The following is a 59387-nucleotide window of genomic DNA, read 5'->3' as shown; positions in this document are numbered from 1 at the left end:
CCATCTCGATGTGATGTGCTGAATCTGTTGTGCAAAGCTACAAGTCCATTTTTTTCAGGATCAGTGATGTGATCTAGTTTACTTTTGTTTCCTGTTTTCAGGTGCTGATGCAAGGCTTTCAAAACCTCAACAATCTCACTTAACGCAACACAATCACACTGAAGGTTTAGTTGGATTGGCCATTTCAGAACATGGGTTCGCGATTTCCATCCCACCAGCTAAGCAATGGCCTGTATGTCTCGGGCCGACCTGAGCAACCTAAGGAGAAGGCCCCAGTCATTTGCTCCTCAGCTATGCCATACACTGGCGGGGATATAAAGAAATCTGGAGAGCTTGGGAAGATGTTTGATCTCCATAGAAAATCTGGTCCTTTGGGTAACCAGCCTTCAAGGAATACTTCGTTCGGTGGTGCTGCCTCCAACTCTGGACCAGTTTCTAATGCTGTTGGTCGCTCCAACTACTCTGGTTCTATTTCATCTGCAGTTCCTGGCACTGGAGGATCTTCAAGGACAAAATCTAATTCTGGACCTCTCAATAAGCATGGAGAACCGACAAAGAGGTCGTCTGGCCCCCAATCAGGTGGAGTAACCCCCATGGCCCGCCAGAACTCTGGCCCTCTGCCTCCTGTTCTTCCTACAACTGGGCTAATTACATCAGGTCCAATCACCTCGGGTCAGATGAATTCATCTGGTGCTCAAAGGAAAGTATCAGGCCCTCTTGATTCCAGTGTATCAATGAAGATGCGTACTGCCTCTTTTGCACACAACCCAGCTGTCACAAATCTCAATGCAGAAGATGGTTACTCGATTAAGGGCAGCATTCCAGCAGCAATAATGTGGTTGGTTGCATTGCTTTTTGTGGTTGGATTCGTGGCAGGAGGCTTCATTCTTGCTGCTATTCATAATCCGATCTTGCTCATAGTTGTTGTGGTGATATTTGGTTTTGTCGCTGCACTTGTCACCTGGAACATCTGCTGGGGAACGAAAGGTGTGACTGGGTTTGTCAGTCGCTATCCTGATGCAGATCTTAGAACTGCAAAAGACGGAGAGTATGTGAAGGTTACTGGGGTATGTAAAGTACTGATTACTTTGTTTTAATGATATTCAGTTATTCTGTTTATTCATCAGCCTCTATTGTTTTCTATGCAGTTTTGATGTCATCCTATATATGTTTCCTTATGCTACAGTTTATTTCGAAAGTAAACTGTTTCTTGTTGCCTTTGCGCACAATAGATTGTTTATATTTTGACTAGTCCAGTAGTCTTGTTGCAATTGCATCTCTGACTGGTTCTGTCAAGCAATGCTTCTAAACTGCTCTGATAACTATATTGCAATGTATTCAACGTCCTGTTTCAGTTTAAAGGTATTTTTTATGTAGTTGTAACACTTCAGATGGTTTTCAATTTTTTATTCAAGAAGTAATTTAGATGCAGAGAAAGCATAAATGCCACTTTACTCCCACAGGTTTGATGACTACCAGTGGCAAATAACTACAGCAATACCAACATGATATGATGTTTTCCTGTACAACTAGTAAATAATGTAGCAGCGTGTTATGTGATAGTGTTTCCCATTCAGTGATTTTCTAGTTATTGTTAGAAACGCTGAATGGCTTTTAACAAATAGCATCTTTTTTCCATCATTAATAACAGCCAATCCTCACTTATCATATTGTATTCTGCAGGTTGTTACTTGTGGAAATTTGCCCCTCGAGTCTTCATTCCAACGGGTTCCGAGATGTGTTTACACTTCCACTTGCTTGTATGAGTATAGGGGTTGGGATTCAAAAGCTGCTAACACTACACATCGCCGATTCACTTGGGGACTCAGGTCAATGGAGGTGAGTTTACTTGTAACTTTAAATGTGAAGAATGCCTGGCACTCGTCACCTTAATTCTCACTCACATTTTTTCCCAATGCAACAATGGCAGCGACATGCAGTGGATTTCTACATCTCTGATTTCCAATCAGGATTGCGTGCACTGGTGAAAACAGGATTTGGTGCACGTGTAACCCCATATGTTGATGAATCTGTTGTTATTGACATAAACCCAGACAACAAGGACATGTCGCCTGAATTCCTAAGGTGGCTGCGGGGAAGGAACCTCTCGAGCGATGATCGGATTATGCGCCTGAAAGAAGGGTACTTTTTTTTTTTGCTTCACTTGCATTCGCAGATCTTGTCAAGTGATAGCTATCCATTCCATTTTGACATGGCTGTTTGCGCTGCAGGTACATCAAGGAGGGCAGCACCGTTAGCGTGATGGGTGTTGTTCAAAGGAACGAGAACGTGCTGATGATCGTTCCTCCTGCTGAACCCATCTCCACCGGCTGCCAGTGGGCCAAGTGCATGCTCCCAACCAGCCTCGATGGCCTGGTCCTGAGGTGTGAAGATACATCCGACATGGATGTGATACCGGTCTAGGTAGGGAGCTTGGCTCTGGCGATTCTCTGGTCCGGAGAAAGAGAGAAAAAAGATGCCTTGACTTTTGATTTGGTTTTCAGTGGGATGTTAGGATTGAAAGAATGTGCAAATGCAGGGTGTGATTATATGGGCTAAGTAAGTACAACAATATCAGTGGATGGTCGGTTACCTGGAGCTTGGTTGTATAGTATATTATATGTAATTTTCTCTTCTCTTTTTGGTTGAGCCATGGATGATACCTGTAACATGGATGGCTTGATGTCAGTACTACCTACCTACCATGGAGCCTGTTTGGAGATTCAGTGGTTTCCAGTTTATATTATGTTTTCTTTTTTGTTGTAGGGTTCCAGCAATACCATGAAGCCTGCAATTTCCTTTTTGTACCTATGATCTCCATAAAAACAAAGTTCTCTTCACATGGTAGGTATATTTGCAATGGTAAGAAGTCAATGTAATTGATTCCTGTCCGTGTTGATGTGCTTGGGAAACTAGACCAATTGTGATACAGTTCGGGTGCTCACCATGGGACATTTAGTATGAGATCGTCTTCGTTGTAAAAAAAAAAAACAGAGCATCTGGCTTCATTTCTCTGAATCTCGAAGGACACGGACATCTGCACGGTTCAGTGTGCCATACCGACCGGCCGGTGTACCACTCTCACTGTCAACGTTAGGTTAGAGGTTAACAACACAAGCTGCATTTCATTACCGTTGGACAGGAATTAGGAAACAACCGGGGGTTTGGTCCCCTGTCTGTCACATCCACTGCTGCTGTAGCATCACTTGCTCACTGTCACCATCTACCAACCACAACCACAGCTTACAAGGCAAGTCTCAACAAATCTCGGAACAAAAACGATGTGCAAACGGTATATTTTACTTTATTACTCCCTTGTGAAGCACGTACACGCCTGACTTATGAACACCACCGAGAGGATTTTACTTTAATTAACTCAGATTACATAAATTCATAATCAAAATATTTATGTTAAGGAATTTCTAGTCTCATTAACTCAGATTCGCATAATTTTGTAATTGAAATATTTAACTAGTATATTACTAGCCAAAATAGCTTTAACCATTGTACATATTTAAAAAAATCTTGCCAAAATGTCGATGGGAACACATTGTTTAGTAGCAAGGTGCAACATTTCTAGTTTGTTTCTGTTTGGAATTGAGGGACTGCTAATAGAATTCTCAGAATTTTATTTAACCCTGTATAAGAAAAAACATCGTTGTAGTTATATAAAAGACCACTTTCTAAACTTCTGTGTACCTTTTTTTTAGGATTAGTGGTTCACCACTACATACATACTGACTTTCAGAATAATGGAGGATTGCTAGGTTCAGGTTCAAGTTCAAGTATAGTCACTTTCTTTGATAGATTGCCTGATGCGAGTATTTTGTCTCCTTTTATTTCACATCTATTTGGCGGGAACGGTGCACTACTATTATTTTAAGAAAATTAGAATGCCTACGAACGAGGAACAGTGGATCTTTACATCATGTGTTTGTTGTGCTACGCACCTTCTTGGCTTCTACCGACTGAGCTAGGCTTGATTCCTAGTTTTGCCACAATTACATCAATTATGTTTTGTTGTGCTACCGGAGGTGTACTTCAGAATGGTGTAATAATGCTGAATAAGGGTTTCCTAAGAAAATAATGCTGAATAAGAACTAAATATAGCAACCGGAGCTGCAGCTGCATAGCTGGAAATCTCCAGCATTGATAATGTCTTGGTGATGGATCTTATCACTTGAAATTACAAATAACCAAAGGGTAGATGTGAATGCAGCAGCAGTAGAAAGCATGGTAAGGGTTTTCTGTCTCGGTCTCGGATTGGCCAACCTGCAACAATCAGATTCAAACTTCAGTGGAGCCTGAACTGCATTGGGTTCAGATATTCTGAAAGCATCTCAGGCAAATATAATCTATCAAGAATGTTAAAGAATCACACGGACAAACTGACCTAAGGAAAACCTTTCTGCGATAGCATACATGGGTCCTGGATTCCTGGTGCAGAAGCTTTGCCTTGCTGTCACAAAGTGGATCTGAACAGGAACTACATATTTTTCTCCGTGATGTATGCATCATCAAACAATCATACTGCAAATGGTCCCAAATCTGAAATAATCCAAACAAGTTTCGGTCCCATTATCGCAGAATTAATGCGCACATGACATAACCTGCATACTGATACACCGTTACAACTTACAAGACTTGAAAACATCTTGTACCAGTGGACCCAAGATCAAACCATCCTTGTCTTCCAAAAAATTGTGCTGTGTAATGTTGCCAGTGTGACCCATACACCATCATTAGATCATTACAAATATCAGGTTCTATGCATGTGATGAACCAAGGGCTGAATGAGACATGGTCCTCCTGCAGTGAGCCAATTGGTGACTGGGATGCAAAGATCAAGAGCAGCTCCAGATGGTCCCAAGCAATCCTGGCACATTGGATTATTATGGGCAACAACATTTATCCCTCTTCCCATAACCATATGAGAGCCCATCAGGTACCGAAACAACCATCTGTTCCAGATGGTATTGACAGACATTCTTTGGAACATATGAATCTGACAAAGGAATGGAGATTCAAACCCATATACAGACAGATCGGTCCTTGATGGCAAAAAATTACAATGGATCACCGTTCCTTTCACAGATCAGCGACAGGTATGGGCATGCGCCCATGCACAATTGACAGGCAGAAACCATTTGGAGCGTCCTTATAGTGTTGAAAACCTGGGTGACATGGTAGTGATACTGGTCATTTCAATATTTTCTGGGAGAGCTCCAGATTTATCATGAAGTTTTTACAAACTACACCAGATGCTAAAGACCAAACCTAGGAAATTTCTCAGATTTACAATGCAACAACATACACTTTCTAAAGATGCAGCACTAGCTCCACTTGATACAGCTGCCCATCAAATCTCAGACCCAAGGCTTCTGCAGGGTGAACAAGGCCATCAACCATTCCACCAAAAATATACACACAACAACCAGAAGTATCTACACATGCCCCATGGAAGGATCGGTAGCTTGGGCACTGACCATCAATTCTTAGCTTTTTCCACATCCTTTTGGTCATTTTCTTGGAACCTGACTCGTATTGAAGTAGAGCTGGTGTATCTAAGATCCAAAAGTCATCCTTCCGCCGCCTTTGTGAGTCCTCTCCACCATACACAAGGACCTTGCCTCCCAACGCAAGTATTGCTGAATGCCCAACCCGTGGAAAAGGCATTTCACCAAGAGCAGTAGACAAGTCATACTTTAGTTCCTTCCATTTTGGGTACTGATCACTAATATCAAACAACCAGACATCATTAAGAACCTCAAATTCTGATCCTCTACCACCAAATAGAACCATGCGAGTCCCACCAATCCAAGTTAAAGAATGACCAGAACGAGGTGGAGGCAAAGGCCATGTTTTCCCTATTTGATGCCAACTGCCAGATCGGAGGCCATTTGAGAGATCAAGAAGCCATGTATCACCAAGCCGGCTTCCATAGAGCCCTATCCCACCATGAATTACAATGAACTTATCATCAACGCAGCAGGCTGCATGGGCTCCACGAGGAGGTGGTGCAAGTGGACCTACCTCCAGCAGTCTCCATGAGATCCGCATCCTTCGAGGTTCTTCACAAATAACTTGGCCTATCCATGTATCATTCAAACGCTGCCCCTGGTCAGTGATTCCACCAAACAAGACTAATGCGTCACCAACTAGAGTGCATGAATGACTAAAACGCCCACTTGGGGTGCCAGAGGCTAACTGCTGCCAGCTAAGTACAGTAGGCGGTCTATTTCCAGCTCCAATTCCAGCATAAGCCACCCAAGTGTCATCAAGATGGTGACCTAACTAGAGCAATAGAGAACATCAGAAAACTAGTCAGAAACCAAAGACTGGGATAAAATACAATCAAATAGGTTTTCATAATAATGGTAACAAAAGAGTAGAATCATAGTATGCAATCATCCTAATTCCTATCACAAAGAAAGAGGATCTCCAATAACTACAATACATGTATAAAGTGTTATGCTTTGACACCACCTGTTAGCAATGTTACCCTAAACATTAAACGCTAAACAGTCAGTCACCTACCGTTTAGCTCTTTATTCGGACTAAACGGACAATTAAACAGGTTAAACGTCCATTAAACGGGTGATTAAACGGACACGGGTAGGCACTGTAGCGTGTAAACGGCGTGTAAATGGGCTAAACGGCCGTGTACGCGAACACTGCCTGTTAGGTGTAGTGGCCCTGGGATATCTTAGATCTTTGAACAGAACATAAAGTTTTTACATCGGAGCAACTATCAGCCAGAGGAAAGGATCGACAGCATGGATAGGAAGGAGATAAGAGCATTGAAAGTAGAAGCTGGAATATAGATGAGAGAATACAAGGAATAGACTAATTTCACTTTCCCTTCTTCCCCAGGACATGATACCTGCCCCTTTTTATGGGGATGGACCAATGGTTTCTAACTCAACTAACATAACTCTTCTCTGCAATCAAATAGATACTAAACTTGATCATAGGCCTGAACACCTTATGATAAAACCAATCAAACAATGACAACCAAGTCTTTCAGTCCCAAGCAAGTTTGGGTTGGCTAGAGTTGAAACCCAACAAGAGCCGCAAATCTAACTCATCTTCTTATACTTCCTGGACTTCTTGCTATGCTAACATCAGATTCCTGCATACACACATATCTGCCACTGCCACCATGCTGATGCATGCCTACATGTTGTCTCCATACCTGCTATTAAGAGCCAAGCCTTTATCCTCAACCTTCTACCTTTTAGCACAAGCAGCTCATCATCAAGCTGCAAGGTGGAAGCCACAATCGAGGTCCTTGGCTGCCCCACATTGATGTGAACAGCCACTAGCGTGGCTCTACATCATGGAAGCAATCAGTGACACGGGCAGGGTCAGCAGTGGCACAATAACATCATTACCCCAGCACGTGGTGATCCACACAGCACCATAGATAGCTCCCGCAACAACTCAGAGAACATGATGGTGGAACAATGAGAACGTATTTTTCCCTGTCCTGGTGGCCATGCTGGTAAAGGTAGAGTTAACAATGGTGATTAGCAGTAATGGAATCTACGGTTGCGTAGTTGTGTTAGTCCCTAGGTAAATTTAGTGATGTGGTAGGCGCAGCATCATGCTGTCCCTCCTTCCATTTGCTGCTTTGCAATGCATCAATCTTATCCAATGAGTTTTTTTAAAAGGTAAGAGAGATTCCTCCCATGTCTTGATCATGGAAGAGAAAGCAGCAACTCATGTCAAGCTGCCAGCAGGCATCATATAAATGTTTCCTTGGAGCCTTCGTAAAGCCTGTGCCTCATCAAGGAATAAACTAATTTAATGAAGGCTGCAACCCTTGACCTCTCATGACATGTTTTGGTCGTCCCCATAACACCATAAGAATCAAAGACTTGATGAGGAACACTCATTGTATAGCACTTGTAGATCATAACTCAGAGAGTATCATGGTCATCTCTTGCAGAATCCACATAGTAGGCATAGTGTCAAATATTTGTGGATGGTCAACATCTTCTCTATAGCAAAAGCAATGGTGTTCAATACCAAGAGATGTGAACTTTCTCATCAGGGTTACTTCTGTGCAAAGGATAAGTGGTATTATTTGAAGGAGCAGACGGTGGACCATGTAATAGTTCAACTGAAATGCATGGACAAGCACCATGAGGGAGCAACAAGCCAACAACAATAGCGAAATGCAGTGGTAGACAGATGCAGATAGGAGGGGGTTTTCATCTAGGAAGTTAAGGTCAGGGTTAGTATTGGTTTTGTAGCATATATTGAACCTAGGGAGAATGATTGTTTCTTGAAGACCCCGACAATCCGATTTCTAGAGCTATGTATTAGGATCTTGACTCTAAGATGAGTAGATAACTGTCACAGGATCAGGGACTCAGACTCCTTTTAGACCATAATACTAACTTATGGATACTTTCTGTCATATTGGTTGAAAAAGTGTTAATCTTAGAGCACAAAAGGTTTCTAATTCTCAGGGAAAAGGTTTTTTTGTACATTTTTCTTTAACCTACTTGACAAAGCTACTAAGATTGTATTCAACCTACAAATCAACGCAAACAACAAAATCAGGAGTTCAGGATGACAGACGTAGTGCTCACATTTAAGTAGAAAGGGCAACGGAAACCTTCTACTGGAATAACCAATGCAAACTCAAAAGGGAAACTGAAGCAATAACAAAAAGGACCACAAAAAACAATATGTGCATCGATGGTGAAAAAGCATAGCTTCCAGCTAGATAGAACTAAAAGTAGTCATTTCAGGTAGTGCGTGCGAAGTATTATAATCTGATACAAATTAGTCTTAACTAGATTAACAATTAGACTTCTAAATTAATGAAAATAATCAGGTTAAAGATAATATCCTCCAAATAATCAAAAGTTCCTTCAAATCCAATATTTCTGAGCCTACTTCATCAAAGATAAGTAGATAACTAACCGTGATGACAGAGGAAAAGAGGATCAAAAGGGCGGAACTTTAGGAGGAGACAATATGGGCTATGGAGAATTCTCCATTTTTTTTTGCTTGCTCTGAAAACTCATAAAGTATCCATCCTTTTGGGAACTAAATAGCTTATAAAATAACCAATACTATTACTCAAGCAGAATACTCTGAGGGAAAGCAACTAACTTGATTTGCAAGACAAATAGTTCCAGCTAATGAACTATTTGGATTCAATCCAGGATTTAGTTCAAACTTGAAATTAGCTCCTAAATTTTTCCAGGAATTCTTCCTCCTACAGTTATGATGTAAGCCTGCCTGATGTGCTGCACTACCGCACATACCGTTATATGTTACAGTAACAGGATACATGATATATTGCAGGAAGGCTCTCCAAACATTAGCAAGTCTTCCATAACTGTCAGAAATGAGCAAGCTTCATAATCGATAAGGCAAATTATTATTTTTCAATGAAATCAATGTAAAATACAGTAGTAAGCAGGCACAAACAAAACAAGCATATCAAAGCAACTAATCACAACCGAATCAACTGCAGTTCATCATGCCCATACTAGTACTCTGCCCCAGTGATCGAATTTCTCCTAGTGAATCAATTCATAGAGCGCGCACAAAGCAATCACCTTTTCAACCTTAGCGAACCAAATACGTAACAAGAACGATGAGGTGAAACGATTTGGATGCAATTACCTCCCTCGCAGCCGCCGCCGAAGAGCACGAGCCATCCGGCGACGAGGTTGAGCGAGTGCGACGCGCGGGGCCGCGGCGAGGCGCCCCTCACGGGGACGCGGCGCGCGGACAGGGCGCCAAGCCTAGCGACCTCGGCGTAGACCCTCCTCCACGGCGCCGGCGCGCCGCCGCCGGCACGCTCGCGGTCGCGCCGGCGCTCGGCTAGCGCGGCGGCGGCGCGGGCGCCCCAGTCGCGGCGGCACAGCGCCTCCCAGAGCGCGTCGGAGGAGGCCCAGGCCCGGAACGCGCGGCAGGTAGCGGCGAAGGAGAGCACGGCCTCCGGCGGGAGCAGGCGGAGGACGGACAGCAGCTGGTCGTAGCCCAGCTGCGCGATGGGCGGCGGCGGCGACGACGACGATGCCCCCGCCTCGTCCTCCTCCATGCGGTCAACGCCGCCGCCAGCCGCCTCTAGGCCCCCGCCGCATCCCGTCGCCGGCCATGGTTCTCGCCATTTCTTGGCCCTCGCCCTCTTACGGCTCCATGGTTCTTGGATTACTGGTTTGACTCCTCTAGGACGCCATGGTTGTCGACTGTGCCTGAAATCTGATGTGATAGCCGAGAAGTGGGTCTGGCGCTACTTGGGGGCTGTGGTCCTGGCTGCCATGGATGATTCTGGAAGCAAGGCTAGTGGAGGAGAGGCCGGTGTCAGGGGCGCTGGGGCCTTTGGGGCTCGAGCGAACAAGCAAACCAGAGGGGGAATGTGGCCGGCTTGCGCTTGTGGTGGTGGTCATCACCTGGGAGCCTGGGGAACAAAATGTCGACATGCTAATTGGTTGTTTTCAGAAGATTAATAAGGACCCTAATTGTAGTTTTTAATCTTCTTGTGCCCATATCAGTTGTTATTATATCTCAATGATTGGACTCTATGTTGTATGAGATCTTATCAATTCAAAATTCCTCAAAAATACATATAAAATTCACCAATTCTGACATATATTATGGATACTAAATTGAGTTCCTCGCACCAGCCGGTTTGAGATCTGAAAATTTGCTGATGCTACAATAAGGTGAGATGTCTCGCCCGTGTCTGCAAATTTCTTGTAATTGAGCCTGAAATCTGATGGCGATGGTTTTTAGTTTGGAGGAGGAAATAATTTGGCGGAATTTGGCGCTTTCCGGTGGCAGCCAGTGGGGATGGGACAGATTTCTTTGTTTCTAGAGCAAGGCGTGGGGCACGGCGTTGATGTGTGGATGCCCTTGTGATAGCGAAGCTTTCATCCCCATCTGAGGAAGGCATCTCCTTCTGCTCTTATCACAAGACTCAGCAGGCAGCACACAGGCAATCAAGCCTCACCCTCCAGGTTTAGAAACATTTGGATAGATCGGATATTTGATACTAATTATGAATTAAACATAGTCTAATTACAAAACTAATTGTATAGATTGAGTCTAATTCGCGAGACGAATCTATTAAGCTTAATTAGTCCATGATTTGACAATGTGGTGCTACAGTAACCATTTACTAATGATGGATTGATTAGCTTTAATAGATTCGTCTCGCGAATTAGACTCCATCTGTGCAATTAGTTTTGTAATTAGCTCATATTTAGTCCTCCTAATTAGCATCCGAACATCTGATGTGACCTGCTAAAGTTTAGCACCTCATATCCAAACACCACCTTTGTTTTACGAGCCATTCCAGACCAATTTGTTCATTCTTTTTCTCCTACAACATACCAAAATATACTGACAAACACGGAGTTTAGTAGTTTACAGAGTCAGTGACCAAACGTTGTTATCAAGCGAGCACAATCACGTGTCTTTCAGAGAAGCCTATCTTTTGCAGTATGCTCAACAAGCAAGCAAAGGTACTGTAACAGATGTCAACAGATGGTGCTTACTTGGCCAAATTGATCTTCCTCACCGCTGCTAGATAATAGCTATATAACAAGAATTCTGCGACAGTGAGAGCTTGACTTCAAATCTTGTCAAAGTTTCAGACTTTCAGCTCTTTGGGTACAGGGATTTCATGTAGTCTGTTTGCAGGGCAGACCTGGGCCGGGCCTAAGGTTCGGCCCATAGGCTAAGGGAGGGGACCACATCAGAGCATTGTGGACCTGAGCCTGGCTTAAGGTAGTGCCTAAATTTTCTGGTTCATTCCATTATTATTTTTTTTCTCATTTGTGCTCCTTGCGTATTCAACAAAACTCCAAGTTAACATGATTAAGCTCATGTCGATGCCAAATTTCGATGTTGGTTAGCTCATCTCTTGATAACAAACGAGTAGCTTGCAGAGTCGGTTATCAAATGTTCCAGGCTTGAGTGATACAGAATTACTGATCTTGGTGGAGGGGGCCATTATCTAATGCTGTTTTCTTTCTGTTCTGGACCTTTTCGAGACATGGGTGACCTTGCTGCTGTTCATAAGTCTCATTGCCGACGATGTCATTTAGGTGATGCTGCTGTCCCCTTTATTGATTGATTCTATATATATGCAATGCCATTCTAGAGAATGAGTCATTGAATTGTTCTTGGCTGCACATATATGTTGCTGAATTTTTGGAGAGTGAAAATCTCCCGATGAATCATCCTTATTAATAAATATTGTCACCGATAAGTTTCACCAGAAAAGTGTTTCAAGACGGGCACTGGCCCGATCGTCCGATAGGTATGATAGATTCGATTGGTGGAGAACTCGATGTTGACGATCCAAGCTTCTAATCAGACACGATTCAAACCCCTGCAACCGCTGCTCCGTTGGTTATCAACTAAGCACAACTCGATTGACTGTTGATGGTCATTAAGTGCCAAATCCGACTGTCAAAGTACTCAAAGAATAAAGGAGAACTAATATTTCTTACTCACATATTTATTTATAATAACCTAGTTCCACATTTATTGGAGAATAAGTGTTTTCAGAAACACAAGACAAGGAGGGGAACGTGCTCGAACGCAGGAGAAACACACTGTAGAACACTCTACGCGAGCACAAAGAATAAGGGCCCACATGTCAGAGCAAATCCACTCAATCCCACGGAAATCACCGAAGATCACCACAAGGGTCCACCTGGTAATCAACCAGAGGAAGGCTATTGCGAGGTGGCACCACCTGGGGTCGGCCGAACCCCAAGGTGGTTCAGCCAAACCAGGATGTGCTCCGCTTGGCCTCATCCTCACGTGGCGCCCTCCCGTACATCCCCCATGGCGGTTCCAGCTGATTCGACGAATATTCCTCCCGGAAACCATCCCCTAGCACCTATATAAGGAGGAGGAGGAGGAGGAGAGCACCCCTCTCTCTCTCACACACCACACATTGTCTCTCTCTCCCTCCTTAAGCTAGAACTTATACTTCTTAGGCTAGTGGAGCTATGCTAGAAATTCTCTCTTGGAGTGAGTCGTCCTGGGACCATTGTGAGACGTAACATTCAGCTCTGGGTATGGCTTTGTATTCAACTTATCGGTATCCTATTTATGATATGGAGTATAGTCTTTATGCTATTCCAGTAGTGTATCGGGACATGACATGTTTTATTACAAGTTATACGATGTATGCGGTTAGGCTAGTCGATCTAAGCTACGGCATCGGTTCGTTGTGCCTTTTAGCTTGCTCTAGCTCTATGCTCGTCATTCCGAAGGGTCAGAGTCCCGAGGAAGCTAGGGTGTTTATCACATGCACAAGCGTGGTGCTCAGGCATGGCGAGAACCTTCGAATATGGTTGTGCCCACGGTTTGTAGGGGTAGGTAACAGGTGGTGACAGCTTTGTCCATCCTCTGTCCCTCACGTTTGGGTATGGTGTAGGAGTTCTGAAAGCTATCTTGCCTTAGCAGACCAAGGACAGATAGTCTTCCCTAGTATCTGGTTGCTTAGAACTAAGTCCTAACCATGTGCTTGTATGACCCTTGCTAATCTAAATAGATACTAGTAGGACCTCTATATGCCTTGCTCCCACTAACTTTTAGGTTTATTCGTTTATTCTTTATTCATAAGATTAGCTTGTATGTGTCATATTACCCCTATACTTCATCATGGCCTACCCCTATGTGAACTTTGATCTATTACTTAAGCATATTATCCTAAATATGTATTTGGTAAACTCGTTTATATCACTGCCAAACTGTAGGGAAATATAAATAACGATACCTGAATACTTCCAGGTGAAATGCTACGACGGTATATCCAAACACTTGCGGATTTATTCGTAACGTAAGAATACCAACATTGACCTCGCCACGAAGGTTTTACCTGCAAGCGAGATATATATGAAGCAAGATGAATATGGAGTTCAAGCTCTCAACACAAAAACAGCCACAGTCGAGAAGAACAAGAATAGGAGCCTGGATCATAGTAAAAGGACTTTGTCACCTCAGTTACAGTGAACGATGTTATTTTCACAATGAAAAACTAGAACTAAATAAAACCTGAGTGCCTAGAATAGCGGCTACTGAGTTTGAATTTATATAGCCAAGGGGTGGAGACCAATGGGGTAGACGACCTAGGGCACCCTTGGGAAGGTGAGTCTGTAGCGACAAATTCTATAGTTGTCGCCTCACGGAGTTGTGGTGGGTAGCCACCAGGCATGTAATCCACCAATTGCAGCTCACCACGTGCTATGGTCCCTAAAATTCTAGCTATGACCTGTTAAATGCATGCATATAGGACAAACCTAATGACATCACCCATATGCATGCAGATCAAAAACTAAAAATATCATAAATATCAAACAACATATTAAAATTAAATTCTAATTGCACCATTATATTTTTAAAAATATTTTTTAATATGGAATAATTAATTATTTTCTGTGAACAAATAATTAAACATGACCAACAAAATACTAATACACTCTGAACAAAATAGTTGAAATCACGAACAATTTGTTGTACAGTAGAAACAATAGAAATCGAATATCACGAACAAATACGTACACATTGGAGAACAAGTTATATGAACTAATGGAACAAAATAATTATACACATCGAACAAATTATACAAACCATAGAAAAAATATACAAACCATAGAATAAATTATAAAAATTAGAAGATAAAAAGATTTATAAACTTGAAAAAAAATTATATTAAACTACAGAATAAAACAATTGTATGCACAAAAAATTGTTACACGAACTCACAAAACAAGTATCTATACCTAGAACAAATTATATGTATATACTTATTAGTATAAAAAAATATAAAGAGAAAAATAAAATGGGAAAAAATAAAACAAAAGAAAGGAACAAATGTATATAAAAAATTGATGCGAACAAATATAATCACGTCGCGAATAAAAGCTACACGGATAAATGTATAAATATATAGAAAATAAAAACATGATGTATTTATTTTGCAAGTCGAACAAGCCTGTTTACTTAAAAATGGGACACTAAATGTTATTTTTGCAACATGGAATTTAAACTTGAATTAATCTTTTCTTAAAGGTATACGATTAATAAAGAGACCAAAAGACGGGATACATGACGTATTAATTTTAACACTGTTATTAAACTGTTTTTCATTAGCCAAAATAATATGGCGGATAGATTACTTAAATCCTTAGCAAAAAATGGCAAGAAAAGTACACCTATCGAAAAATAAACTTTGCTTCGAATTGACGGTTGTCCCCATGTTATTTTTATCATACCACGAATCAATTTTTTTCGTGCTTCTAATATATTTTGCCACTAGTTGGGTGACTTCCAAGTGGGTCCCAGTCCCCGGCTCCCCACACATCAGTGAGCACTGAGCAATGCCATGACCCATGAACTAAATTTGTTTCATTTTTCTCCCTTTTGTTATTGCAGTATTTCGAAAATTTCTTATTGCATCATTACCGCATCACGATTCTCCCTCGAGGCGGAGGAAGCCCCGCAAGCTTGGCTCCCGATTTCGCCGGAGGCGGTAAGGCAGCGTACCGGCGATCCCCGTGGACCGGGTCACCCATGGGCCGGCGGTCGCACTCGTCGTCGTCCCCGGGGTGGCGCCATCTGAGCCAGTGGTACTACCTCAAGCGGCCGGCGCGCCTGGCCCTCCTCGTCGTCGGCTTCGTCGCCGCCACGATCGCCGCCCGGGACCGCCTCTCCCTCGTCCGCGACTACGAGGTGAGGATGATACCCGCGCCCAAGCAGATCCGAGCTTTCCCGGCGGGGATCTGGCTGGTTCCCGTACTAGCTCTTTGGTACCTGAAACGCGAAAGGTTTACTTGATAGGTGAAGACATTGGTTAAAGATAGGATTTTTGTTGGTTAGGAACACATCAGGGTTTATATTTGGCATTGACTGGTCATAATTTCAGTTAGAAGAATCTTCTGTTTCATCAACTGTTGTACAGTTGCTTTATTTCGATATACATGGTGCCTTGGAGTGAAGTAATGCATAGTCCTGTACTCCTTTTAGCATTTCTTCCCTTTATGTACTGAAATGTAGAAACATGTTTGCTTGCAGGCTGAGATATCCAGATTAGACGAGGAGGTAAATCGGTTGCATGACCAGGTACGCAATTGTGCACATTTAGGTACAAATTGATGTAAGCTTAATGGGTAAATTATATCAATTCTCTTGTGGTGAATTCAACCCTTCTAGTCTGATACCATTATTATGTAGTTAAGAATGGCGGGAATTTATCTGGATGAAAGTCCAAATATTGAAAACATCATCAAGAAACATCATCTAGAAATTGACCATGTCAATAATGCAAGGAGAGAAAAGGTTAAGGAAGCTATGCTTCACGCCTGGAACTCCTATGTAAAGTATGCGTGGGGACATGATGAGCTCCAGGTTTGTTTCACTTGTACTTGCTCGGATATCTGCTTCCTTTTATGTTCTTTACTTGAAAGAGCTTTTAAATCATTCTTTTTCTTTCCTTTTTTCCCTTCTGTACTCAATTGTTCAGCCTCAATCAAAGAATGGTGTCAATAGTTTTGGTGGTCTTGGGGCAACTCTTGTGGACTCACTTGATACACTATATATAATGGGACTAAAAGAGGAATTCAAGAAGGCTAGAGAGTAAGATCCTCTATTCCTGCCATTTATAACTATAAACAGAGCACATCTCCATTTCGTCTATGTACAGGAAATTAGATTGAGTTTTAATCTTGTCTGCATGGCTAAGTGTTATGCTTTATCTTTTTTGCACCACATGTCAGTTTACCCATGAATTATACTAGCATATAAGTCTTGCTGGCCCAACATATGGTAGATTCAAGCTGGTTCTCCTCACTGGAAAATACTTTCTCTGCTTGTTTGGGTGTTTGCCATGCAAGTGATGTTTCTAGGGGTATCTCAAGTTCCCAACACATAACCTTGCCAATGTTAAGTGGTTATCGGTTATCACTTGTTTGGATGGGCAAGGCAAGTAGATAACCAATCATGCATGTGGCAATGTACATGAAGGTTTTAAGACCTAGTCATTTATTATAGAGTTGCTGCATTTCCTGTTGAACTTTGATTGCAGTATTCAAGAATACAGATTTTGCAAAGTGGATTAATGTCTGCACTCTTATCTTTCACTTTTATTCTGCATCTTGCATGGATTAGACAAATAATTCCTTGTTGACTTTTGATCTGGTGTATCATCTCTTTCACTGCGAACGTGCATGCAGCACGGTGGTAGGTCCTCCAGTTGGGACTTGGGTTACCGACCAGTACTCAGAACCCTTGGTTTTCCATAAAAAGAGGTCCCTCACTGTATAACAGCTTTCTGAGTTATACGCGATCGCGTCCCATGCCACTGGCCTTTGAGACCATTCTCGGCCCTTCTAGCAGGTCGTCTCCTATGTGCAATGCTTTGGGTGGAGGTCTTTTCTCCCTAGGGGTTGAGTTTTTTTAACCATCTCTTTCATTTTTATTCAGTACTCTAACTCCGTTGCTTGTTTTAGGAAAGCATGTCAGATTGCTGTAGTGCAAAGTGTGATTACAAACATTTCCAGCCATTATATTTATAAACACCTAGAAAGTTATCAGCCTCTGAGCAACTCTTTCTAGCCTCTTGAACAACTGTTCACATGTTGCAAAGTATTCCACTTCTTTAAGCACTATTTGATAAAACTAATTATGTAAATGATATCAATCTTAGGGTCCTGCTGCCTTATAGTCCATTCAATAGTATTCTTATTGATTGTGACCTCTATAGGCCATGCATAAATCTCCCTCTGTGGAAGAGGACATTCTGAATGCTGCAGTACTCTATTTTTGTTATGCATCCTTGCATTTAATTTTGTGTTGGGCCAAATGTTACCGTTGTCACTTCTATCATGGCCAGTAAATATGTGTGTAACTCTATAAAATTAAGTACATATATGCATATGTCAATGCCCCCAGTCAGTATGTGAATGCATCGAATATTGATTATTGAATGTAGGCGACACTCACATGTTATGTTACTCATCAGTTATATCATATATTCCTGGTCTAACTAGGGTCTCTTGATGATGACAGCTGGGTCGCAGAATCATTAGACTTCGACAAGGATTATGAAGCAAGTGTGTTTGAAACAACAATAAGGTGATATGTTTGAAATAACAAGGATTACGAAGCACGTGTGTTTCCATAATTCTTTGTCTTAGGATCTTAGTGCGCACATGTATTTATTTTTGGGTAACTAACTTGTGTTATTAACTTGTCGAAGCTTGTAATCTTGTTGATTTATATTCAGAGTTGTTGGAGGTCTCCTCAGTGCATATGATTTGTCAGCTGATAAAATATTTTTGGAGAAGGCAAGAGACATTACTGATCGACTGTTACCTGCCTGGGATACATCATCCGGTATCCCATACAATAGAATCAACCTAGCTCAAGGCAAAGCCAGTAATCCAGGATGGAATGGTGTAAGGCACTATTTTTCCATTTTGCCACTGGTGTTGTAATTTATAAAGAACTGCATTGTAATAACAATCATAATTGTTTTTTCGCCATTGCTTTAAATATGCTTTTCATAACTGGTGTAAGTTAATCTTTTCTTTCTGAGTTTCTCTTTATTTTATTTATTCAAAGTTATCTGCTGTACCAATTTTGTTAGGAATTGTGTTGTATTTTAGTTATGGAATTTCATCTTAGCTTTTTGGGCATAGGTGGATAAATTAATTTTACCTATTTTACAGGGCAACAGCATACTTGCAGATTCAGGCACAGAGCAACTCGAATTTATAGCCTTATCTCAGAGGACTGGAGATCAAAAGTATCAGCAAAAGGTTTTTATTTTCACACTGCTATCACATCTGGATTGTACTAGCAAAGCATAAGAATCATGCTTAGTTTCTTCATTTTGTTCTTGCTGGTTGCAGTAAAAGTACTAGATACCTATTATGAAGGACATGATGATAGGCTTTGTGGTCAGATGCTGTAGTCATGGCCTCTGAGTGTTAGTCACATCAGGAGTTGGTACAGATGGAGCTGGAGTGCAGGCCAGTTTGGCTAGTACATTTGGAAAGAGGAAGAGTCCAATTAAGTCAAGTTAAATTAAGGGGTTAATTAAGTTATGTTGAGCTCTGGGAGGTACTGGTCATTTAGTACTACATATAAGTGTCAGCTGTGCAATAGATTGAATCAAGCCAGAAAGAAACAGTTTTCTTGTTCTCTTCGAATCACTAGTACAGCCGCTCTAGTTTCTCCTCTGCCCCATTACACTTTTTCCAATTGCCAGTTATGCATTAGCTCTCAGGCCTAGCCTTAAGTAGCCAATGAACTACCCTGTTGATATCTGTATCAAGCACACCCAAACAACAAAAGATGTCATGATCATATGTTTTATGTTGTTCAGATGATTACCGATTATACCACTGATTGTATTTCATACATCAAAGTTTCTCAATCTATTTATTCCATCCGCACAATTTTGTAACACTTGGCTAGGTATGCATACCACTGCTGTCATTTCATTGAATTGTACAACGAACAGTACAGTTTGCATAGTGTAAACATGAACTGATGAATCTCAACTAGTGTTTATTTGACCTAAATTTTTCACCCATTGTAATCCATATACTCTGCCGATATGCTTTATAATCATCCACAGCTCTATTAATCTTATTATGGAAATTTCATTGGGAGCTTTGTTAAACTTTAGGTGGAGAATGTAATCAGGCAATTTCAGAAAATATTTCCCAGTGATGGCTTGCTTCCTATTAATATAAATCCTCATTCGGGGGCTGTGAAGTCTTACTCAACTATCACATTTGGTGCTATGGGGGATAGGTATAATAATTTGTCTCAACTCATTGTCATCGTTATATATATTTTCTAAAACTTGAACACCTGCTTTGCAAATTTTCTCCTATATCTAGGCAGTTTCACATTTTCTAGATGGATTAGTGTGGAGTTATTTTTTATATTTAACTACCTTATTCATGTTGCAGTTTTTATGAATACTTGCTCAAGGTCTGGATACAGGGTAACAAAACTGAAAGTGTCAAGCATTACAGGTTCAATACTATGATCATCCTGGATTCAGACAGTTTATTATCAGTTATTTTGGCCAAAGTTTTACAAATTCTGACTTGTGCAACCATATTTTTGTATCACTGCTATCGTAGGCAAATGTGGGAAACATCGATGGAAGGCCTGTTAAGTTTGACAAGGAAAACTTCTCCTTCTAACTTCTACTATGTGTGCGAAAAGAACGGGGATTCATTATCTGAGAAGGTAAAGAGTCTCCTAGTCACTGAGTGTCTGGGTGGTTGTTAACAGTCATCCCATGTCTCTCTCTGAAGTTCTGATTTGTTCAGCCTATAACTAGAACAGATGGATGAACTTGCATGCTTTGTGCCTGGTATGCTGGCATTGGGAGCGTCAGGCTATAGCCCAGAAAAAGCAGAGCAAATTATGAATCTTGCAGAAGAGGTGATCTTGCTTTCATAACCATATGCATTTTATCCTGAATTTGTAATGACATATTTGGGCCAGGTTCTAATTGGAACTTTGCATATTATACAAATTTTGCCATACAATGTGACATTTCTCTTTCTCCCTCCCTCCTTTTTTTTTGGCCATAGGAGCCTTCTGCCTATTCATATCACTGTTCCTAATCATTCTGTTATTACAACTGTCAGTATCAGTTCTACCTGTAAAAAGGTTCCTATAATTACCTACAATGATGCAGTGCACTTGACTTTTAACTGAAATGCAAGGTGTCATGTCGCACATTGGTTCACCAAAAAAATATGGATTTTAATTTTTTAAATGAATGTAATGCAATGGAACTATTGCTGCCATCTTTATACTGAGTTAGCCTGCTAAAATGTAATTGTATAATTAAACTATATTCTACCGCTCAAAGTATACTACCCATGATAATTGCACAATGATTAGACTGGACAAATTATATATCAGAAAACAGTGACCACAAACCTGTGAGGCCCATATTGTCAATATAATCTGAGGTTGCTAGTGATATTCCCATTTTGTGCAGAACTTATGACTTTTACAGACTTTATTCTCTCCTAATTTCATGTTCTTATTCGCGTTATCTTTATACTCTCTTCAATGTAGCTTGCATGGACCTGTTATAACTTCTACCAATCAACTCCAACAAAATTGGCTGGAGAAAACTATTATTTCCATGGTGGACAGGTTTCCTTACAGCCTGTATAATTCTTTTATTTTAATCTTTCCCTGTGCCCTTCACATAATAGAATGCTATCGGTTTCATACTGTAGGACATGGTTGTGGGCACATCATGGAACATCCTTAGACCGGAGACTATTGAGTCACTCATGTATTTGTGGCGCCTAACTGGGAATAAAACATACCAAGATTGGGGTTGGGACATATTCCAAGCATTTGAGAAGAATTCCCGTATAGAATCTGGATATGTTGGTCTGAAAGACGTGAGTTCTCATCAATATAGTATCCATCCTATCAAATGTTCGAACAAAACTTCGTTTTTATATAAACCTTGTTGAAATATTTGGGTCTTTAGGTGAATACTGGTACAAAAGATGACATGATGCAGAGCTTCTTCCTGGCGGAGACACTCAAGTATCTGTACCTGCTGTTCTCCCCGCCATCGTTAATCTCCTTCGATGAGTGGGTCTTCAACACTGAAGCCCACCCACTGAAAATAGTCACAAGGCATGACAATGAAGGCGGCTCGGGTGGTGGAGAAGGTAAGGGTATCGCTGACTCCAAGATCCAGCCACAAGGAAGGAAGCATGGAAAACCTGAATAGAATTTGACTGGTGCAAGGTGCAGGGCTTTTGCTCTCGCCATCTGATATAGACCTGCATGACAAAGGAAATCCGTTGTGATGGAAGTTCGGGGTTGAGATGGACACTTTTGCAGCATCAGGACACAAGGCTGGATGAAACTAGAGTAGAATGTGGCGGTATAGTTTGGATAGTGACATTGTGCAGTTGAGTACAGAAATATGGTTCACATTATAGCAGAGATTTCTTTTGCCTTATGTTCTACCCATTTTCATGTGTGTGGAATTACAGTCAGGTCATGGCGTCATGCTATATGACCAGTTGACCACCAACTTGGACAGGTGTACTAGCAGGAAACCAGATTCTCTCTGTATTTTATGCTTTGCCAGGACTGATACAGATGCAACTTTTGTATGTTGCGCGATACATTTGCTTAAGTAACAGGCGACATGTCTGAACGGTATAAAGATGCTAGACATGCTGAAGTGGCGGAGGTTTGCTAGTTCCGCTGATTTCTTGACTCGTTTTAGTTGAAGATGAATGTCGAAAATATATAACCTTGATCACGATTTGAAATTACAGATTTCAAACTTTAATTTTGAGAGTTTACTATTTTTAACACAAGAAATATAGTTCCACGAAAAAAGGTGTGCAGACCGCATCATGTGGCCCTGAACTATTTTGGATTGTGCCAATGCAAAACTAACGATTGGGATTCCAAATCTTTTAAAATTCAAGAGAGTTAGGGATTGAATTACGAGCCCAATTTAGATTCCAAATAGTCAAATGTACATCTTGCAAACACATTACTCCCAATGACTACATTGTCATTAATCACCAAAATTATTATAGCCTAATGTCATTTTCCTTACACTTTGCAAAAGACTCGATATTGAGAGTGTGGGAACCACTCTAGCTCTAGCTGTTCAGTATCATTGTGTTGAGCTTAAAAATGCTTGTATTGAATTTATTAACTCTTTGGATAGAAAGAGAAGTGAGATTTGTAGCAAGCCAAGGGTACTTGTGGATGCCCTGCCTTCATTGTGGATATGTAGGAGAAAGCAGCTCACTCTCGCAAGGACAAAGCTGGGCTGTCCTTTAGTTTCCAAAGATATTTTTATTAATTTTGTAAGATTACTTATGATGTGTGATGACGGTTCAAATCCTCACCTTTGTATGCCATCTCACATTTATTTGCTGTCTATGCTAGCGTTACAGTTTTCCTTATGTGCACTTTATATATTCTAGACAGAAGCATGTAATTGACAGTCAAACATCAATGACAACGCGACCATGAGTTGTGAAAAAACTTTGCTATGAATTTTGATGCAGTCATGTTCGCTGTTCGGGTTCAAGATCGTGATTACTTTCGAGGGTCAGATGACATATGGATTGAGTTTGAAAGTCTTCATTACTTGTACCATCGAGACACCCTTGACAAATCTCTCATCAAAACACCCTTGACAAGTCCCTTATTAGTGCATGGGTTATATAAGTGTTTGCTCTCATTTCTACATCCTACCTCCTATATTAATTGTGCGTTGTTCCATCCCCTCTTTTATTTTGTATCATGCAGAATGGAGTTCAACAGTGCCAGAGAAACCAATACTATCATGTCAACTTCATGGACCCGCATGTTATAAATGAGGAATGCTTAATGAAATGATCAAATCGGACCATGAATACTATTTTCAACTGATGAACAGTATCACATGCAATATATACTTTTGCCGTACAACTTTTGGTTAGTCATTCATCCCTTTTTTCATCCATTCAAATTAATAATAAGTATATCTAACATTGCGTGTGTATACGTATATGAACATGTTCCACTAGATACTGCTTTTTATCGAGATTGATCGAAGCCACTTCACAGTGCTGGACCCGAAGAGGTAACCAAAATCAGAGTACCAAAGTCTCATGGACGCACTTAACAGGTATGGGCTCGCTTAAAAAAAACACCCAGGATATTAGAGATAATTTTCCGGTATGAATTCAATTTGAACATCTAGTGCATGTCATTTCTTTAAAAATCACGACTGCTTGAATATTTCATAACTGGATACTACTGTTGTGAGTTCATCCACGGCTTTGTAGGTCCAAGCATAACGGACCATGAACACCAAGTACGTAAACACGATTCATAACAATTCAATATTTTTTACTCTGCACATATGTTGGTTTAAAATGATGATGTTAATTTGCACGTGACATATTTCTGAAATGAGAGAAGATCTTATCGCCCAGAACAACTCAGGACAATTCAAGAACAATTATGTGGATTCCTTTTGGACAAGAACAATTATGTGAATTCCTTTTGGACGACGTCGTAAATCCAAAGGGAGAATTTTATTATGATGGAACAAGTGTGGGTCAACTTCATCCAATCTGGGACTCGGATGACGATGCGTAGTGCATATTAAGAATACTTGTAATATTTGAAGTGTATATACTTTGTATAAATATAATATATGTAACATTTACTGTATGCTAGATCAATATATATTAGCATAATATTATTACTATACGCAAACGAATACTGTACACTAACTAAACTACGAATTAAAATGAAAGAAAACAAAAAAAGGATGGTTCTGACGTCCGCAACAGCGTGACTTGCGTGACGTGGCTTGTAGTTTAGTACCAGTTGGTACTACCGACCAGTACTAAATGGCCTATTTAGTACTGGGCATTTTAGCCGATACTAAATGGCGTGACATTTAGTACCGAATAACCGGTACCGGTACTATAGGGTTACTGACTGATACTAGAGTCATCCAATAATGTTGGCACCCAACCAGGTGCTATTCTAAAACTTCCCAGATCTTGGCAGGCAAATTTTGGTATGACCATGTTTTGGCCTCCCCCAGTTTTGGTGCCCAATCAATCAGACTGAAGTTGATTTGCTCTCTATAACTCTATTTTGTCTCTATCACAATCATGGTAAACGTGGGCCGCTGCTGAGGTCGTTACTCGTCAGAGGCTGCTTGAACGATGCTATACAAATTCGGTTTCAGATTTTGGATTTTTTTTATGACAGCCAAAATTACCAAAATTCACAAAATTTCGGTTAAATTTCACCGAAATATTTTTAAAGTCTTCACTAAACTATATGATTTTCTAACTTTTTTAATCTAAACAAACGATTAATATGATTTATGACTGTACAACTATTGAGTTGAAGAATATGCAACACAAATAGTAGAAAATATGAGTCTTGAGTACTTATGTTTACAACCACCGTTAGGTTAATCAACCAGAATCGTCCCATCTCCTATCCAACACTCAAACAGTGAAACAGAGCACCTGCTGGCGGCACACACGAAACGGCGAAAGCCAAATGCTGCCAGCCTGCCACTAAGGCTTGAAAAGCATAACCGCGTGTTGCTGCGCGTACCGCGTACGCATGACTGACGAAATACTAATTAATTAACCAAATGGCCGGTTGACGATCAATGGGTCTGTACAAAGTTACCTTTCGCGTCAAAAGTAGAGTAAAGAGCATGGAAGATTCCCATCTTGTCGGCCTGACATTATATTCTTCTCGTCAAAGTTGTTTGACTGATGGGCGGGGACGACATACCGAGGGACTCGTCAAAAACAACCACTCCACCAACATCGACACTCTCGTTCCACTGACATCAGAAAAGTATAGAGTTGTTGTACGTATTTGACTGGTTGCAGTGCTCCAACTCTTGAAACATGAGAATTTATTGTGAATAGTTTATTTTACTCTTTATAAACGTACCCACGTGTCAATCTCTTTTTTTCCTCCCCTTCTCTTCCTCTACTCGTGCACGCCTTGCGGACAATGGAATTGTGCCGGAACGAAGATTTAGAACCCAAATTTAGGTCATGTAAGCAAGCTAATCCAAGTGAATTTGGGCCAGCCGCCAGGCACCGCGCGACGCAGGCGACGACGATCGAGCGGCGAGCGCACGCCGTGCAGGGCGCAGGCGCCGCCCCCGCCGTCGCCGGCCGGCCTCCCCGACTGCGGGCTGCCAGGCCAGGGTGCCAGCCGCCAGCGCCCTCCGCCCGCTGTCGGCTACTGCAGCTGCGCCACGCCCCACGCCCGCCGCCCCGCGCCGGCGCCCTATGCCCCTGTCCGGCTCCGACTGTCTCCTCCGGCCCTCCCTCAGTCCCTCTCCGTGCGTCGCATCGCCCGACGACCAGCGTCCCCTCCATCTCCCTGCTGAAGCAAAGGTACTGCCACTGAAGAAATTTTCCCCCAAATCTCTAACCCTAACTGTTAATTGTTGTTCAATTTATCCTCAAATTAGTTCAATTGATGTTGCTGTAAGCTGTGTAGGTGTACTTTTGTAGGCAGTGAGAACTGAGAATTAGGAAATAGGGATGAATTAATTGATTATACTTATACAGTATGGCCTTTGTGCTTTGTAGGATTTGTGAACTATGAAGAGAGATGGAGATATTGCTTCTATGTTTCAGAAACAAGCTACAAAGAAACGTGCTTGTTCAACTCCTGTTGTGGAAGAGCAAAATCAAGTGGAAGAGGAGGATACAATCATTGAAGAAATTGTTGATCTTTCTGTAACAGAAGCAACTAAAGATGTGATTGTTGCTGCTGTAGAACCAAATCCTTCAGGTTACGATGTTGATCGCCTTCCACATGATCTAGGTGAAAGGTTGCCCATTTCAAATTATCATGCTAATGATCAGGATGCAGTCAGGAGAGCATATTCTTAGAGGGCCATTCCATCCTTATGCTCATGAGTTTCCAAAAAGGAAAAGTGAAGATAGAGATCGTAATTTCACATGTATATGGTTTGCCAAATATGATTGGGTTGAATATAGCATCAAGAAGGATTCTGTATTTTGCTTTGTGTGCTACTTGTTCAAAAACAAAAAATACAAGGGCAAAGGGGCAGATGCATTTATTGCAGATTGATGGAGAAATTGGAATGTAGGAGATACTTCACTTTTGAAGCATCATAAATCTAAGGCACACAAGGAAGCTCAAGAGAAGTACATTGGCTATATGAATCCTAATGCAGCAATTGATAATAAAATTGACAAGTGGAGTGATGAAGAAATAAAGCATTACAAGATCAGATTGACTTATTTGCTAAGATGTATCAAGTTTCTTTTGCATCAATGGTTGGCTTTCCGTGGACATGATGAAAGTAAAGAGTCTAGCAACAAAGGCAACTTTATAGAATTGTTGAAATTTCTTGCAGCAAATAGTGAAGAAGTGAACAAGTTTGTGCTGAACAATGCTCTAGGTAATTGCTTATTAACTAGCCCAATGATCCAGAAACAAATTATTTCATGTTTCGCCATAGAGACTAGAAAGAAAATAATTGAAGAGATTGGTGAAGATCGCTTTGCTATCTTAGCTGATGAATCTAGTGATGTATCACATAAAGAACAACTAGCCCTTTGCTTACGTTTTGTTAATAAATTGGGAAAACCATGTGAGCACTTTATTGGAGTAGTTCATGTAGATGATACTACCTCTTTATCACTTAAGGAAGCAATTGAAGCTATACTTGTTAGTCATGGTTTGACTGTAACTAGCATCCGTGGTCAAGGCTATGATGGGGCTAGAAATATGAAAGGAGATATTAAAGGGCTAAAAACATTGATCATGCAAGAGTCACCTTCTGCTTATTATGTCCATTGTTTTGCACATCAAATCCAACTAGTTCTTGTTATCATTGCTAAGGACAATACTGATTGTGTATGGTTCTTGGACCAAGTGTCCCTCTTGCTAAATATTGTTGGAGTTTCATGTAAGTGTCATGTGATGCTTCGAAATGCTAGACTTGAGAGTATCACGAAAGCACTTGAATGTGGAGAACTCAATACTAGGACAGGATTGAATCAAGAGATGGGGTTGGCTAGGCCTGGTGAGACTCGGTGGGGCTCTTATTACAAAACTATGCAATATCGTTGCTATGTATCCCATAATCCGTGATGTACTCATCACTCTTGGATAGGATACAACACATAAGAGTGATTGGACAAAAATTCATTTTATGGTTGGAGCATTTGAGTCGTTTGATTTTGTGTTCAGTGCACACTTAATGTTTGTTATTCTTGGATATACAAATAAATTATTTGAGTGTTTGCAAAGGAGGGAGCAAGATATTATTCATGCAATCCAACTTATTAATGTGGCAAAAAATAGAATGCAACACTTGAGGTCTAATGGATGGGATCAATTCCTTCAAAAGGTCACTTTGTTTTGCAATAAACATGGTGTCGGAGTTCCTGATATGGAGGCTAACTATGTGCCTTATGGAAGATCAAGAAGGTTTGTCCAAGATCAAATAAATGATTATCACTTCAGAAGAGAGGTATACATCGGGGTTATTGATAAAATCAGTCAAGAGCTTGATAATCGGTTTGATGAGGTTAATATGGAGTTACTTTCTTGTATGTCTGCCCTCAACCCATCCAATTCATTTGCATCATTTGATGCACAGAAGGTATGCCGACTTGCTGAATTCTATCCTAAGGACATATTTGGCTCCGAATTGCTAAAGCTTGAATTGCAACTTGATACCTATATTGATGTCATGAGACAAGATGATAGATTCAGTGGTCTAGAAAACCTTGTTGACCTCTCAGTTAAGCTAGTGGAAACAAATAGGCACAAAGTTTATGATTTGGTTTATTTTCTTATCAAATTGGTATTGATTCTACCGGTGGCGACGGCAAGTGTTGAGAGGGCATTTTCTGGAATGGATTTTGTCAAAACCAAGCGGAGAAATAAAATGACTGATAATCTCTTAGATGATTGCCTTGTCACATTCATTGAGAAAGACATTTTGGATGAAGTAGATGAAAACGACGTAATCAAGACTTTCATGTCTATTAGAAAGCGTAGGCCCAAAAAATAGTGTTGTAATCTTATTTGGTCAAGTTTCTATCATACATATTCTGAACTATTAGTGTGCTATTTGAACTATTTCTATTTTCATTTAAGACTTATTATGCTATTTAGTAGTTGTGTACTGAATTGTGAGGCAATTTTTATGATACTGTACCGAATTGCTAAATGGATTTTACCGGTTTGCATATATAAATTTTCGTTCGGCATACCCTTCGCAAAACTCCTAGCTCCGCCACTGCCTCCGACGTCGGTGAGCTTCTGCGGCGAGTCTCTGGCATGGCTAGACCTCTGGGTTAGGGTTTCGGGGTTTGGGGTGGGTTGGTTCGGATTTCAGGGAACTACCAGCCTCAGAGGGAGGGCCTCCAATGACGGAGCAGTCGCATGGTGGTGGTGGTGGGTGCAGGGGTGGTGAGGCATGGCGGCGGTGGCACCACCGGCTAGGCAGTGAAGGATGGTGGTTGGGCTAGTTTGGTCGGGGGCAATGACGGCCATGGCGGTGCTAGTGGGAGGAGGTGGTGAGATGGGTGGGAAGGGAGTTGCCGCGGATACGGTAAGGCCTCACCGGCCGTCTACCGTGCCCACGGCTAGGGTGGCGGCCCGTCTAGGCGGCGACCAAGGCAGGTAGAAGGAGAAAGTTGTTGGCTAAAGGAAGAAGATGATGGTTGGCCCTTGGATTTCGATCTAATGGGAAAAAAAATAGAGTGTGCGGAAGTAATAAAACACTCAGGTGGGCAGAGACAGCCCCACGGAGAGATTCAGATCGCCGCTTACTACAGGGATAGAGAAAGGGCGGTCCTAGCCGATGTTGATGTGTATGTCGACAGGAAATCGTCGGACTTAAATGAGGATGTTTTGACCACCCACAAGAAACATTCATTGCATTTCTCTCCTTCTACAACAGAGCAGTGTGCACTGTTAATAAAAGCTTTTGTTCGAGTCGCCCTGCAATGATAAAAATTTCGACCAAAATTTCGTGAATTTTGCAAAATTTCGATCTTTTCGGTGGTGACCTAAATTACTATTTACCTGAAATTTCGGAACTGTTCATCACAATGCCACCCTTTTTTTACACGGATTTCGGCCAAAATGTCGTGAATTTGGGTGATTTCGATGAGGACCAAAAAATGAACGAAAACGAAATTGAAAACCATGTCGCCATGGCATGAAGAATAATCTTATCCGATAAGAAGGCTTAGCGATCTCACTCTTTCATCTTTCCTGCTGGCGTTAGATTCCCCGTGTGATGATCGAGGCCGTGACCCACGCAGCCTGTCATGGAGCGGCCTTTTGGATGTTGACCTCAAGTCAATCCATGGCCGTGACGCATCCACCAAATAGTTATTCTTGTTCCGAGTATCAAGAAAGGAGAGAGGTACCATTGCCGGTCGGGGCCTTAGTGCCTCAGCTCCCACGAACGCTGCACCGACGCCCTCTGGTTTCCACTTTCGGAGTCCCTGCAGTTTCTTTCCACGCTCATCACCTAGCACCTGGTAAGTTACTTGTCAAAGATTGGAGATATCTTCTCGAGGGGTTTCTTATAGCCACTCTTCTTCAGTACATGCATGCAGATATTTCATACGATTTTTGAAATATTAGGGGGTTTCACATTTTGACATGAGTTTAATTTGTGAAAAACTGGCACTGATTCGATGATTGTGATTCACTGAGGGATTCCTCCAGTTGTGCCGCCCGTGGAACTTGATTCTCGATTGGAAGAGCTCTCACACGGTAAGCACCACTAACTAGTGCTCGACCCTTGTTTCCGCTGTTGCGTTCAGGGAAAAACTGAGCGTTGTCTTCTACTTTGAGGGCTCAATTTGGTTGCATTCTGAAATTTCACTGATGTGTGATCTCCTTTCACTTTGTTTTCTGTGTGTTTAAGGGTAGGTCTTGGTGATTTTTCTCGGAAGGTCTCCAAATCCGCTCAGCAATTGCTCCAGGTGGTCAAGAACAGCTCCGGACACATTATTGGCTTCTATCATCAGCTCATTATGTCCAAGTCAACTAATCAATCATGTATTCCTCACATGCTGAATACATAAATCTTCTTCACCTTTGTTCACAGGGGTATCTGCGTGGGGGGGAAGGGAGAGTGATCTGGAGCTCTGCAGCCATGGCGGGAGTAGCGGGCTTACTCACGTCAGCTATAGTGAAGATGGTGGGCGATAAGCTAGGCTCCACAATCGGCCAACAAGCCAACTTGGTGTGGACCTTCAGCCGTGACCTGGAGCACATGAAGGACACACTGGAGTCCATGGCGGCAGTGCTCAAGGACGCCGAGCGTAGGTCAATTTGGGAGGATTCAGTGCAGCTGTGGCTGAAGCGACTCAAGCACGCCGCCTTAGACATTTCGGACATGTTGGACCAGTTCCAAGCCAACTCCAAACCTACCAGCAGAAAGGTATGTTCAAAGCTATGCACAATGCTATGATAAAATACACCTAGAGTTTGTGCAATTTAAGTTAAATGATAAATTTTCTGGGATGTTTTCTTAACCTTTTTACAGTAACTTAATTAAAGCGGTAATTATCTTGTAGATGGTGGGGGTTGTTTCATGTCTTGATATTGCACCCAAGATTAGTATGGTAAATAAAATGAGGAAGATGCGTGACAAACTGAGAAAAATTGAAGAGGATCACCTGAATTTCAAATTTGAGTCTTGCCATAGGATTGACATTGAGCATCAGTTTACTGACAGAGAAACAACATCCAAAGTCATCGAAGCAGGCATCCTTGGGAGAGACAAAGAAAGAAGGAGAGTCATAGAATTGCTATCTGCATGTAATGACAAAGATGGCCTCCAAATTCTTCCTATCTTTGGTCTTGGTGGCATAGGCAAGACGACATTAGCACAACTAGTCTTCAATGATATCCATTTCAATGATTATGACCATCGGGTATGGGTTTATGTGTCCCAGATCTTTGACTTGAGAAAAGTAGGGAACACCATAATTTCTCAAGTACTAAAGGAAGGGATACATCATGGAGATAGCAGGGAGTTCATATACCAACGCCTTCAAGAATTACTTCATGATAAGAAGACACTCATTATTTTGGATGACCTGTGGGAGACAGATGACACTCATTTGAAGGAGTTGAAGCTTATGCTTAATGTTAGCAGCAAGATGAAAGTCTTGGTAACAACACGCAATGAAGAAATAGCAAATAGAATTTGCACCATTACACCATGCAGGCTTCGTCCCCTGAACAATGCCATGTGCTGGGATATTATTAAGAAAAATATGAACTTTGAATCTAGAGAGGACAAACAGCAGTTAGAGCAGCTTGGTCTGGTGATTGCAAGTAAGTGTGGAGGTGTACCATTAGCAGCTCAAGCACTGGGGTTCATGTTATCCAGAATGGATCTTAAGCAATGGGAAGAAGTTAGCAGTAGCGATATATGGAACGAACCTTTCGCAGAAAACTCGGTGCTGCCATCCTTGAAGTTAACTTACATCGCTATGCCGCCATATTTGAGGTTATGCTTTTCCTACTGTGCCATCTTTCCAAGAGGCCACATTATTGCTAAAGACAGTCTGATTCACCAATGGATTGCTCTTGATTTCATCAAGCCATCAAATATATTTTCCGATGTACAGATTGCTGAGAAGTATGTGGGGCAGCTTTTATGCATGTCTTTTCTTCAGCACTCAAAGTTGCCAACGGTAAGTTATATATATACTTGCACAACCTAAGAGTTCATTCCTTCTTTGTAACTTAATGTATCCTGGATCATAATCAATATATCAAAGAACAAATTACCATGATGTTTCTGAATGGTATGCCATGAGAAAGTATATATGGGATATATGTTGAAAAACTTGATTTTCACATAGACATTAGATTTATTGAAATATATATTTAGTTATTTACTTTAAGCTACTTCATTTGGGGTGAGCTCTTTTACGGTACACAATACTACCACTTAGTGGTATATAGTATATATAAGATATAACTATTCATTATTATAGATAATTTAGTAATTATTACATTGTAAAAAGTGATATTTCAAATGTAATGGTCTTTTAAACTTTATGCTTAGTGTCCAAAATAAAATTATAGTGATGTCATTTGGGTTCTTTTACCATGATACCCTTATACTACATATACTACCTATGTATACTATCCGTACCACAGACGAAGGTTTTAGTAGTATACAATTAATCTTGACCGTTGGTTGTTTTTATACTAGTCCTTTTTGAACACTACTATAGCCTAGTATTGTGTATCGAAAAAGAGCTCTTGGGGGTATTTGAATAGACTTACATAGTATTTTTATCTTCTTTTTACTAGATCGATGATTTCTAATGGGCTTACATAGGTAATAGGGTACTTTAAACAATATTATTTGGTTCAATATTTCTAATGGGCTTCTTTTTTCAGAGTGCTAAAAGACGACATTGTGTGTTCACTATGCATGATTTAGTGTACGACCTTGCAAGATTAGTCATTGACGATGAGTTGACTATCTATAATGCTAACAAAGTAAGAAATACAGCGGGCCAAAAGTACTGCCGCTATGCGTTGCTCACACATTGTAGCAAGCCATTGAAGATGTCAACCATCTTACCAGCCAAGTTACGGGCCATGGGTTTTCAGGACTGTAGCAAACTCAGTCTGCGTGGTGGTGCCTTCTCATTTGCGAAGTGTTTGCGTGTTCTTGATTTGACTGAATCCTCCATTTGCAAGTTTCCAGCCTCTATTAGCCAGCTGAAGCAACTGAGGTTTCTTATTGCTCCGGGGATGAAAAATCGAAGGCTTCCAGGCAGCATTATTAGGCTCACAAATTTGCAGCATCTTGATTTATCAGGTTGTACTGAAATAGTCAAATTACCAAAAGCTCTTGGAAATCTGAAGAAAATGTTGCACCTAGAATTATCTTCCTGCTCCAGTCTTGAAGGGATACCAGAAGCTACATGTGCTCTCACGTGTCTACAGTATTTGAATTTGTCAGGGTGCTCCAATCTTCAAAAGTTACCACAAGATCTAGGCAGCCTCATTGAGCTCAAGTATTTCAGCTTATCAGGCTGTACCAAAATTGCAGAATTGCCACACTCTTTTGGGAAGCTCACAAATTTGTTGCATCTAGATTTGTCACGGTGCTTTTGTGTGAGTCCAAAAGCATTGGGCAGCCTTGCTGAACTCAAGTACTTGAACTTATCAGAGAGCCTCAATGGTCGGCAATTGGACTGTTGGGGAAGTAATGGTTCTATCAGCATCTTCACCAACCTAGAGCATCTTGACTTGTCTGGTAATGACTTCTTTTCTCTACCCGGAAGTATCGGTAATCTCAAAAGGCTACGCACATTAGATCTCTCAGGGTGCAGAAATTTGAGTTGCCTTCCTGAGAGTGTAGGCTCAATCGATAGTCTGGAGCTGCTGCTGGTTAATGGCTGCTCGGAGAATCTGAAGAATTACATCAGAAAATCCGAGCTCAAATGTAACCCATTACACCATTTAGTGGTCCGCTCAAACGATGACGACTCTGTCAGCAATCTTCATCAGCTCGAGAGTATAAATTCTTCTGAGCTTGAAATAAGCTGTCTCGAGAATGTAAGGATTCCAGGAGAAGCAAATGGAATTGAATTGTGCAATAAAGAAAACCTCTTGACAATAACATTTCACTGGACCATGGAGGCTGCTCGTAATCTGGAGGACAAGGATGTCTTGGAAGAACTAGTTCCACCAAGTGGCCTGAGGCACCTGGAGGTAGAGGGGTATAGCAGCATTAGTTTTCCAAAATGGTTCGTGGGCATTTCCCACCACCTCCCAAATCTTGTTTCTATTCGATTGCAGAATCTACCGTGGTGCAGCAGTCTGCCACAACTCGGACAGTTATCAAACCTAAAAGAGCTGTATCTTGCATCTTTGAGCAGCATCACAAAGATCAGTGGAGATATATGTGGCAGCCGACGAGCATTCCTTCAGCTCTCAAGATTTGCTTTGTCAGACATGGAAAGACTAGAAGAGTGGAACACAACATACTGTGTCGGTGATGGTACAGAAGAGTTCATGTTCCCTGTGCTTGATGTATTGGAGACAAGGAATTGCCCTATGTTGAGGCTGAAACCATGCCCACCTATGTTTCGCTGCTGGAAAATCATTGACAGCGATGAGGTGCTTAACTCAGGTGATGCAGCGGATAACTTCGGCCATTTGGACTCCAATGCACCAAGTACTAGGTTAGAGGTCTCGAGCAAGAGTTACTGCGGGAGTTGGAGGCTGCTTTACCACTTACTTGCTATCCACGAGCTCAAAATCGATTTTCTCGACAGAATGACATGGTTGCCAGATATCATGCGGCAGCTTGGGTCCCTCCAATTGCTGGAGTTGAGCTCATGCCACAACATATCGATGTTGCCGGAATGGCTTGGCGACCTCAAGTCTCTCAAAAGCCTGCACATTTCAGACTGCGAGATGATCAAGACCTTGCCATCATCTATACAACAACTCACGAACCTCCAGAAGCTACAGATCGAGAACAATCATGGACTAAAACAGTGGTGTCAATCAGAGGAGAACAAGACGAAGCTCGTGCACATCAAGTACTTTGTAAGTGTACTAGCAAATTGTATCGTACCAAGCTATTCACTCTACTTTTGTATACTTATTTGCTTTAATCGTGCTACTTATCATCTATTATATTGTCTCTTTCGTTCCCACTTCCCAGAGACCTCTGTTCCACTTCATAGGAAGACAGATATAAGGGTGCCGACAGAGAAAACAGAATATGGAAATCAACTGCTTATCTCTGTCATATCGATTAGTTAGTAAACCTGCGTTTACTGGCATCAGACTAATACTCTAAAGAATATAGATATTGGCTTAAAGTAAAGAGAGCGTTCCATTGCCCAATAATAACAATAGGTGCTGCGTGTGTGTTTTCAGCTTGTGCAGTTGTGCAAATGTTTCTGTCTGATGGAATACAATGATAGATAATCAGATACTGTTTGGTGGTTCTGCAGAATTTTTACGGCTGCTACTATCCGCTTAGAACAATGAAGTCAGAGCCAGATCTAACGGAAGGGAACGGTCTGGGGGAACTAATGAAGGCATGGGCCGATAAAGCGGAGCAGAGCGATCTAGGGGGTGGAGCAAGGAGTCCCCCTCAGCCTGATGATGAGGAGCCCCTTTCACCCCGATGACGAATTTTAGCAGTCTGCAGGTTGAAGAAGGTCCTCCTGCTCATTACGAGGTACAACTCCATATAAATACATGCATTGTAAGAAAAATGGTCATTTTTTGTGATTTCGGTAATCGATAATATAGTCATTAGGAATAATATGTTTGTTAAGATATATCTTTGTAGGTGTTTATAGGCTCCAACAATGTTTTTTTCAAACCATCCAAATGATGGTAAAAATAAAGAGTTAGAAAGATTTTGTAGCAGCCAACACATAATTAAAATCTAAAGATAATATTTTTTGGAAAAAGTTCAAATTACTTTCTTAACCCTTAAACTCTATTTTGGTTCAATTTATCCCTCTAAACTATACTATTTGGTTCAACTTACCCCATAATGTAATTTATTCTTTTTTCTCCATACACGAGTTTAATTTTAATTTAAGATTTTGCAGGGTGGTAGTGGACATCATAATCTATATTAAAAAAATATTTATGATTTTTTCATCATTATTTTTATATAATTACGAGGTACAACTCCATATAAATACATGCATTGTAAGAAAAATTGTCCTAAGACAATTTTTATGATTTTGGTAATCGACAATATGGTCATTAGATGTTTGTCAAGATATATCTTTGTAGGTGTTTATAGGCTCCAAGGATGTTTCTTCAAGCCATCTAAATGATAATAAAAATAAAGAGTTAGAAATATTCTATAGCATCCAAAGCATAGTAAAATTCTAAAGGTAATAATTTTGAAGACCTCCAAATTATGTCAAAAAAAACCCCGCACGTTAATGCATGAAACGAATCCTACTGCCGAAGAAGGAAGACCGACGTAATTCTCCGTATCAATCGATGATCACTGATGTAATTCACCAAATCAGTGGGTGAGGTCTATTTGTTTGAGCCGCAACTTTTAGATCTTTCTGAAAAGATGGTGCTGGTTTTTTTTCTGAAAAGCTAACAATAACTAACTTTTAGAAGATCATATGTTTAGCTTTCTAGGCATAAAAGGCTACGAAAAGCTCAATCGAGTTTTCCAGCTTTCCATATAAACTTAGATTTTCTATACTCTAACGTTCCAGAAGCCGCACAAAAAAATTCATTATTTGTTTAACCTTCTGACTTTTTCATGCTAATAAGCTGCTAGAAAACTTAAATAAACAGGATATTATTGCTTTTTCTAGATGGAAGAGAGCCTCAGTTTAATCCTTAATGGACCTCTCACGTTTTTTGAAAAGTTACTGCCTGCTACTAAAGTTACATGATCATTTTCTTCTTTGTCGAACATCCGTAGCTTTCAGTGTTTTCTCACATTTTTCCTGCTCTTTTCTGGCGACATTTCTTCCTGCTCCATGGCTTCATGGTTCCTAAAATCGTGCTCGTGGTTTGAACTGCAGCACCTGCAATCCTGCACGATGGCAATAGCAATGCGACCCGTGAGCTCTGGGCTCCCGCGCTGAAACTCGAATGAGGAGACGCCGTACAGCAGCCCATGCACAGCCTAGGCGCCTAGGCACGTGCGGACTGAAATCGCCTAGGCGCCGTACAGCGAGCCTAGCTTGCACGTGTGGGGGACCTCGTGTTGCCTAGGTCCGAATCTCGAGGCGCGTGCGGTGGGCTCATGACAGACTGCCTGGTCCGCTATTGGCCGGAACCTGACATCTGGGACTCAGTTGTCAGATGGTCCACTGCCACACAACGTCGGCTCATCGCGTAAGACACGAAGAAAAAACAAATTTTCCATTCTTCCGAGGTACTGTAGTGCAAATTATCTCCGCGAAAGCCCAAATAAGGATAATATGTATATGCTAGTAATGCTATAATATGTGTTTGAACTGCAAATAACATGCACTTGGTGCCAACAAAAGAAAAATATTTGAAAATATACGTTATGTTTGGGTCTTCAAAATTTTCTCGACCTTTTCATTTGAACCTAGAACATGTTATAATCTTTGCTTACTATAGCTTGAAGAGGTTGCCTTTGGCAACTCGAAGTTTACTCGAATCTTTTCAAGTCCAAATAATAGAAATCGTGCATGGACTCTTTGGGCAATGTTATGAACTTATGAATCCGCAAGAGAGATCCTTACTAATTGTCACTAGGAACCTTTTTTTTGCGGGGAAAAGAGAGATCTCATTACTTAGGCAGGGTTACAATCATTTTGTAGCAGTTACTCTAAGTAACCCAGTATTCCAGCTACCCAAACAGCTGAGTGATTAGCTACTCTAGCATGCTTAGCTAATTCATGAGCAATTACACTTTGATCTCTCTTTATCCTGTTTACTTCCAACTTCACGTATCCCTCCTTCAGGTCTTTTATATCTGTCTTGCAAGATTGCCGCCATTATAGATCGCTCAAGCTTCTTCCATGCTATTCCTGCAACACAATTAGCACTGTCCGTCTCCGGGACTGCTGGCTCATGTGACCATTGTTGAGCTATTGCCAAACCTTCTTTACAAGCTAAAAGCTCCGCTTCATCCGCAGATGAGCAATGAAACAGGAGTCGCCAACCAGAAACAATGACCACCCCTTGATCATTACGTACCAAGTAACCTGCACTTGCCTGGCCTGTTTCCTCAATGTAGCTTGCATTGACATTTATCTTAATCCAACCCCTATCTGGAGGCTGCCATCTGACTGGTGTTTGAGAGATTGGTGAGTACTTCATACGGGCCTGATCTTTTATCGGCAATCCCAAGATGTTTTTCATTTTGGCATCACCTCGTTTCAGGGAACTAACGAGCATAGTGGAGTTGCACATAGCTTCTAGTCTCAGTAGTGATCCAAATTCAGAGAAGCGCCCACCATGAGTCAATTCATTTCGATCAGTCCAATTCCTCCATAGAATCATCAAGAATATCGCCACCTCCTCTTTCGATAGTTTATGCAGTATCAACAGCAACCAATCAGGTCCGGGGGTCTGCAATTGTTTCTCATCAGGTAGTGGCCAGGCTTTCCTCATATTCTTCAGCACCATCCTCGCATGAGGGCAGTTTATAACTGCATGTGTCTTCCATCCTCGGGCTCTAGCCCACAAATGTCGCATGTATCATACTCCATGATATTCCTCCTCATCTTATTTGCATTCGTTGGCAAGGCATTGCGAGCGAGACGCCAAGCAAACGAACCATATTTTCTTCCACATTACACCTCTATCAGAAGTTGAACTAGTTCAAGTCCATTTTTCAGCATTCCAGCCGGTAAGCACTTTTCACCGAGAACAGACATGTCTTCTCATAGTTCCATGCTAGTATCTTTTGTTCTCCGGGTTGGGAGCTTTATTTTCAATATTTCATCAGCATCTATTTTGTGGAACACATCCCTTACCATATCCTAATCCCACTCATTATAATTCTGGGAGATAAGTTCACGGACCCAACGGGCCGGGCACGAGGACGGCGTGGTCTAGCGATTACCTTCATAGAAGATAGCCTCGGGATCCAATTATCCCTCCATATTCTAATCTGATTGCCTTCGCCTACTCTCCAAATTATTCCACTCTTCAGCAGCTCTAGTCCATGTTCAACTGCCTTCCATGTTGGTAATGCATTCCCCGTGAACACGGTGCTCATTCATTAGATTCCCATTTGGGTAGTATTTAGCATTCGGCAATCTTGCACATAAGTTGTCAGGGTTATACAAGAGCCTCCAACCCTGACGAGCTAAGAGGGCCAGGTTAAAGAGCGTTAAATCTCTGAATCCCAAACCACTTGCAGATTTTGGTAGTAATAGATGGTCCCATGCAAGCTAGTATGTCCTCCTTTTTCCATTTTCTGCTCCCTAGAAGAACTGTCTGATCAGTTGCATATATTCATCACAAAGGGTTAGTGGCAACCTGAAAACTCCCATAGTGTAGGTTGGTAATGCTTGGGCCACTGACTTGATCATTACTTCTTTACCAGCCATGTCCCTAGGAACCTAATGAAGGAAAATTAAGTCGTGCATGTTGTTGCTTCCAAGCGAGCTTAGTTCCAATAATCATCGACCGACTGGTCGATGAGGATAAAGATTTCCCTTTCTCCTCTCCTTGTCACACGTAGAAAACCCACAAAACACACGCAACTTGTGTAAATATTCATTTCGGCGATCCCGACATCTACTGATTTGGTTGACAGGTGGAAACTAAGGATGTGGAAAGCATCCCAGCTTGTTGCTTTCATTGTGAGAGAGTGGAGAACTATGGGCATGCTGTTAGAAATCAACTGGCGAAACAAGTATGATCACAACCACAAGAGACACAGATTTATGTGGAAACTCCTTTGCATGCAAGACACGGATACACAAACATGATCTTCACTATTCAATATATCTGGAGGTCTACAAATGCTACGGATTTACAATGAATGGTTAACTCTACCCAAACGGATTACAAGAGAATAGCAACGCAGAATGACTCTGCTAATTTTGTTACTCTCAATCGTACAATATTCAACTGGTTTATATAGGCCGGAGCATGCCGAATGGTTGAACAAAAAACTCATGCATGCAACTATAAACATGCATGCAAGCATGCTACCCCAAAATGCCTTTCCAATTTAGGACAAGGTAAGTTAGACACCAACGGTTGATGCATGTAGAAGTCTTTAGAAATTTGGAACATATTCCAACACATACTAACAGATAAGATAGAGGAGCGATCATGACGCAGGTGGAGCTACGCGGGTGGAGCTAGCTATTCTCTCAGTCGTTTACAAATGTAAACCATTTAATTTTGCGGGCTATGTTGGAAATTTTAATTTTACCATCAACGTATAAGTAACTGTATGTGTATAGATTAAGGATACCAATATATAAACAAATGAACAATATATATTGGCTTACTTGTCACATTATTAGCTTAGAGAAAAATCAAAATTGGTTGATCGTCGACTAGTACAGCCGGTCTACACTTTTAAGTGCTGCATCCACGTGCCTTGTTTGCAGGTTCCAATATAGTGATCATCAACACAGAGATGACTATTTCCTTACTTGCAAAAATGAAAAAGAAGGAAATGCAGGCATACCCATTTCATCTAAAATAAAGCAAACTGATTTGACTGATGGAAAGAGGGAAGCCACCACCAGCCTACAATTAGTTATTGCTTTCAAACCATACATAATTGACACCTGTTGGCATATATATATTATTATTAGATGTGCATCGTGTTATTGCAAACATTTTTGTTAAATCCAAAACCAACCATGTTGTGCTTTTTTCGCATTACTTTAAGGCAAGGCACATCATGGTTCCTTAGAAGAACACGGTTGGTTGCGTGAAAGGAAGAAACGGTCAATCATATTGTCACAGGACGTTCCAACCAGATTGTTGGGCACAAAGCAAGCAATGTCCGGCCAAAAGAAGCACTGCTTTTACAACCATACGTAATGCAAATTGAAGCAGGTTGTTGTTGTGGAAAAGCTATTTAGCTTTGCCATCATCCTACCTAGAGGTCATACGCTTACACTACATAAAAAAGGAAAAAAAAACTGCTTTTTTTTAGGCAAAACAAAAGGACGACAGGTCCAATCAAACAACAAAGCACCTACAACCTTTTCCCAAGTGGCAAGTGCAACAGTTGCAAACAAGGTCGATGCATGTTCCCCCATACGGCCTTCGTTCCCCAAACGCAAAAGGTAATCATCGACGAATCCATGGACCCTATCCATTTGTGGATATATGTTACACCTGGATGCCACGAAGTCGCAAAGCACTGTAGCGCGCGCGTGCTGTGCGAGCCAGCAGCGACATGCGCCGAGCTGCAGCCTGCAGGGGGTCAAACCAAGCACAGTTAGAGGCACACGCACGCTGCACACCTCCATTCACATGACCATCGCCGCCTCCTCTTGTTCCAGCTCGTGTCTACTTGTCTTCACCACATTTTGCCCCTTCTCTGCTCCCAAGTCCCAACAACAAATATCTCCATCTTCCCCAACACCGTACCTCTCGCGCCGCCCATCCACCTCATCAAGAACTTACCAGTTTGAGAGCGAAGCACAGGTAGCTAGGATGGCGGCGGCGGCGTGCTGCGGGCTGGAGGAGGAGACGGTGGTGGGGGAGCAGAAGGCTCCCGGGGCGTGCCCGCGGTGCGGCGGCGCGGTGGTGGCCACGGACGTGGAGAGCGCGCGGCGGGTGCTGTGCTGCCTGCCGCTGTGCGTCAAGAACAAGCGCAAGTTCTCCTGCGCCCGCTGCCGCCGCAGCCTCGCCGCGCTCTACGTCCACGCCTAGCTCATCCGTCTACTGTTCCTGTCATGCTGAGATTACAACCTAGCGAGCTTAATTCTTCTTCTAAGTTGTAATTGAGTCTTGGCTCATCGATCTCCAACTAGATGTTATTAGCAGGGCAAATCATGCATCAGTACTAGCTTCATTAATTAGGACTTAGGTGTGCAATCGATCGATCTGTTCACCGAGTTTGTTCATGGCTTTTAGTAGTTGATGTTGATCTTAGTTTTATTTAAGTTTCTAATTTCTCTTGATGATTCTACTCCTTTTGCTATGTTCCATTCATGGGGTTCTTATGGTATTATAACATGGCCGCCCTTTTCTTTCTCTCTTGTTTTTTCCATGCAGATAAAGTGCGTCACCCAACATTTCTTTCCCTTTTTGTCGAAAGCGCATCAAGTGCTGTAGGTTGCCTCCAATCGACCACGCTCACATCGAGCAACAGTGCTCTGACGTTTTGTGTGTTCCTTTTGACAGCGATATGTTACCTATCTTCAATTCGCATACTGAATATAGACGATGTATTTTGTGGAACCGACTGTAGTTTCAAATCTTGTCCACAAAATTATTTTCATTTGGAAAATTTGAATCATTTTCAGGATGAAGGAAAATCATCATCTCCATAACGACACAAGAACCAAAGCATATCATCAGGTTAATTTCGGACAGTAAACCCAGCTTGTTTTCTTCTTGTTTTTCTTTTATGGAACGTCAAATCAATTTACCTGACTGGAGGGAATACTTCACCAGAGAGTAGGCAAACAAACGGTTTAGATTGACCCACGTCATCAGAGTGGATTCTATATGCATGACCTACCAACCTATGTACATGTCAGTCCGTGTAACATTTGTATTGGAGAGAATTACTGTAGTTTTGCATGATCGAGGCTCGTTTAATCTCCATTTGGCGTATGGAGAAAAAAAAGTAAAGGACTTAAAAAGTGTACCTGCTGCCAATCTAAGCTGTACTGGTCCAAATCTCCGTGCACCAAACGCATGGTCGTCTGAGAACAGCTGCTGCACTTGCTCGTACAGGAGCCCAGGACAAAGCACGTGCCAAGCGCTTGATTCCAATTTCGACCCTGTTTCTTTGGGCTTAATTTAGAAAAGACAGGCATCGTTCACAAATTCCGAACAGTGCAAATAAAAGGTCTCGAGTTCCTCTCAATCGCCATGAGGCCATGACACTAGTACAGCACATGCCACAGTTTATATGACACGTATTATCCGGACCATATTAAGTATCTAAAGTGTACTCCCTCCGTTCTAAATTACTATTTGTTTTAGATTTTCTAGATACATGTATCTAGACATAGCATATATCTAGATGATATATCTAGATGCATAGTAAAATTTATGTATTTGGAAAAGTCAAAATGAATAGTAATTTGGGATGGAGGGAGTAATTTTTCTTATTATGGAAGGAAAATAGACAAAAACTACCCGCAAAAAGATTGACAAAAACTAAACATTTTCTAATCAAAAGTTAGAACAATGATGATGATTTGATATGCCTTTTTTCTAAAACAAAAATCCTTCTCCAAATGGGTGGAACAAATAACTTTGCACATGTCATGTTAGTGGTGTGTCATGCGAAGGCAGACAAGTGACAAATGACAAAGGAATCAAAACAAGACCATTATTACCACATACTTCCTAGACATACAGAAATAAAATAGGCAAAAATGACGAAAAATGGCTCTCCCTTTACTGGAGGTGATCGGTAAGCTACAAACAAGGGAGGCAGCTGTTTAGCTGCCGACCTCCCACCGACTCTGTTTAGCTGTATCATTGTTGGCGGTGCAAATCCTCGAACTCCACACCCGCATCTCCTCCACTACCTAACAGCTATCTCCCACAACCCTAACGAGCGATGCCCCCGCCTAGCCATCCCGCCCACAACCCGCCTCCACTGCCAGCTGGCAGCCTTCCCGGAGCTTCCTCTATCTCCAGCCCAACCGGTAATCCCAAACCCCCAAACCCTAGCATCACTGGAGCGCCGCCCCATTGTCGTAATCAGAGCTGTTACATCATTCATATGATTTGTTACTTCCTTACTCTTTCCTTTAATCTTTCGAGGAATAAAATCACCTTCCACAATTTCGTCATCCTTCCAAAACCAGGGGCTCACGTAAAACGAGATGGCTCTCATTTTAGATTTTGCGATAATATAATCATATAATTGCTAGCAATAGTTCCAGAGCAAGCAGCCGGTGGAACTGATTCATGTAGAGGGACTGTGTCTATGGCATGTGAGCATGTGCACAAACACTACCACATGTTAGAACAACTCCAACAGACTATTCATTTTTAACTCCCATAGTGTAGGTTGGTAATGCTTGGGCCACTGACTTGATCATTACTTCTTTACCAGCCATGTCCCTAGGAACCTAATGAAGGAAAATTAAGTCGTGCATGTTGTTGCTTCCAAGCGAGCTTAGTTAGACTGGTCGATGAGGATAAAGATTTCCCTTTCTCCTCTCCTTGTCACACGTAGAAAACCCACCAAACACACGCAACTTGTGTAAATATTCATTTCAGCGATCCCGACATCAACTGATTTGGTTGACAGGTGGAAACTAAGGATGTGGAGAGCATCCCAGCTTGTTGCTTTCATTGTGAGAGAGTGGAGAACTATGGGCATGCTGTTAGAAATCAACTGGCGAAACAAGTACGATCACAATCACAAGAGACACAGATTTATGTGGAAACTCCTTTGCAAGCAAGACACGGATACACAAAGATGATCTTCACTATTCAATATATCTGGAGGTCTACAAATGCTACGGATTTACAATGAGTGGTTAACTCAACCCAAGCAGATTACAAGAGGAATAGCAACGCAGAATGACTCTGCTAATTGTGTTACTCTCAATCGTACAACATTCAACTAGTTTATATAGGCTGGAGCATGCCGAATGGTTAAACAAAAGCTCATGCATGCAACCTGTAAACATGCATGCAAGCATGGTACCACAAAATGCCTTCCCAATTTAGGACAAGGTAAGTAAGACACCTAATCGGTTGATGCATCTAAAAGTCTTTAGAAATTCGGAACATATTCCAACACATACTAACAGATAAGATAGAGGAGCGATCATGACGCGGGTGGAGCTAGCTATTCTCTCTCAGTCGTTTACAAATGTAAACCATTTAATTTTGCGGGCTATGTTGGAAATTTTAATTTTACCATCAACGTATAAGTAACTGTATGTGTATAGATTAAGGATACCAATATATAAACAAATGAACAATATATATTGGCTTACTTGTCACATTATTAGCTTAGAGAAAAATCAAAATTGGTTGATCGTCGACTAGTACAGCCGGTCTACACTTTTAAGTGCAGCTGCATCCACGTGCCTTGTTTGCAGGTTCCAATATAGTGATCATCAACACAGAGATGACTATTCCGCCCCCCCCCCCCCCCTATCCTTTTGAGAACGAAAAAAATTGGGCAAAATTATCTAAATAAAGCAACTGATTTGACTGATGGAAAGAGGGAAGCCACCACCAGCCTACAATTAGTTATTGCTTTCAAACCATACATACTTGACACCTGTTGGCATATATATATTATTATTAGATGTGCATCGTGTTATTGCAAACATTTTTGTTAAATCCAAAACCAACCATGTTGTGCTTTTTTCGCATTACTTTAAGGCAAGGCACATCATGGTTCCTTAGAAGAACACGGTTGGTTGCGTGAAAGGAAGAAATGGTCAATCATATTGTCACAGGACGTTCCAACCAGATTGTTGGGCACAAAGCAAGCAATGTCCGGCCAAAAGAAGCACTACTTTTACAACCATACGTAATGCAAATTGAAGCAGGTTGTTGTTGTGGAAAAGCTATTTAGCTTTGCCATCATCCTACCTAGAGGTCATACGCTTACACTACATAAAAAAGGAAAAAAAACTGCTTTTTTTTAGGCAAAACAAAAGGACGACAGGTCCAATCAAACAACAAAGCACCTACCTTTTCCCAAGTGGCAAGTGCAACAGTTGCAAACAAGGTCGATGCATGTTCCCCTGTATGGCCTTCGTTCCCCAAACGCAAAAGGTAATCATCGACGAATCCATGGACCCTATCCATTTGTGGATATATGTTACACCTGGATGCCACGAAGTCGCAAAGCACTGTAGCGCGCGCGTGCTGTGCGAGCCAGCAGCGACATGCGCCGAGCTGCAGCCTGCGGGGGGTCAAACCAAGCACAGTTAGAGGCACACGCACGCTGCACACCTCCATTCACATGACCATCGCCGCCTCCTCTTGTTCCAGCTCGCGTCTACTTGTCTTCACCACATTTTGCCCCTTCTCTGCTCCCAAGTCCCAACAACAAATATCTCCATCTTCCCCAACACCGTACCTCTCGCGCCGCCCATCCACCTCATCAAGAACTTACCAGTTTGAGAGCGAAGCACAGGTAGCTAGGATGGCGGCGGCGGCGTGCTGCGGGCTGGAGGAGGAGACGGTGGTGGGGGAGCAGAAGGCTCCCGGGGCGTGCCCGCGGTGCGGCGGCGCGGTGGTGGCCACGGACGTGGAGAGCGCGCGGCGGGTGCTGTGCTGCCTGCCGCTGTGTGTCAAGAACAAGCGCAAGTTCTCCTGCGCCCGCTGCCGCCGCAGCCTCGCCGCGCTCTACGTCCACGCCTAGCTCATCCGTCTACTGTTCCTGTCATGCTGAGATCACAACCTAGCGAGCTTAATTCTTCTTCTAAGTTGTAATTGAGTCTTGGCTCATCGATCTCCAACTAGATGTTATTAGCAGGGCAAATCATGCATCAGTACTAGCTTCATTAATTAGGACTTAGGAGTAGCTGTGTGCAATCGATCGATCTGTTCACCGAGTTTGTTCGTGGCTTTTAGTAGTTGATGTTGATCTTAGTTTTATTTAAGTTTCTAATTTCTCTTGATGATTCTACTCCTTTTGCTATGTTCCATTCATGGGGTTCTTATGGTATTATAACATGGCCGCCCTTTTCTTTCTCTCTTGTTTTTTCCATGCAGATAAAGTGCGTCACCCAACATTTCTTTCCCTTTTTGTCGAAAGCGCATCAAGTGCTGTAGGTTGCCTCCAATCGACCACGCTCACATCGAGCAACAGTGCTCTGACGTTTTGTGTGTTCCTTTTGACAGCGATATGTTACCTATCTTCAATTCGCATACTGAATATAGACGATGTATTTTGTGGAACCGACTGTAGTTTCAAATCTTGTCCACAAAATTATTTTCATTTGGAAAATTTGAATCATTTTCAGGATGAAGGAAAATCATCATCTCCATAACGACACAAGAACCAAAGCATATCATCAGGTTAATTTCGGACAGTAAACCCAGCTTGTTTTCTTCTTGTTTTTCTTTTATGGAACGTCAAATCAATTTACCTGACTGGAGGGAATACTTCACCAGAGAGTAGGCAAACAAACGGTTTAGATTGACCCACGTCATCAGAGTGGATTCTATATGCATGACCTACCAACCTATGTACATGTCAGTCCGTGTAACATTTGTATTGGAGAGAATTACTGTAGTTTTGCATGATCGAGGCTCGTTTAATCTCCATTTGGCGTATGGAGAAAAAAAAGTAAAGGACTTAAAAAGTGTACCTGCTGCCAATCTAAGCTGTACTGGTCCAAATCTCCGTGCACCAAACGCATGGTCGTCTGAGAACAGCTGCTGCACTTGCTCGTACAGGAGCCCAGGACAAAGCACGTGCCAAGCGCTTGATTCCAATTTCGACCCTGTTTCTTTGGGCTTAATTTAGAAAAGACAGGCATCGTTCCCAAATTCCGAACAGTGCAAATAAAAGGTCTCGAGTTCCTCTCAATCGCCATGAGGCCATGACACTAGTACAGCACATGCCACAGTTTATATGACACGTATTATCCGGACCATATTAAGTATCTAAAGTGCACTATTTGTTTTAGATTTTCTAGCTACACGTACCTAGACATAGTACATACCTAGATGCATAGTAAAATCTACGTATTTAGAAAAGTCAAAACGAATAGTAATTTAGGATGGAGGGAGTAATTTTTCTTATTATGGAAGGAAAATAGACAAAAACTACCCGCAAAAAGATTGACAAAAACTAAACATTTTCTAATCAAAAGTTAGAGCAATGATGATGATTTGATATGCCTTTTTTTCTAAAACAAAAATCCTTCTCCAAATGGGTGGAACAAATAACTTTGCACATGTCATGTTAGTGGTGTGTCATGCAAAGGCAGACAAGTGACAAATGACAAAGGAACCAAGACCATTATTACCACATATTTCCTAGACATACGGAAATAAAATAGGCAAAAATGACGAAAAATGGCTCTCCCTTTACTAGAGGCGATCAGTAAGCTACAAACAAGGGAGGCAGTTGTTTAGCTGCCGACCTCCCACCGACTCCGTTTAGTTGTATCATTGTTGGCAGTGCAAATCCTCGAACTCCACACCCCTAGCTCCTCCACTGCCTAACAGCTATCTCCCACAACCCTAACGAGCGATGCCCCTGCCGCCTAGCCATCCTGCCCACAACCTGCCTCCACCGCCTGCCGGCAGCCTCCCCCGGAACTTCCTCTATCTCCGGCACCACTGGTAATCTCAAACCCCGAACCCTAGCATCACCGGAGCGCCGCCCATCGTCGGGATCAGAGCTGTTACATCATTCATATGATTTGTTACTTCCTTACCCTTTTCTTTAGTCTTTTCGTTTTCAGGAAAAAAACGCCTTCCACAATTTTGTCATCCTTCCAAAACCAGGGGCCCTTGCGTTAGGCGTAAAACGAGATGGCTCTCGTTTTAGATTTTGCGATAATCTAATCATATAATTATTGGCAACAGTTCCAGAGCAAGCAACTGGTGGAACCGATTCATGTAGAGGGACTGTGTCTATGGCACGTGGGCACGTGCATAAACACTCCATATGTTAGAGCAACTCCAATAGACTATCCATTTTTGGCTCTCTTTTTACTCTCTAACCAAATTGGCAAAAAGATACATTTCCATATTGAGTTGCGCATTCCAGCAGACTATCCATTTTCCACTCTCCAAATCCCAATAGCTAAGTTCCTTTTTAAAAATCTACACTCTCCATTTACTCCAACAGTCTCTCCATTTCGCACTACAATACACTCTCCATTTTATGCGTGGGACCCACATTTGGCAAGCCAAATTCGCTTGCTAAGTTTAGAGAGTGTGGGGAGCATCTAGCAAACCGGATGGGATAGCTATCCGGATAGCAACTCTGTTGGAGCATACTTTTCCAGTAGACTTTTCAAATTTTAGCTTGGAGAGTGGGATAGCAATTATGTTGGAGATGCTCCATTATTTTGTAAATAATTAGTCGAGAAGACAAATGTGCAAAAGGTGACGAAATAAAAATCTAGTTTTGTAGTTTGAGAGGTTAAATAGTAAATAGATGCAGAATGCGGGTTCACAACTGGACAATTCAATATGAAATTTTTATACCTCTGAAAAAAAATGTTTACAATTTTTATTTTTAAAAATGGAATGGAAGACTTGTTAGCTTGGCATCATGATCAGAATTCAAAACGAAATTTCTACGTATCTCACGGCCTGTTTTCAAAGCGGAAGCCTGCAAAAGTATGGCCTAACTGCATAAGGAACCAAAAGCCCAAACACTGACAGTCCAATTGTGACGTTGGGCCTACTGTGATTCCTTCCACAGGCCTCAAACACCAAAAGCCCAAACACAGTCCTAACTGCAGCAGGCCCAATCTGCTTCCCAGCTAGCTGCTGCTGGATCAGACCACCAGGCCCATCATCTCTTGCCACTGAGCCTTCCTCCATTTTCCTTTCATTTCCTCCTCGCCTCCGTCTCCGTCAGATCCAGAGCCCAGCCAGCCGCAGCCGCCCGATTCAGCCACCGAAACCCTAAGCCGGAGCAAAACCCTCGGCCTCCCATAAGTAGCCTCCTCCTGCCACCCCGCCGCCACTTCCTTCTCTCCCACCTCTCCACGGCGGCGGCCTCTCCTCCCTCCTCCCACGCACACGCAGGTCATCGAGGTAAGCAGCGCCCGCGTTCTCCCCCTATCGTGCCCTCGCGCGCTAAGGCACCCTTCCGCGCGGATCTGAAGCTGTTGGCTCTTCCTGCGCAGATGTCGGCGGCGGAGGCGAAGGCGGCGGTGGTGCCGGAGTCGGTGCTCCGGAAGCGCAAGCGCGAGGAGCAGTGGGCGGCGGACAAGAAGGAGAAGGCGCTCGCCGACAGGAAGAAGGCGCTCGAGAGCCGCAAGATTATCTTCGCCCGCGCCAAGCAGTACGCGCAGGAGTACGACGCCCAGGTCACTGAGCCAGCGGGTTTCCCATCTCCCTGTCTCGATCTGATTGTCCCACGGTTTAGTCTTCTGGTTAGACGAGTCATTTGGTCGGATTGTGCAGCTTCTGCTTGCGATCTGGTGCTAAAACCATTTGCCATCTAGGAATTTGTTGTTGCGCATAGAAGTGTAGGCTTAAAATGGGATTACCAATCTCTGATAGTTCATTGAAATCTGGATGTAAGGACCTAGACCATGAACATGTTTGTAGACTTCCTATGTTTTTTTATTAGTTGGCTACTGTCTATTTGTGGTAGCTAGGACCTCTCTAGTTTGAATGTTAAATGCTTCCTCGTTCTAGAAGCAATTCAGGATAATGTTACAAGCGGTACATTTAAATGCTCAATGCTGACTCTTGATTGGTTCAGTTTTAGCATTTGGGATAAGTTTGCTGATAATTGCGATGATTCTTGTGCACATGATGGATTCATACACTGAAATAATGCTGCTTTACTTTTTGAAATAATGTGTCATTTTGGAGAGATGTAGGTACTTACGTAATCTCTTTTGATGGATTTGTGCTGTGTACAGGAGAAGGAGCTTGTGCAGCTCAAGCGTGAGGCCCGGTTGAAGGGTGGGTTCTATGTCAGCCCTGAGGCCAAGCTTCTGTTTGTGATTCGCATCCGTGGGTAGGGCACTGTCTCATTCTGCTTGCTGATTCCTTGGCTTGCTGAAATGTTAATTGGTGCCAATTTTGTTGTGCAGTATCAATGCCATGCACCCCAAGACCCGCAAGATCTTGCAGCTTCTGCGTTTGAGGCAGATCTTCAATGGTGTCTTCCTCAAGGTTAACAAAGCTACCATTAACATGCTGCGCAGGGTTGAGCCATATGTTGCATATGGGTAAGTTTGTTAGCTACCATTAATTAATTCTGTATCAAATCTTACTTAGGAATGTGGTGCTTTCCTAAGGATGTTGATGCACAATTATGTTGCAACTTTAATACCAGAATTAATTAATTGTTTGGCTCATTTTCTGCTAGAATGGAGTGACAACTGCGCTACATACATAATGTACCATACACTGTCATGTGAGGCGTAGAGTGCTATAATATCCATTTATTCACATGTTGGTGTTTTGGTTTCATAAATATGTTTATAGAAATGTTTTAGTTTTATGTCGTCCTTATATTCTGGAGAAATAAATGTTTCCTTAGTTGTTTCAAATAAACAGTTAAAATGTTTCAAATATTTGTCAAATCTTATTTTCCTTAGTTGTTCAGCTGTTTCTTGATTCAAATAGTAGAACAGATGATATATCTGTTTAGTCGCATCAGCACCTTTTTAACTGTTACCTTGCTGTCTGTAATCTTCATATTGATGTGATCTTTGTGCTAACTTTTCCAGAGTTTGATTAACTATCCTGTAGTTTCACATGAATCCCCAATTGGACCTAGGTCTAGTCCCAATTTGGCTGTCTTAATTTATGAAGGCAGAAATATTACTGATTCCAATTACTGTGATGTTCTGAAGTTTGAAGCATCTATTCTTTATCTTCAGGTACCCGAACCTGAAGAGTGTTAGGGAATTGATCTACAAGAGAGGTTATGGGAAGCTGAACAAGCAGAGGATTCCTCTGAGCAACAACAATGTCATTGAGGAGGTTTGCCATCTACAACTACTGTGCTGATTCTGATTACATACACATCAGTTCAAGTATTTTTTTTGCCCTAACATTTCAATCTGGGCCTAAGTATTTTTTATCTACTTGATGTTCATTAGGGCCTTGGGAAGCACAACATCATCTGCATTGAGGATCTTGTCCATGAGATCATGACCGTTGGCCCACACTTCAAGGAGGCCAACAACTTCCTCTGGCCATTCAAGCTGAAGGCACCGCTCGGTGGCCTGAAGAAGAAGAGGAACCACTACGTTGAGGGTGGTGATGCTGGCAACCGTGAGAACTACATCAATGAGCTCATCAAGAGGATGAACTAGGTTCTTGTATCCTGTGAGAATGATTTCAATGTCTGAGAAGTTATACTCTAGGGAGTCAATGCTGGATCATGACGGATGTGCAATTTTGGCATTCCAAACAGAATGTAGGCTTGCTCTTTCAGTAAGACTTCCAATAGGATTTTGCTGTTCCAAACAGAATGTAGACCTGTACCCGTTTATTTTTCGGTTCTTTCTTGAGGTTGATGGTTGATGTGTATGCTCTCGTTTTATCACGTTTCTTAGCTTCATATGTTGTGTGGTTCGTCCTACTTATCCAGCACATGTTTATGGGTCGCTTATTTTTTTTTTCGTTCACTGGTTGGTGGCGAAAATATGTTATTATGTAGGGGGTGTTTGGGAAACACCTGTTAAAGTTTAACACCTGTCACATCGGATGTTTGGATGCTAATTAGGAGTACTAAACATAAGCTAATTACAAAACTAATTGCACAGATGGAGTATAATTCGCGAGACGAATCTATTAAGCCTAATTAGTCCATGATTTGACAATGTGGTGCTACAGTAACCATTTGCTAATGATGGATTAATTAGGCTTAATAGATTCGTCTCGCGAATTAGCACAGGGTTCTGCAATTAGTTTTATAATTAGCTCATGTTTAATCCTCCTAATTAGCATCCGAACATCCGATGTGACACTGTTAAAGTTTAGCACCTCGTATCCAAACAGCACCGTAAACGTGCATGAAAGAAAAGGCTGCCGGCAAGGAACAAAAAAGATGCAATCAAAGCCCTCATCTTGATTTTATTGACCGGGAATCCTATTGAGCTAGTAATTTCGTTTCATATAACACAAGAAAACACATCTATCTCACCATGTTAAGAATTAGAGTGTTAGACACAAAGGCGATAGTCGATAGGCACCTAAATTAAAAGCTGGCGCCAAGGGGAAGCACCGAAGCAGTCAGCACTCTCTTCTCGGAGCCTCTTCTCATCGCTTTGCTCAGGAGGTGCTTGTGGAATTGCTCCAGCAAAATTTAAAATGGAAAGACCCGTTCCAGATGGTGTGGAATACCTGTAAAATCCCCCGTTCTAAAGGTGCTCTGAATCTTGTTTTGTGGCAACGGTGACTGCTGAAGGAGTCGTGAAAACACTAGTTTGGTGTTCACTGTTCAGAGCTTCTAGATTGTCCTTCTTCCTTTTTCCTTTTTTGAGAGCCTAGATTGCCCATATCAGGAAGGTACTCTATAGCAGATCAGCATAAATGATTTACCAAACCCAATTATAGTGAAAAATGGTTTGGTGTGTAGGCATATCCTTGCTCTACTTTAGTCCATGCCAGTTCACTCGAGTTATGCCATTGCTGGAATCTGCCTGGTAGCAAGAGCCATATTGAGCAAAACCTTGAAGCGAAAACCTACCCAGAATCACATGAGACGACATCCATTTTCCTCTTTGCTTTAAAGCTTTATATGGAAGGATAACTAAGGGACTTCAATCACATACTTCTCAGTAAATCCATGGGTAAGATTAAGTGTGCTTAGTACATTTCTAGAAAAGTTCACGATTGAGCAAAATAGAAAAAAAGATTTTCTGGGCTTTACTATTGTACACAAATGATTTGACCAGATCCAACCCCAAATATGCAGCCCTTGTCTGCTGAACTGGAAACTTTAAGCTTCTTCATGTAATCTTTATTGACCCCCACTATGGAAACAAGGCAATACTAGTTAGTTTTCCCTTCATTGTTATTTACTTCACTGCTATTCTTGTGAAGTAATTTAGGTCAACCTCTTAGTAGACAACTTTTGATTACCCCCATTTTTTTATTTAAAAAACCTTGATTACCTATTTGACTCAGTCCGGACCAAAAGTGACACAATAATCTTTACATCTGACAGATACTTTTTAATCATGCAACATTGATAAGTAATTGCTCTTATTTAAGTATAACTGTTCACCATGCCAGTTTTGGTTAGGTGACTTCTACCATCTACTGATCTAGATCATTGTGAAGTACACCTAAGTTATATATAAAAAAACTGGACCAACCTACAAGGAAGTATGCCTAAGTTTTACCGATAAATTTTCACCTGATACCCTGTTCTTATTTTCTCGTTTCCCAAACCATGACACTACTTCTGTCGAGTTCAGATATATATTCCTCAGTTTTGTTTCTTGTCTCATGGGAATGGTGAATGAAACAGAGAAGATCTGAAGCTCATGCAGAAACACAGCTAATAAGACAGAATCAATGGTGACATTTGCCCCATCTCAAGTAAACAACCCTACTTTTGGCATGCCCATGGAATCCTTATCTAGAATGTTGAAGCAAGTTGCTTCTTTTAGTTGTCCCAGACAGAGTGGCGGTGTGCTAGTGGTATTTGTATTGCAGTATGATGTAGCATTTGTTTTAGGTTTAGGATGGTCTTGGTTTTGGTTTTTACTATTCTTCCCTTTGGCCTACAATTCAACAGAACGTTCTACTAATATAACCTTAAAATACATTTTCCAATCTCCACTAACAGGTACATAAAGGATGAACTGGAAACAATTGGAGCATTCCTTGGTGTCGTTGAAGATTTGCAGGAGGGTTACCCAAAATATCAAATGGTGAAACCTTGGGCGGAGCAGGTGAAAGATTTGGTATATGACATAGAGGACTGCCTCGAGGAACATACCATTGCCCTCACACATAATTCAAGTTGGTCACAGAGGATACTCAATAATAACAATGCTCTCCGTCAGTTTACTGCCAAATTAAGTCATGTTAGGTCAGGATTGTTGAGGTGAGTGAGAGAAATAGACGCTACAATCTTTTTTCTCCCTATGAATCTACCTCTAGTTATATGGCTATTACAGTGGTACTGGACCATATGCGGCCTCACTTCTTGAAAGGCACTACTCAAAATGATAGCTCTGGTGATCCAAAGAAAGAGGTGGATTCATGGGAATCAGCATCACCCAAAGAAACCAGCAAAGGAGCTCCCAAGGTGGCTGCAATAGCTGGAATGTGTGGATCAGGCAAAACTACTCTTGCTCGTGAGATATATAATGAGAAATATCATCATTTTGCTTGCCATGCATGGATTGAATTATCGCAGGATGTGAATGCCACAAAAGTTTTCAGGGATATGATTGTGCAACTCTCTCTTGTTTCTTCGAGTCAAACTGGATATATTGGGGAAGAAGAGGACCTAGTGAATCATATTCAAGAGAAGCTAAAAGACAAACTGTTCTTCGTTGTATTTGATGGTTTATGGACATTGCGTGCGTGGGATCGCATCAAAAGAGTACTGCCTGATATTAGCATAAGTGGAAGTATGATCATTGTAACAACAGAAATCCTCCACATTGCAGAGGCCTGCACAAAGTCAGCTGATCATGTTTATTGCATCCCCCTATTACCAGAATGGAAATCATTGGAGCTTCTGAAAGATTTAGTTCTTAAATCAGAAAATGGAGAAATGAGTCCTGAAGACAAAGAAGACTTTCAAGATCTAGACCTGGACTGCCTTAAGGTACATGAACCGTCAACACAATTGCAAAAGTACTGCAGAAATGTGGGGGGCTCAAATTAGCTATAACAACTGTAGCTCAATTATTTACCTCGGAGGCCCCGCATAAATGGGGAGGACTATGTGAAGATCTTCCTTCGTTGCTCTACAATGACCCAAGGCTCAAAAAGATAAAGATAGTAATGACTCGGAGCTACAGAGGTCTACCACCTTATCTTAAGCCATGCTTCTTATACCTCAGTATTTTCCCAGAAGATTCCGACATCAATGTGGCAACTGTTCTGCGTCGATGGGTGGCTGAAGGCTTTGTGAGGGAAATGACTGGGATGAGTACTGAGGCTGTTGCGGTAAGGTATTTGTTTGAGCTTTTTGATCGAAACTTGATAAAGGCGACCAAATTAACAAGAAACAGATCATGCAAGACATGTTGGATCCATCCTATGATGCGAGATATCCTGGTCATGGTTGCACAAGAGGAGAAATTCTCGACTACAGTTGGAAAAAACATAAATTCCATGCTGCCAGCAAATAGGTTTCGCCACCTAACACTTGATGGTCGGAGCAACAGGAAGTTAGTTAAATCTGTGGATATTTCCGGCGTCAGGTCACTAACAGTGTTTAATGAACCGTCAGAATCAATTGCTTCACTTAGAATCAATTGCTTCACTTATCTGCTCCTCTCAAATGAAGCAATTGAGAGTTTTAGATTTCTCAAATGCCAGATTTCTTATTACTCAGCAAGATATAGGGCACATAGGAGAATTGTGCCATTTAAGATACTTTAATCTTTACGAGTCAAATATTTGTGAGCTTCCTTTGTCAATTGGTATGCTAATGTTTCTACAATTGCTAAATGTGAGGAAGACACAGATCAGAAGACTTCCTAGCGAGATCACTCGACTCGAGAGGTTGCAGATCCTCAGTGCTAGCAGAAAAATGGAAGACTCTTGTCACTACAGAAACAAACACTGCTCATGTAATTCAGAAGGTGCAACTGTACCTAAAGGTATCAAAAACCTTGAGAACATAGAAGGGTTAGAGATTGTGGATGTTAGGGGCAGCACTCACTCATCGATCAAAGACTTGGGAAAGCTAACTCGGTTGAAATACCTGGGTTTGACTGGCCTTACAAAGAAGAACAGCGAAGAAGTCTCCAATACCCTGCAAAAGCTTTCCCCTTCATTGATTTATCTGTATCTTGCAGCATATCGGAAAAATGGAACACTCTGCTGCCTGCCCACAGATAAGGGATCGATGGAGTTCCCACACCTCCGAACCATAGAACTGGATGGCCATATAGGGACAATGCCAGAATGGATTTCTCATTCGTTTACACTTTCTGTGGTAAAATTACACAGAACTAGTCTCCATCAGAATAATATAAGGACCCTGGAAGGATTACGCAGCTTGATTACTCTTGCTCTTCTAGATAGTTCCAACATCGGTGAGGAGCTTGTTTTTTATTCAGGGACATTTAGAGGGCTCCAGCGGCTGGAGCTTGTAGGATTACCCAGTTTAGAAGCTGTGAGATTTCAGGAGAAAGCAGCACGCAGTGTTCAAGAAATAACCATCAAGTCTTGTAGATTAAGTTTATTTGGCAGAAGGAACCTAAAAAGACTCTGGGATGTCTGTTTTGATAGTGGTGCTGAGGTGGTGGACTGAAAAGGGAGACACATGCATCAAGCAGTAGCACTCAAAAAATTGTAAAGGTGGTTTAGTATTCAAAGTCAGCTGCATATCAGATGGAGAAATAAAGACATCAAATGAATTGTAACAGGTCATTGTAATTCTGGGTTTCATCAATGTTTTTAATAAAAAGGGTGGATAATTCGTTAGATTGAATTAGCACACTTCTTTTGGTGTGTTTTTTTGCTGTGGTTATTGAACTGTATGTGGAAATCTCGATCAATTCACCAAGCTTTTGTATGTATGTTAATTCAGTATGGCGTGCTGTGGTGAAATATTGGTACGAACTACAACTATTTCAAAAAATCATACTGTTGATTATGATGGAGGAAATTCTCTTCACCTCATTGATGCAGCAAAGGTTTGGTGTGCACCTGACACAGGCTGAAAGTTTCTTCTACTATTATCTAAGAAAAATGTTTAAACCAGGGAAGTCGTGGCCATGCAAGTATTTTTTTCTTCTTAAATTCGGGGCCTATTTTGCAGAAATACTAAGGATGCAGTGCATTCCTGATATTACCTGCGGTGCCACAGTGTTCGCTTTCTGCTTTGTTGCAGCTGTTTGGCTGCGGCTGTACAACCAATAAGCATCAACAGTACAGTTCTGTGAGCCAGCCATGAACTGGGCTTGGATTTCGCGGGCCTTCAGTTTCTGGTTGTCCAATGTAATTTTAGGGCCCAATTTCAGCCTGAAGCGAGTTTTAGGGCCCAAGTTCGCGGGCCTGGAACTTGATACACATGCTTTGTTGCTTGATGAGACTGCAAGAGCGGAAGTAACAGATTGTCCTGCTGCAATCGAGCCGTAAAGCTATTTGTTTTTTTCGCAGTCGAGGAACACCTCCAGCATCATCTGGAGAGCGATGGAGGAGCGTGTGGCCACAAAGGTGCCTGCGTACAATCTACAAGCCCATTTTCGCTGCTGCCATGAATGAACAAAGGTACCCGCGGCGGCGGCTGCTGCTGTCGTCGTCGTGGTCGTCGTCGCCATCCTCAACGCCCAACCACCCCCCTGCTGGCTGCTGCATAGCCATAGCCTCCGGCGGTCAGTCCATCCGCCGCCATTACTGCCGTGCCGGCTGCCAAGACCGGCCGGCCGGCCTTTCACGCCATTAAAGCCATACGCAGAGCCTAGTACAACAGCAGCTGACCTGCCCTCTTCCCTGCCGTGGGTCTGCGTGGTCGTCGTCTCCATTCATTCAAGTCCTGCGGCTCGGCAGGTCCATCCATCCATCCATGATCCATCCACTCCGCTGTTGAAAGCTGAAGTACTCCTGTTCGGTTGGGAGCTGGCGGTGGCAGGCAGTTGCAAGCGTACGTGCTCGACCATCATCCACGCCACCAAGTTGACCACTGCAGCCTGCCTTGCCCCACCTGCTGCATCCCCCGATCCATCACTGACGACGACGACGACGACGACGAATCAATGGGCGCCGTGCTTGTCCGCGTCGATCGAACGTGTTCGTGTGATCGATCTCCATCGTGAAACGCCCGAAAACATCTCGAAGGAGCTCACATCTCGATCACGGCGTTCAAACAAAACTGGTGGTCATACTCATGCTGCGAGACTTGCTTGCCGGCCGGCTAGAAAGGTTAGACTCTTCTCATCCTCTTGAGGGTTTGCGTGCCAAAACCTGCCGGTAGTCATGGTGCCACCACAGACCTGCAGCTGTTTGAAACTGAGGCCAAGGTTGACGGTTGACGTCCATCACCTCGGTCTCCGTTCTACACGTGTCGGGATAAACGAGTGAACGACGACGCTGAGCCACTTGTTCGCACCTTGTAATTTTGTTGGACTCTTGCGAACCGTTGACCGAGGGCACGGCTTTCGAACGCACGTGTGATGGGTCTCGGTCAGACTGGGAGGAAAGGAAATGAGGCCTTGTTTACTTCACCTTCAAATCCTAACTTTCGTACTATGCAAAAAGTAGATTCCCCATCACATCAAACTTGTTGTACTTTGCGAGACGAATCTTTTGAGCCTAATTAAGGGGTGTTTGGGAGGCAT

The 59387-nt window shown here is 42.1% G+C and overlaps 7 protein-coding genes across 10 annotated transcripts in view; 6 read left to right on the top strand and 1 right to left on the bottom strand.

Moving 5' to 3' along the window:
• Positions 1-2840, top strand: part of LOC101759508 (uncharacterized membrane protein At1g16860) — a 4953-nt gene extending 2113 nt beyond the window's left edge. The window contains exons 2-5 of the mRNA XM_004972470.4: positions 102-1067; positions 1684-1839; positions 1931-2142; positions 2232-2840. Of these exons, the coding sequence (XP_004972527.1) occupies positions 192-1067; positions 1684-1839; positions 1931-2142; positions 2232-2424 (1437 nt within the window). The 5' untranslated portion in view covers positions 102-191 and the 3' untranslated portion in view covers positions 2425-2840. The remainder of the gene's footprint in view (positions 1-101; positions 1068-1683; positions 1840-1930; positions 2143-2231) is intronic.
• Positions 2841-3990: 1150 nt separating this feature from the next.
• Positions 3991-10440, bottom strand: LOC101758829 (F-box/kelch-repeat protein At1g51550). Of its 3 annotated transcripts, XM_022827567.1 has the most exons (4): positions 9649-10422; positions 4640-6290; positions 4394-4548; positions 3991-4272 (listed from the first exon to the last, which is right to left on the bottom strand). In XM_022827567.1, exons 1-2 carry the CDS (start codon positions 10067-10069, stop codon positions 5320-5322), a joined length of 1392 nt encoding a protein of 463 aa, XP_022683302.1. In that variant the 5' UTR covers positions 10070-10422; the 3' UTR covers positions 3991-4272; positions 4394-4548; positions 4640-5319. The 3 variants fall into 3 exon arrangements, with proteins under 3 accessions (XP_022683302.1, XP_004972525.1, XP_022683303.1); XM_004972468.4 differs by having other exon boundaries at positions 4394-6290; XM_022827568.1 differs by lacking the exons at positions 3991-4272; positions 4394-4548 and having other exon boundaries at positions 5810-6294; positions 9649-10440.
• Positions 10441-15432: 4992 nt separating this feature from the next.
• LOC101756133 (mannosyl-oligosaccharide 1,2-alpha-mannosidase MNS1) lies at positions 15433-22263 on the top strand. 2 transcript variants are annotated; one of them, XM_012847128.2, is made up of 14 exons: positions 15433-15723; positions 16066-16113; positions 16225-16398; positions 16514-16626; positions 18058-18123; positions 18275-18446; positions 18720-18809; positions 19685-19812; positions 19974-20039; positions 20151-20259; positions 20359-20457; positions 21106-21186; positions 21273-21443; positions 21536-22263. In XM_012847128.2, exons 1-14 carry the CDS (start codon positions 15565-15567, stop codon positions 21782-21784), a joined length of 1725 nt encoding a protein of 574 aa, XP_012702582.1. In that variant the 5' UTR covers positions 15433-15564; the 3' UTR covers positions 21785-22263. The 2 variants fall into 2 exon arrangements, with proteins under 2 accessions (XP_012702582.1, XP_022683385.1); XM_022827650.1 differs by having other exon boundaries at positions 15440-15723; positions 16230-16398.
• Positions 22264-29983: 7720 nt separating this feature from the next.
• On the top strand, positions 29984-36081 carry LOC101758418 (putative disease resistance protein RGA1). The gene is made up of 7 exons (XM_022827390.1): positions 29984-30110; positions 30301-30348; positions 30508-30560; positions 30686-31021; positions 31158-32285; positions 33004-35172; positions 35586-36081. Exons 4-7 carry the CDS (start codon positions 30734-30736, stop codon positions 35763-35765), a joined length of 3765 nt encoding a protein of 1254 aa, XP_022683125.1. The 5' UTR covers positions 29984-30110; positions 30301-30348; positions 30508-30560; positions 30686-30733; the 3' UTR covers positions 35766-36081.
• A 5380-nt stretch (positions 36082-41461) lies between these two features.
• On the top strand, positions 41462-42282 carry LOC101758005. Its single transcript, XM_004972466.3, has one exon. The coding sequence runs from the start codon at positions 41557-41559 to the stop codon at positions 41956-41958; it is 402 nt and encodes a 133-aa protein (XP_004972523.1). The 5' UTR covers positions 41462-41556; the 3' UTR covers positions 41959-42282.
• A 3850-nt stretch (positions 42283-46132) lies between these two features.
• On the top strand, positions 46133-46941 carry LOC101757604. Its single transcript, XM_004972465.3, has one exon. It carries the CDS (start codon positions 46208-46210, stop codon positions 46607-46609), a length of 402 nt encoding a protein of 133 aa, XP_004972522.2. The 5' UTR covers positions 46133-46207; the 3' UTR covers positions 46610-46941.
• Positions 46942-49817: 2876 nt separating this feature from the next.
• Positions 49818-52468, top strand: LOC101757215 (60S ribosomal protein L7-3). Its single transcript, XM_004972464.4, has 6 exons — positions 49818-49974; positions 50067-50249; positions 50814-50911; positions 50988-51125; positions 51783-51885; positions 52005-52468. Exons 2-6 carry the CDS (start codon positions 50067-50069, stop codon positions 52218-52220), a joined length of 738 nt encoding a protein of 245 aa, XP_004972521.1. The 5' UTR covers positions 49818-49974; the 3' UTR covers positions 52221-52468.
• The last annotated feature ends 6919 nt before the right edge of the window (positions 52469-59387 follow it).

Source organism: Setaria italica, chromosome VI (assembly GCF_000263155.2).
Source record: "Setaria italica strain Yugu1 chromosome VI, Setaria_italica_v2.0, whole genome shotgun sequence".
Lineage (NCBI taxonomy): Eukaryota > Viridiplantae > Streptophyta > Magnoliopsida > Poales > Poaceae > Setaria > Setaria italica.
This window is presented reverse-complemented; position numbering and strand designations above follow the sequence as displayed.

What these genes read in the sequence shown, in the direction of transcription:
- LOC101758829 (XM_004972468.4), bottom strand. Translation starts at nt 10,069, where the DNA reads ATGGAGGAGGACGAGGCGGGGGCATCGTCGTCGTCGCCGCCGCCGCCC. An exon ending in CGGCGGCGGCTGCGAGGGAG is followed by an intron (nt 6,291 to 9,648) that starts GTAATTGCATCC and finishes TGCTCTAGTTAG; the next exon opens with GTCACCATCTTGATGACACT.
- LOC101756133 (XM_012847128.2), top strand. Translation starts at nt 15,565, where the DNA reads ATGGGCCGGCGGTCGCACTCGTCGTCGTCCCCGGGGTGGCGCCATCTG. An exon ending in GAAAGTGTCAAGCATTACAG is followed by an intron (nt 20,040 to 20,150) that starts GTTCAATACTAT and finishes CTGCTATCGTAG; the next exon opens with GCAAATGTGGGAAACATCGA. An exon ending in GGGATTCATTATCTGAGAAG is followed by an intron (nt 20,260 to 20,358) that starts GTAAAGAGTCTC and finishes TAACTAGAACAG; the next exon opens with ATGGATGAACTTGCATGCTT.
- LOC101758418 (XM_022827390.1), top strand. Translation starts at nt 30,734, where the DNA reads ATGGCGGGAGTAGCGGGCTTACTCACGTCAGCTATAGTGAAGATGGTG. An exon ending in AGCACTCAAAGTTGCCAACG is followed by an intron (nt 32,286 to 33,003) that starts GTAAGTTATATA and finishes TTCTTTTTTCAG; the next exon opens with AGTGCTAAAAGACGACATTG. An exon ending in TCGTGCACATCAAGTACTTT is followed by an intron (nt 35,173 to 35,585) that starts GTAAGTGTACTA and finishes GTGGTTCTGCAG; the next exon opens with AATTTTTACGGCTGCTACTA.
- LOC101758005 (XM_004972466.3), top strand. Translation starts at nt 41,557, where the DNA reads ATGACCATCGCCGCCTCCTCTTGTTCCAGCTCGTGTCTACTTGTCTTC.
- LOC101757604 (XM_004972465.3), top strand. Translation starts at nt 46,208, where the DNA reads ATGACCATCGCCGCCTCCTCTTGTTCCAGCTCGCGTCTACTTGTCTTC.
- LOC101757215 (XM_004972464.4), top strand. Translation starts at nt 50,067, where the DNA reads ATGTCGGCGGCGGAGGCGAAGGCGGCGGTGGTGCCGGAGTCGGTGCTC. An exon ending in CGCAGGAGTACGACGCCCAG is followed by an intron (nt 50,250 to 50,813) that starts GTCACTGAGCCA and finishes TGCTGTGTACAG; the next exon opens with GAGAAGGAGCTTGTGCAGCT. An exon ending in GAGCCATATGTTGCATATGG is followed by an intron (nt 51,126 to 51,782) that starts GTAAGTTTGTTA and finishes CTTTATCTTCAG; the next exon opens with GTACCCGAACCTGAAGAGTG.